The following is a 70,961-nucleotide window of genomic DNA, read 5'->3' as shown; positions in this document are numbered from 1 at the left end:
TGAAATACCTCCCCAAAAGAGAAGAGGAACTTTTGGGCAGTGCTGTTTGAACTTGTCCCTTTGCAGCTCTGCCTGTTGGCCTCAGACAAAGCCCCTGTTTTATCCCACAGAGAGCCCCATAATTCCAGTTTCTGGCTTGGTCACCCTCATGTGTCCCCAGCAATGGAACCAGTGAGGGAACAGTCCCCCTGGGTTTGGAGCAGAGCCTTCCAAAAGCCTGGTCCAGGCTCTCAGCTGCCCAGGGTTTGCAGGAAGATGAAGGTTGCCTCTAATTCCTTACACTTGTGACTTTGTAAAACTCCAGCAACTTGCACCAAATTGCCCACGTGAAGCCACTTCTCTGAGCAGCTGGAGCTCCTGTCCATCTGTCACAGCAACCTGCCCTGGTGGACACGCTGCCTGCAGGCACAGCATGACAGCCAAATGGGCTTCACACTCCCAACAAAGAAATGAGGCTCTTGCCTTTATTGTTTTCCTCCTCAGCTTTTCTGTGTTTGTACCACACAGGCCAGGGGGGCTCTGCAGCCACAGACCAGAGGAGTCATCAGGACAAAATGCCCCAAATAAACCTGTGAGGACCTTACAATAAAAAATGAAGAGCTTCAGCCTGGGCAAGCAGAGCCTTCCTTGCTGAGGGACCTGAGATAATTAAATATAATCATTAATTTAGGAAATCTTTGGGGGTGATCTTTTAGATAAGCATTGTCCTCACAGAGTTCCCTCTTGCAGGAACAGGAAATTATTTCCCTGGGTTTTCAACATCCAACTCATTCTGTTGATTTTTCCTCCATGACTTGGAGGAAAAGAGAGGGTGGAGGTGGGAAAGAAGGAGTCCTCCTGTCCTGCAAACCTGTGGAGAAGAACAGACCAAGAGTGCTCTGCCAGTGGTGCAGTTTCCCAAAGAACTGGAAAAACCAGGGCTGGCCCAACAGGGACAAGAGCAAAAACCCCACCAGAAAACCCCATTGTACCTTTAAAGGAGGGATGATTGACAGCCATGCAGGGAAAACTGGTGCTAATGAATTCAATAATGAGGCACCCAGGAATTAAGTGGAATTTTGCAGCTGCAGATTTCCTGCTGAGCAAAGTCAGTCTCACATCTGCCACCTCCTTACAGATAATATTCCCTTCCTCCAAAGATGGATCCACACCCAGCACATCTTCTGGGTGCTCTGCCTTCCCCCAGCACTTGTTTGGTGCTACAGCCCATCCTGAGGGTTCTCTTCCACCAGCTTTGGCCTGGGGGAGCCCAAGTGTGGGAGGAGTCTCAGCAGCTCCAGTGAAGTTTTACATCCCCTAAAACAAATCCGCTGCTTTTCTCCTTTGAGAGGAACTGCTCAAAGTCTCCTCTTGGTGAATAAAAACCACAGCAGCCTCTTTGCAGCAGGTTGAGTTTTGCTGGGGTTTGGGGTGGTGGAGCTGGAAGCAGGGAGGCTTTAGCTGGCAGATAAAGTGTGGCAGAGCCAGCCCAGATTCTGCAGCAGCTGCTCTGACTCACACGTGAGAAAAACACACCAGAGAAGTTGAATCAAAAAGGAAAATGTATCAAACAAGATGAAACAGGAACTAAACAAAAGCCCCCATCCAAGGTTTAGGCAGCAAACAGTCCCATCCCTGCTCTGTGATCTCTAATCCGAGATGTGCTAATTCCTCTTCTCCCCCTTCCCAAACTCATTGAGGAAAGTCTGGCAGGAGGGTGATGTGGCAGTGCCATGCCAGGCTCAGCACTGGGCACAAAGCCAAAGCCCCTGCTCTGACCAGCTTAGAAGTTAAGCCAATGCACAATACTCTTTGTAATCACTCTCCTTTCTTCTGTCTTCCTGTCTTCCTCCCTGATAAATCTCTTTCCATGGATCCTGAAAACCTTGGAAACAGCCTGGGTTCTGAAGCTGTTCAGGGCACTGCCAATCCTTCATAGCCCTGTCCTGCCTTTGTTTCCTGCAGGACTCAAATCCTTCCCTGCCTGGCTGCTGTCCCTTGGCTTGTTTTCAACTCCAGGCTCTCCCAGTTTACTTTCCTGGCCTTAGTGAAGTCCAGGGATCGAAACTCCACGGGAACCTCAACTAGAATGGATTTCTGTAACCATAACTTTGGTGATAAAAAGCACCTACTTTGTAATCACCATGAAATTCTCCTTTTTTCCCTCTTCACTGCCATGACACCCTCACACTGCAGAATTCTGCCTCAGCATCAGGGTTAAACTGAGTGGTGCAGGAAGATGAATTCCCTTGCAAGCACCTTCCCTCTGAGCTGGTGGAATGCTGTCCATGATCTTGAGCAGGCTGGGTGGTCACCCAGGGCACAGGAGGCAGCTGTGGCCCCTCCCCATCAATGACAGCCAAGCACATGCCTCGACTTTGGCTCCTGAAATGATCATTAGCAATGAGGCATCAAAAAGGGTTTGATGAGGGAATGATAAAAGTAAACAGGACACGGCAACAATCAGGTTTATTTATAGGCAGGTGAACCCATAACTGCTGTCAATTTTACAAAGTGACTTTGAAGGAACTTTTTTAAGGGGATATTGAGCACATTTCCCCCCTCCCACCTGCAAACAACCGTGACCATTATTGATGGCATTTCTGCAATGGCAGGTACAGAGAAACAGAGACTGTTATTTTGTGTCAAAATTGGTTTATGGCGCCGTATTTTTGCCTTGTTTAAGGCAGCACTGCTCATTCCCAGCATTAAACAACGTGATTTATGGACTTGAGCAGAGCTTACTACATTTAAATGTTTTAGGCATTTCATTTTTACAACATGCCTTGTTCCAATATAATCAATGTGCTTTTTTCTCGGGCTGTGGCAGGAATGCAGTTTGTGCTTTATGGCAAAATCGATACAGGAATTAATGGGTGAGGAACAAAGCAAATTGTGAGAAGTGCAGGGAGGGTGGGAGATCTCTGGGGCTGCATCGATCCCATTAGCACCACGGGGCCCAGCAGGACACACTTTCATATTTGATAAGCAGGCTGCAGACTTCATACTCCATGGAAGGCAAACAGGGGGAGCTCAGCACTGGGATAACTCTGCCAAAGTCACTGAGGGTAAAGCAGGGCTGGAGAGGAGCCAAGGTGGGCACTGAGCACAATGAACTCCAGAGACAGTGGATGGTCCCAAAAGGTGCTGCTGCCTTTTACTGGGGGCTGTGAGACCTGAGAGATGACACTCTTGGCTGGTTTATACTGCTGGGTTAAATGTCTTTTCATTAATTCCAAAAAATGATGAGAAGAGAACGCTGCTCCCAAGGTTCTTTTTTGTTTCTTTTTTTTTTCTTTTTTTTTCCCCTGGTAGATGAAAAGCAATGTGTTTTTTTTTTAAATGCCTGCAACCCAGATTTCTTGTTAACAGGGAGGGGCTCTAGCAAGCTACAAGCAGTGTGATCTGCAACACAGTTTTTCTTCCCTTTGACATCATTTCACTTCTGAATTTTACTCTGACTCTTGACAAGGGTTCATGTGCCAGGGCCTGGAAAGGTTTCCCTTGAAGTGTTTGTTGTCCATCTCCCCGCTGGGGACTCGTGCCAAGGGTGATGCCACACTCTGGTGTGAGCCAGGAGAGGTCACAGCACCCTGTACCTGGCAGGGAGGTGCCCCTGGGGGCAGACAGAGACACCTCCTGCCCAGAGTGCCAGGGGTCAGCCAGGCACAGGGGGGTCCCCAGCAGTGCAGGCACCACCTCCTCGGGGCTCCCCCCTCTGCAGAGCCCAGCCTGAAACACCCACCCACTCAGGTTTGTGCAAAACTCTCAGGTTTGGGTCAAACACCTTCCCAAGTGCCCAGGTGTCCTGGTTTAAGCTGGAGGAACATTAACTTTATCCCAACCAAGACCAGGACAGCAGTTAACTGTAATTATTCCTTCTCATCCCAACTCATATTTGTGTTTCACAGCAAATTGCAACGATGACCTTCCATGCTGAGGAACACTCTGATCATTCTTATTCCAAATAACAGATTAGATGCATCTGTTCATGTTGCTCCATCACTTTTCGAAGCTGTGAGCAAATCAAGCCATTACTGTTCTAATCAGGCTCTGGGTACCCTGCACAGCCAACAGTGCAGAATTCGGAGGTGCTGCAGCAGCTGTTCCTACTCTCATCTCCTCCCTTTCCTTTGGGAACATCCCTTTCATTTCCAGAACCATCAACAGGTTTTAACAGAGCCCAGCAAACAGGGCCAAGGATGGCAGCCATGGCACACATTTCCTGCAAGAATATTATCCTCCAAATGTTCAGGGTCATCCTCACATGCCACCTTTTGTTCACTCTTTGTTGTGAAAGCCTGAAAGTTCACTGCTCTTTGGGAATGTACTTGGAGCAAACGAATTTAATTATATTCTCTTCCAAAACAAATTGTTGATACAGACTCGGAGTGTCAGTAATTAGATAATTTCACAGTGCACATTCCATTATCACTGTCACACTTAATGACATTTATTTGAAGAGCCCTTCCAGGACTGCAGCTACCCCAGGACTAAATATAATAATAGATGGTGTGATTGGGAAGGTTCACCCACTGCTCTCATGTTTAGAGTAATGAGCTCTCCTGCTCAAACATGGACATTGAGATGGCAAGGAATAAAATGCTGGCCCTAATGAAATCAGTAATAAAACACTCATTGACTTCTTAGGGTTTAAATAGAATCAGTTCCTCGCAAGTAAAGATGATTAGTGACATAAATTAAATATTAAATAAACAATTATTACGAGCTCTACCCTCGGAGTGTCAAAAGGGCTCATGTAGGACCCAGTTTATTCACTTATGCACTCCCTAAGCCAATTAAAAGCAGGCTGAGATCCCTAATTATGGCAACCACTGTGCCAACACAACACAGCATCACCTGTCCCGTGGGGTCTGGGGTTGGTTTGCTTTGCTGTCCCTCTGAGATGCCAACCAGTAACTACATATTATAGCAAAAAATGCACAATAACCCATTTCCCCCTGGTTTTACCTGAGCCAAGATTTCCTTCACTGCTGCTTGGTGCAGCATTTTCAGAGATTTGATATCTGTGACTCTTCATCTCGTGATCAAACTCAGGGTCCAGGGATTCAAAAGGGGTTGGGGCAGGAGGAGATGAAGGAAGGCAGAAAACACTCTCATAACTCTCATTTGTTTTAAAAAAAAAAACAGGCCTGCAAGGAAAAAAGAATCAAAATATCAAATACACAAGGGAAGGTCACTGTAACAGCTATATCTGCATATGCAGGATGCCTTTGCAGCCTCCTTTGCCCTTAAAGTAAGTACAGAGCCTGTCAGATAATGGCCAAATAAATCAGGGAGTGTTATCAGGCACTGCTGCCCTTGCCTGGGAGGTGCAGCACAAGCTCTGCTGCTCCAGGACTCAGGAAACATTCCAAGGCTCAGATTGTTCTCCACAATCTGGATATCATATTTCACTTTTTAATTAAAATATATTTCCCCCTCCCGCTCTACAGAAGGAAAAAAACAACATAAAAGTAATTGAGACTTCACATTTCACGTGTCAGATCCTGGTAGCTTTTCTTACTCCCTGGCATGCCAAAGAAATGCTTCTAACAAGATTCCCCATCAAAGCACCACCCTCCTTTCCAAGGATGACGGAATCAGGCTCAGATAAAACAGGCAGCAGCTCATGCTCCAAATGAATCCTGGTGTCAGGCTGCTGCACCTTTGCAAAGTCCTTCATCTCTCTAAAACCTGCCATACTTCATTATAATATATGGGGAAATGCAGCAGCTTCTCCAGGCATTTCACAAAAATTACCTACTAAAGGAGACAGTACTCAGAAATGAATGCCTGTGGTACCCAAGAGCAGCACTGAGTCAGATATTGCAGGTTGTAATTCCAAGGTCTCATTTAGCCCTCCCTGGTAGCAAGTATTTTGTTGTAGCCTTTTTTGTGGAAAGCTTTTATTTCTACGAGCTCCTCTGTCACTAATACACCCTTAAAAGGAAAAGCATAAAAAGGAAAGGAAAGAATTTCCCCCACTTGGAAGGCACTGCAGGTTGGCAGGATATGAAACCTTGGGACAGGCTGGGAGAGCTGAGGGGGGTTCACCTGGAGAGGAGAAGCTCCAGGGAGACCTGGGAGCCCCTTCCAGAGCCTAAAGGGGCTCCAGGAGAACTGGAAAGGGACTTGGGACAAGGGATGGAGGGACAGGACACAGGGATGGCTTCCCACTGCCAGAGGGCAGGGATAGATGGGATTTTGGGAAGGAATCCTGTCCTGGGAGGGTGGGCAGGCCCTGGCACAGGTGCCCAGGGAAGCTGTGGCTGCCCCAGCCCTGGGAGTGTCCCAGGCCAGGTTGGAGCAACCTGGGCTGGTGGGAGGTGTCCCTGCCCAGGGGAGGGGGTGGAACAAGATGAGATGAACCCAAAGCAATCTGTGATGATTCTGTGGTGACACCTCAGCAGCACTGCAGACCTGAGAGGCCCTGGTCCTCACAGGGAGGGGTGTCACAGCAGTCTGGCCACAAGCCCAGCTTTCCTTTTATACACACAAACATTAAAAACGAAGATTCAACGTGTGTGTTTATTGTTATGGGGATCTTTAGCCATCCCAGTGCTGGGAGCACTTATATCATTGTATGTACCTTGACAAAACTTCTCAAAAGCAAATAACTGGTGCCAAGGCTGAGTAAATCACAAAGGAGAATTATTGTACTGAATCTAAGACATTAGAAACCTTTTCAATTACTGGCATTTCATTTCCTTATTATTTTCATTTGTTAGTTCCGCCTCATTTTGGATCCATTCTTTTATCTCAGCATTAAACCTGTTTAGTTCAGAGCCATGATCTGCTCATGCTTGAGGTCTGGGGACAGCCAGGACATCAGAGAGAGAAGAAAAGTGATTAGAAGCCCCACACTTAGTGTGCTCTGTCTCGTATCTTCTGAGAGGTTGTTACAGCAAATGCAAAACCAATGTGGCCTGACACTGGTGAAAGTTAGAAGACTCTGAGACATAAAATGCATGAGTTATTTTTTACATTAGGTAGCAAACTGAGTTCTTCTTTAACCACTTAATTACCTTTGCCTGTCAGGAGAAAACATTGCTTTGAAAATGAGTATTATCTTTATTATGGATGTGTCCCTGAAGATGCTGATGCACTGACTTATATCTCCACGTATGGGGCCTGCAAGCAATGAAATAATTCTACCTGGTGAGCAGATGCAGAGGTTTTGCACCATCTCCAAGGATTTATTGCATAGTTTAATGGTCATTACTTAGCATCATCTGCTCTTTTTATATATTCCCTATCAGCATACCCATTTCCCTCTTTCAGCCTTATTATCTTATGTATATGAACAAAGCCTATAAAAGGGTGATGGGTAGTGGAAATATAAACCAGACCTAACTGGCCACAGGCAAGTCAAGCTCAGTTTCCCTGAGCTCAAGTAGAACAGACTCAGCATAAGGTGTGTTGGGTACACGACACAATTTTAGCACAGTGCTCAAGGGAAGGACAAGCTGGTACTAAACCAAAGCAGGACCTGCCTTGTCTTAGCAATCTGTGGGTTCTTTCAGACACCTACAGGTTTTTTCCAGCACCTCAATTCTCCACCCAGTAAACAAGGACAGTCATGGTGTCCTAAGAATGGGTTTGGGTTGGAAGGGACCTTGTAGACCATCCTGTCCCACCCCCTGCCATGGGCAGGGACACCTTCCACTGTCCCAGGGTACTCCAAGCCCTGTCCAACCTGGCCTGGGACAATTCCAGGGATGAGGCAGCCACAGCTCCTCTGGGCACCCTGTGCAAGGGAAGAATTTCTTCCTAATACCCAATTTAAATCTACCCTCTTGCAGCTTAAAGCCACTCCACCTTTTCCTATCATGACATGCCCTCGCACCAAGTTCTCCAGCCTTGTTGCAGCCCCCCTTGGGGGGGACTGACTCTTTTAAAAACTTTGAGATTTGGGACAGCAGAAATAAAGACTCTGTGAATTCTCTCTCACATCACCATGAGAGAGAAAATCCAGAGAAGAGCTCTTGGACAGAGAGTCCTCCACTCTGCTGAAGGCAATTCCATCTTCCTCTACTCTGTGGGCACAGGTTCTCCAAGCTCTGACCTTCCTGAACTCCTTAAACTCACCTTAAATGCCAGCTTGAATCCCATGGAGCAGGAACAGCCCTCTGGTGGGGCAGTACCAGCCCTGGCATGGCCCTTCCTCTAAAGAACACCTGGTTGGGAGCAGGACACTCTCCCTCCTGCAGTCCATTTGAGTTCTTGGCTTGGGTTCTGCTGTGGAAAGGCAAGTGCCACCTCAGTTACCTGTGCTGGAGTTCCTCTCCTTGTTGTAGGATCCCTGTGACCTCTGACTTTGGTTCTTAGCACCAAACTCTGTGCTCCTGTTGTTTCCTGGTTGTTTCCCTGGCTCTGTCAGGGATCCTTCTCTCCAAACCCCACGGGATCAGTCCCAGCTGAAGTTCAGCCTGTGACAAGTTCTCACACTGTGACCTGGGTCACTTCTGAGCCTATTGCATTAGAGCTGAAATAAAAAGAGGAAAAAACCCAGAGATTAATCTGAAATAAAAGCATAACTAAATGGTGTGTGAAAACTAAATTGCCACATCACAGCTTAGTGCCCAGCCCAGACCTGGGTATTATTGGCACTTATGATACAACAAGCCATTGACTCATCAGCAGCATGACAGGGAACTGCTCTGCTGACAAGCATAAATCTATCCCTCCACTATTCTCTGTTATTAATTAGGAAAGGGGGAGCTGTATTTGTGGCATATACAAGTGGCTCATCTACTGCCTAATGTGAAAGGGTTTATTTGGCTCCAAAAATCATCTCTTTAAATGGTGCATCAAGGTCACAACACATGGGTAGTCTCACTCCCCGTGGCACTCTGATGGGGGCTGTGCCAGCCAGGAGCTCACAGGCCATGGCATCATTTCCCACACATCAACCTGAGAAGCAAATAAACTTTTGATTAATAATGAGACTACAATGGAAGCAACTGAAACAGCTCCAATTAAAGGTGTTAGGAGTTAAGGTACAAGCTTGCAGAAGGATAACAACATCCATCTCCTCAGACTCTACAAAAATATTTATCACTATCCCCAATATTGCTGCCTGTGTATGGCTCTGATCAATATTCAGTATCTCCTGCACTTTCCCCCAGGTCTGTGCAATATGTTAAATTAGCTCTTTCTATTTCCATATCAAAGGTAGGCTTGGAATTGAACATCACTGTAATTTAGCTGAAATTACAGGCAGACCAGGTCTGTCTTGATCAGTTTGCAAACCCCTCCACATTAATCACATTAAAGACACTGCAGATGAACAAATCAGCAATGCAGGCAGCAAACTGGCAAGGAAGTCCTCCCATGCCCTGGCACTGGGGACACATGCCCAAATGCCACTGAGGGTGGCTCTTGCCCGCTGTGCCAGTCCCCCTGCCCCATGTCCCCTCACCCAGCATTGTCCCACCATCACCACCCCCATTCCCAATGCCCAGAGCACCCCCAGATGGTGCAGGCTGGTGAGATACACCCCCTCAGGGGGTGGGGCCCCATTTGGAAACATCCTTGTTTTCACAGCACCCGTTTTCCAGGCAGCTGCCCACAGCTGGAGGTGGTGGCACCGTGCAGGTGTCCTGAGCCAACACAGGCACTGGCTGGCTCAGCCCATGCCCTGGCACCCCCAGCACAGGGCTGTGGGTGGCACGGGAGCTTCCAGCTGAACCCAAGCAGCACCTACCCCTGAAGGATGAGATAGAAACATCCAATGCCCTTCCAGACCCCAACAAGGTGTTTGGCTCCTGGTTCTCTTCTTTTCCAAGAACAGGAGCTCTTGCCCTTGGCTTTTCCAACCTTTGCTGTCCATCAGGCTCAGACATTTATTGTTCAGTAGCAATTTCTCCTTTTTCTCTCAGTGAATTTTTTTTTGCTCGGTATCTCTCCGATTTTGACAATCTTCAAATTATGTCCTTAAAATAAACCTGACAATCAGTAATATATAAATTATAATTTCCTTCTCCACATGCTTCAACTATTATCTTAATCAAGCAATCATGTCACTTCACATATAGCCCCCAATTACCCAAGTCGTGCCCTGTTTGTGTTATATCACCCTTATCTGATGGCACACCAAACCATCTGCAAACCCTGAGGCAGCCCTGAGTCCTTCAACACTTTCCAGTTCCTTGGTGCAGCAAGAGCTGATTTATGTGTGGAGCAACGCCTGTTAGATGATATCCAGGTGATGAGAGGCTTTCTTTGCACATCCACAGAACTTTGTGGCTTTTTAAAGAAGATCTAAAAAAGGGGAAGTATCACTCTGCTAAACACCAGTGACCCAGGGCTCCACTTCATCTTTGAAAGGAAACTCTTTGGAATCAAAAGGTCCTTGCTGGGATTACCTGCACAAGTGAAGCTGCCAATGGTCAGACCGGTTTGGGAGGCATTTCAAAAGTAGAAATTCTCTGTGGGATGGCCATGAGTCTTCTGGGACATGGTGCTCCAGCTCTTCAGTTCTTCTCTCCAGCTCATCAGATTCCCCATGGGAATGGCATGGCCATGCATTGTCTGGGACATGGTGCTCAGCTCCTGTTCTTCTCCTCCTCAGCTCATCAGATTCCCCATGGGAATGGCATGGCCATGCATTGTCTGGGACATGGTGCTCAGCTCCTGTTCTTCTCCTCCTCAGCTCATCAGATTCCCCATGGGAATGGGATGGCCATGCATTTCCTGGGACATGGTGCTCAGCTCCTCCAGCCAAGCCCTGCTGAGTGCCCTGAGCCCTCCTGGGTGCCCTGAGCCCTCCTGAGTGCCCTGAGCTCCCCTGAGCCCCCCTGGGTGCCCTGAGCTCCCCTGAGCCCTCCTGGTTACTCTGAGCTCCCCCGGTTGCCCTGAGCCCTCCTGGGTGCCCCGAGCCCCCCTGGGTACCCTGAGCTCCCCTGGTTGCTCTGAGCTCCCCCGGGTGCCCTGAGCCCTCCTGGGTGCCCCGAGCCCTCCTGGGTGCCCCGAGCCCTCCTGGGTGCCCCGAGCCCCCCCGGGTGCCCTGAGCCCCAGGCACACGATCGACTGGCACAGCACAACTCCTGCCTCTGTGGCCACACCTTCCCACTCAGCCCTGGCACTTTGCCCCACCACCACTGCCCAGGAGGAGCATTTCTGACCTGGAAACTCCCTGTTTGTGTGCTCAGAGCCAGCCCAGCTGCTCTCCCAGCCCTGGCCTCCCTCTATGCCTTATTAATGTGCAAGATCAGCCTCCAGTTTTCAGAGATCTAATTTGTTCTCACAATCATGAGTCCAAATATCACACGAGTAATTCATCAAGTTATTTTAAGTGTAGTTAGATAAGCCCACTAGCCATCATGAATTTAAATAAATTCTCCTTTTCTCAGCCATGGAGGTGCAGAGGCACAGCACCTTGTCAGGTGAGATGTCCCCCTCTGCATCTTGGGTGACACACACGGTTCCAGGTGACTCCAACCTGTGGAATTGAGCCCCAAGGGCCCCTCTCTGCTCTGCAGCAGGGAATGAGCACTGGTGGATGGAAACAGGAGTTCAGGTTTTAGCCCAACCCTGCCACAGACTCACTGCAAAGAGAGAGTCCCTCAGATCTAAAATGAATCCCAGACCCCACTGGACTATCACAAGACTCAGTTAATAAATATTAGTGAAATGCAGAGGTCCCTGGATGAAACTGGAGTGGAGGTGTGGAGTGCCACGTTTCATTAATTTCTTATTATCTTATAAGGGCTTCACTGGAGCCTGGAGGACTGCATGAATAGTGCATGAATCTGGAGAGCTTGGCTGTCACCCTCACCTTCAGCCTGAAAACGTGGCTTGTGGCCATCCAGACCTGAAGGATCCCTTGGCTGAGGGTGGGAATCGCGCTCAGGAGCTGGTCCTGCTCTTGGGAGGGGCTTGGCTCTCACGCCTTTTGAGGTTCAGCACCATGGAAAGAAACCACGTTTAATTAAGGGGAAAACCCTTCCGGAGGTTGGAGTGAAGATGCTGGATGGAATGTGCGGGGAAAGGATGGAACGCGCGGGGAAAGGATGGAACGCGCGGGGAAAGGATGGAACGCGCGGGGAAAGGATGGAACGCGCGGGGAAAGGATGGAACGCGCAGGGAAAGGATGGAACGCGCGGGGAAAGGATGGAACGCGCGGGGAAAGGATGGAACGCGCGGGGAAAGGATGGAGTGTGCAGGGAAAGGATGGAATGTGCAGGGAAAGGATGGAGTGCGCAGGGAAAGCAGGAAGGGTCACACACAAGGCAGGAAGCAGCAGGAGAGGAAGGATGGTGGGGTTTAGAAGATCAGAGCATCATTAAGGTTGGAAAAATCCTCCAAGAGGCCACTCCAGCAGTCAGCACAGCAGCACTGCCCAGCACCTCCAGCTCCCAGGAAAGATTTCTGCTGTCTCCTCCCTGAGAAAGGCAGCTCCCAGCTACCCCAGGAGAGCACTGAGCCTGGGTTTGCCTCTTCCAGGAAATCTGCTCTGCATGCAGATCAGATGGAACCTGGGAGAAAAACAACACCAGTGATTCATCACACTCTGAGCAATTAAGTCATCTCTGTTACTGCTTTACAGGGGCTTCCCAGCTACTCCTCTGATCAGCACAAGGTAACTCTCATTCCTTTATAAGCACTTCACCAAGTTGTTTTAAAGGAAAATTATCTCTCTCCTGTTTAGCTCAGCAGTCTGAAAGTTCATTTGGCTGAAACATGGGGACATCTCACCAGGAGAGAAAGCAGCAACACAGGTTCTGAAAACAACATTTTAAATCACCATTGGCATTTATTTTATAAGGATAATAGTCCTGGTATCAGCTCCTCTGCTGAGGAGCACAGTGTAACTGCAGCATTCCCATGGAGAGCCTGAGGACACCTCTGGGGCAGCCACTGAAACCCCTTCCCTAAATCCAACATTCCTCTGGTACCCAAACCACACCACACACACTCTGTATGGACCTTGGGGGGTTTGCAGCTGAAGCCCCACTACCTGGAGAGTGCAGGGCCCAGCTGACCCAGGCAGGAGTGCTGGGCAGTGAGAAAAACAGCCATCCACAGATCCTGCCTTTGGCTGTTCTTGGCACTGCACATTTTCTCACCTGTAATTTTAAAATTTGTCGTATCAGAGATACTCTGATAATTGCTCCTAAACACAATCTGACTCTTACCCCTCTCTGTTCTCAGACTCACAGGATCACAGAATCATGGAATGGTTTGGGTTGGAAGGACCATAAAGCTCACCTCATCCCACCCCCTGCCATGGGCAGGGACACCTCCCACTATCCCAGGTTTCTCCAAGCCCCATCCAACCTGGCCTGGGACATTCCCAGGGGTGGGACAGCCACAGCTTCTCTGGGCACCCTGTGCCAGTGCCTTCAGTCACAATGAAGAGCTTCTTCCCAGTACCAGTCTAACCCTGCCCTCTGCCAGTCTGAAGCCATTCCCTGCCTGTGCAGCTGCTGAGCTGCACAACCCACAGCTCAGCTCATCTCCAGCTGCCTCCTGCTCAAACACACAGGAGGAGATGAAGGCCAACACCACCAACTCAAGGTCTGGAGGTTGTTTTTGAGGTGGTGGTGACACTGGTGGCACTGACACCTGGGTTTGAGTCTCAGAGACAGAGCTGGGGGCAAGGTACAGCTGGAGGGGGAGGTGTTGCCTCCTTGGCAGACATCAATATATCTCTCTAGGTGTTCAGTGTGTTAGTTCCAGCCAGAGACACGTGTGTGTCCCACTGCACAAGGCCCTTTCAGATGGTAATGCCTCAAACATCACAGGGCTGGGTTTGGTTAAAAGCCTTTTGGTGCTGCCTTCCCTCACTTTGCTGCTGCTCCACTCACCCTTGGGTGTTGTTTTGGTCCTGTATTTCAGGACTAAGCTTTGGCATTTTGATAAATCCAGGCCCCTCTCAGCCCACTGCAATCTGTGAAATACAGGCATGGATGAACTTTGCATTAGTGGCAAGGGCAAACCTCTCCTTTTCCTATGAGACCACAGCATCTTACAACCCTAAGAGCAGATCTGCTCTTCCTCCAGCTGGCAGAGAGCACTGACCCCAAGAGAAAGCATCTCCTGATGGCACTCACCAGCCTGTCTGCAGTGCCAGGGGAGCCCTTGAGCCACCCCAGTGACTTTCCATCCACTTTGGCACCTGATGCTGTTTGCTTTGCAGCCGACATTGAAATAACTTTGCAGCAAGCAACTCCCAGACACCCCGTGCTCCATTTCCCTCCCCTGGAAGAGAAAGCCTGTGCAAAGCACTTTTCTCCCTCCAAACATATCATGGAGATGCAGTAAGCATCTTTGCTTCCTAATTGAAATCATACATCACTTACTTAAGTGATACTAAATCAGAGGCAAACCCGCCGGCAATTCAAGCATTAATAACCAGCTCCCTGCTCCAAAGACAACAGGTCCTCTGCCAGCACAGCCCTCACAGCTTCCCAGGAGGCCAGTCCCAGCCTGCTCCTGCCACCCTGTCCCCAGGAAGCCATTCCTAGTCCTTCCTCTGCCACCCTGTACCCAGGAAGCCATTCCTAACCCTTCTTGTGCCACCCTGTCCCCAGGAAGCCATTCCCAACCCTTCCTGTGCCACCCTGTCCCCAGGAAGCCATTCCTAACCCTGCTTCTGCCACCCTGTCCCCAGGAAGCCATTCCCAACCCTGTTTGTGCCACCCTGTCCCCAGAAAGCCATTCCTAACCCTGTTTCTGCCACCCTGTCCCCAGGAAGCCATTCCTAATCCTTCCTGTGCCACCCTGTCCCCAGGAAGCCAGTCCCAATCCTGTTTCTGCCACCCTGTCCCCAGGAAGCCATTCCTAACCCTGTTTCTGCCACCCTGTCCCCAGGAAGCCAGTCCTAATCCTTCCTGTGCCACCCTGTACCCAGGAAGCCATTCCCAACCCTGTTTGTGCCACCCTGTCCCCAGGAAGCCATTCCCAACCCTGTTTGTGCCACCCTGTCCCCAGGAAGCCATTCCTAATCCTTCTTGTGCCACCCTGTCCCCAGGAAGCCAGTCCCAATCCTGTTTCTGCCACCCTGTCCCCAGGAAGCCATTCCTAACCCTGTTTCTGCCACCCTGTCCCCAGGAAGCCAGTCCTAATCCTTCCTCTGCCACCCTGTCCCCAGGAAGCCATTCCTAACCCTGTTTCTGCCACCCTGTCCCCAGGAAGCCAGTCCTAATCCTTCCTCTGCCACCCTGTCCCCAGGAAGCCATTCCCAACCCTTCCTGTGCCACCCTGTCCCCAGGAAGCCATTCCCACCTTGCTCCTGCCACCCTGTCCCCAGGAAGCCATTCCCACCTTGCTCCTGCCACCCTGTCCCCAGGAAGCCATTCCCAACCCTTCCTCTGCCACCCTGTCCCCAGGAAGCCATTCCCACCTTGCTCCTGCCACCCTGTCCCCAGGAAGCCATTCCCAACCCTTCCTCTGCCACCCTGTCCCCAGGAAGCCATTCCCACCTTGCTCCTGCCACCCTGTCCCCAGGAAGCCATTCATAACTCTTCTTGTGCCACCCTGTCCCCAGCCTGCTCCTGCCACCCCGTGCCCAGGAAGCCCCTCAAGTCATTGAGTCACAGAATGGTTTGTGTTGGCACCTCAAAGCTCATCCAGTTCCAAACCCCCTGCCATGGACAGGGACACCTTCCAGCAGACCAAGTCACATCCCCTCTAGGGCAACTTTGACTTGCAGGAGCCATCCAAGAGATTCTTATCCAGGCTGATCTGACCCACAGCTCTCAGAAGCAACAACTGACTTTATTTCATATTTTTTAAAAACATCCAAAGAGATTTTACAACGGACTTTTAACTTCACTTGGGGGGAAAATGCTCCTTTGTGAGAAGCAGAAGAAAGTTCTAACTCAGCTTTTAATGTGCTGCTTTTGTGCATCTCTGCTGTAATGATTCTTCCTCAATGCTGCTTTGGACAGATCATATTTCATTAGACAGATCACATGGAATATTGATCCTATAGAACCATAGAATGGTTTGGGTTGGAAGGGACCTCAAAGATGACCTAATTCATCCAATCCATGCCATGGGCAGGGATGCCACTCACTAGGTCAAGTTGTTTAAGGCTCCATCCAACCTGGCCTTGAGCTCTGAGTTTCTGCCCCACACAAAAACTCCATGGCTTTAACCATGAAGGAAAGATCATCTCGTTCCCATAAGAAGATTTTGCAAGGCTTCCTCCTTTAAATTGACTTCTTGTACCCCAGCAAAAAGGGGGGCCCTGCACATGGTTATGAATACAACTAACTAATGTCCAGTAAGCAATTAATCTAACAAACTTTGCCCCTTCCAAGAGGTGCAATCCCCCTCCCAGCCAGTCCCCCCTGGACTGGAAGAGCTGCCAGTGGGAAGCAGAGCTGACACCACTGAGCTCTCTCTCCTCTCTCTCTGCTAACAGAGATGCCTCTTTAGTTTCCCTGTCCTGTGTGCTGCTCCTCTGCTCCAGCCTGGTGTCAATAACAATAACAGCTATTATGAATAATCTCTGTCAATTAACTAATTTACAAGACTATTCAAATGGTCTTACAAGCTGAAATGCAGTTTGCTCATTACCAAGCCCACTCAACTGTCCTGCCCCTGTGCCAGAGGAAAGTGCTGAACTCCATCCCTGCTGCAGAAACAAAGAGTTTCCCCCTCACTTTGATTTTCATTTCCCATTCAGCCATTAGAAGAAACTCATTCATCAAAGCTAGAGGTGTTCCCACCAAAAACCTTCAGCATTTAAAAGCTTTTGACTGAAATATAACATTTTAATGGAAGCTGTGATTGCACAACCCTCTGCTGACCTTCCATAGGCTGAAATTGCTTATTTTGCTAAATTTGCTGCCCATTTATCAATCTAAATCTAAGGTGGCTTTAAAGGTCATAAGCCAAACAGCTACCAAAATATGATTAAAGAATATGGAAATAAATTACAAACTCATAATGTTATCCCTTCCTGTGACTTAGTGGCAGAAGCTTGGATGAAGTATGGGAACTTTTTTAACATCTTACATATTTGGGGATTCATCTGCCCCTGGAGGGCTGCTGGGGCTCTGTTAGTTCACAGGGTGCTGCTTTGTGCCTGCTGAAAGGAGGATTAGAGGGGGCAAACTGCAGGTCAAAAGCAGACTAAGAAAAGGTTTTAACTGTTCTTAGAGGGAAAAGTCTCTCCTTGATGACCAGAACATTGAGCTGAGAACTTACTGCCCACTGAACAAGCAGCACAGTCGTTGCCATCACAGTTCCCAGACTGCCCCTAAAACAATTATTAGGGCATTAAACTGCCTTAACAGTGCAGGATTAGCAGGGAAGCCACTGAAGGTTATGGGGGAAATGAGCAAATCTGGAGGACAGAAGGAAAGGTGAATCTTCACAAGAAGCTTTGAGGAATGGAGAGCAAAGCTGGTTATGGTGAAATAACCCAAACCACCCAGTGGTGAGGCCAGGGCAGGAGAAGCAGCAGCAGCAGCAGCCTCAGCCTGCCCTGCAGGAGCTGCCAGAGGAGCCCTGGAGGCAGCACCTCTTTGTTGGGAGCAGTGGGATATGAGCACTCCAGCAGGGCTTCCCTCCCCTCTCCAGCTGCCACCCAGCTCTTCTCCATCAGCTGCTCCACAGACCTGTGTCCTGCTCCCGTGGGTGTCCCAGCCCTGGAAGTGTCCAAGGCCAGGCTGGAGGGGGTTTGGAGCAACCTGGGATAGTGCAGGTGTCCCTGCCCATGGCAGGGGGTTGGAATTGGATGATTCTTAAAGTCTCTTCCAACCCAAACCATTCCATGATTGTTCAGGGTGAGTCAGACCAAGGAAACTCTCAGGCCCACGCACAGCAAAGCCCAAACCTCCCTCTCCAACATGCATGAAAAGTAACTGGCAAAAGATATTGGCTTAAAGCCAAGCTGCCTGCTCAGAACTAGGCATTGATTCCTACAAGTCATGGAAACAGTCGTGACTTCATTACCAGAAACTTCAGTGAAATGACTGTGCAGGAGCTGGTGAATTTTAATTCCTGATGAACCTGTAATTGCTTTGCCCACCAGGCTCAGGTAAGGACACACCAAACTCTGCATCCCTGCAGGAATCAAACTCCAGCTCCAGAAACACGGGGCCATTTTTGCTCAGGATCCACTGATTTCCCAGGGAGCATTTTCCACACAGCAAGTAAGAACTTTGGGGTTTTTTTTAGAGGAGATCTACAAAGACAGAGCTCTAGTTCTCCCTGGCAGGAGTATTGCAGGTAGAACTAGCAAATGGTGCAGCCTGGGGTGCAAAACATGCAGTGCTGTTCCTGAGCTGTGATCAGAGAATCATAGAATGGATTGGGTTGGAGAAGACCTCCGAGATCATCAAGTCCAACCCTTGTTCCAACCCCACTGTGATCACCAGCCCAGGGCACTCCGTGCCCTGGGCTGGTGATCACAGTGGGGTTGGATCAAGACATGGTGGATTCTCACTCAGTGCCACATCCATAGAAACACAGAATCAATTGGGTTGAAAAGACCTCTGAGATCATCAAGTCCAACCCTTGGTCCAACTCCAGTCCCTTTACCAGATCATGGCACTCAGTGCCACGGCCAAGCTCACCTTAAAAACCTCCAGGGATGGGGAATCCACCCCCTCTCTGGGCAGCCCATTCCAATCCCTGAGCACTCTCTCTGCAAAGAATTTCTTTCTGCTCTCCAACTTCAATTTCCCCTGGCAGAGCTTGAGCCCATCGTGCCCCCTTGTCCTATTGCTGAGTGCCTGGGAGAAGAGACCAACCCCCACCTGGCCAGAACTTCCCTTCAGGCAGTTCCAGACAGTGCTGAGGTCACCTCTGAGCCTCCTCTTCTCCACCTGTTCAACACCTATAGCTGTTCAACACCTATAGCTGTTGGGTTTGGTGCTCTTTTTTTGTCTCTGGACTAAATTGATTAATGAATTATTAATCACAGAGACACATGCAGAGCAGGTAGACACTTTCATAAAAACCTCTTTAGAGAACAACATTATGAAGGGAAAAATAAGCAAGGCAGTAAAAAGGCCAGCTGAAAGCAAGCAGCAGCCTTGGGAGTGTGTTCTAATAAACCCAAGAGAGGAGCAGGAAGGCCAGGACTGCCTGAACAACCCCTGCAAAGGGCTGGAAAAATGAGATGCACCAAGACACTCCTGCAGCAGGAATACAGCCTGGCCCATCAGAGCAGCAGCATCAGGATGTGCACACATGGGAGCTTTGGGATTGCTTTGTGTCGAGTGACTCCAAGGCAGAGAGTCCAAAGATAAGACAGAGGGTGAGAAGGATGTCCTACAGCAATCAAGAAAAACAACAGAGCTTGTGATTTGCTTTAAACCCCCAGGTTTTCTCCTCTTTCTGATCTAAAAAAGCAGCTGTGCAAGGGCCAGTGCAGGCCCTGCTTTGGGCAGGCTTTGTGCTCATCCCCTGGGGAGGATCCCCCTCCTGGGCTGTCCCCACTGCTCAGCAGGATTTAGGGAAAGCTTCAGCCTTCCCACAGTCCAAAGCTCTCTGCTGCCTGTTTGTTTCCACTAAACTCGTAGGAATATCATGACTTGGAAGCCTCTGGTTTCAGAAAATAGGGTTAAAATGTGTTAATGGGTTCACAAGTGGCAAGAGGAAAGGCTCCACCCACACTAGCCCAGACCTGGGCAGGTGATTCCACAGGAGCCATTCCTGTAGGACACCAAGCTAAACACCAAGCTGGTGGTGCTGGGACCGACATCACTCCTGTCACCTTCAGCCAGCTTTTAATTCTGCACATCCAAACCCTGCAGAGGCTGGTCTGGGCTTAAGGAACTGGAAAGGGACCAGATGTCAGGCACTGACACAGATCCAGAGCAATGATTCCATGGAGCACACCCAGCTTTCATAGGATATCTCAGCAATTTCTGCAAGTCCAATTAGCAGCTGATGTGCAATGCCTTGAGAAAGCCCATGGCTGAAGGGTTTCCTATTAACACTCTGATTACCTGCAGGGTTTGACATGTTGTCAGCTGAAAATGAATTGCAAAACCCTCCATTTTAAATAAGGGTCAAGAGAAGGAATGAATAGGCATAAACAGAATTTTACAGCTATCCATAATAGAGCCCCAGCAATAAAAAATAAGTGAGTTAGAAAGAATACACAGCCATTCTGAATTATATGATCACAAAATTATGTCTTGATTGAGTCTTTGCCTTAATGCCTGCATTGGCTGGCACAGTTGGATCATAGAATTGCCTTTGAATATATTAACATTTATTAAAAAAATGATCAACTTTGAAGTTATGAAATGCCTTTCTAATTTACTGCATTGCCATTCAGTGCTAGGGAGCCAACCATTTCCCAGACAGATGCCCTGGGAGTTCATTCTGGAGTGTTATTTATTCCAAGAAAATGAGTTGTTTGAGTTTTAGAATAATGCTGCTGGGGGGCAGCTGAGGAAGATGGTGCAAGCTGGGCAGAAAGATGGCACTGGCTGCAAGGACTGCTTTGTTTCCTAATCTGAGCTCTGTAACTAAAATAAAAAGAGATTATTCCACTCTCAAAGTTCATACCAGAGAGAAACTATTGCCCAGAGAAGCTGTGGCTGCCCCAACCCTGGGAGTGTCCAAGGCCAGGCTGGACAGGGCTTGGAGCACCCTGGGATAGTGGGAGGTGTCCCTGCCCTTGGCAGGGGGTGGGATGGGAAGAGCTTTAAGGTCCCTTCCAACCCAAACCATTCTGTGATTGACGAAAACAGAGTGCACCAATTTTGAGTTATTTTTGAGATAAGCAGATAGAGACTGGGAGCTAATCCTGACCTTGTGGATGTGCATCATGGAGACATCCAAAACAAGGAGGGTTTCCTTCTGCTGAGCACCAGTAATGCTCATGAGCTGAACTGGACACACATGGAACATGCTGTGCCTCCATGTCCTGTCCAGCTTCTCCAGAAGAAAATACAAACTGTATAAACTCTCCACCTTACCAGACAGCTGAGGCTTGTCCTATCCCAAGGGGATAAAGAGCTGGATTCCCATGCAAGACACCACTGGATGAATTCTCAGTCTCCTGATGGCCCAGGAGCAACGGCTCCTGTGCCCTGCCAGGCTGATGGACAAGAATTCAGCATCACCAGATGGAGACCCAGCTCTCCATTGCACCACCAGCACTTTGGGAACAGCTTTCCTCCAGCACCAGAAGAAAGTCAGGTTTGACAAAGCTGGGCCTAAAGCCCAGCCCACACCAGTGGTGCCCAAAGGCACTGCCTGACCTGGCTCTTCTCTACCCAAAGCCTGCAGAGAAACAGCCCTCAAAATGTGCTCCTGGGGCTCAGACTAATGAGTGAAGATCCACACAAGGTGTTTCTTCTGCTTTGTGTAGGGCTGGAGCCACAGGAATTCCTGAGGCTCCTGACTGAGGGGTGTTTATTTGATAACACACCTTCTTGCTGCTGAAATAACAGCCACATCAATTAAACACACACCTTCAGAACAAGGCTCCAAGACAAAAGATCTGCTGCCTCACTGCTGAGGCTTTCCAGGCTGCCAGAGATTTGACTGCCAAGATCTCAGTAGGACTTGGAAAAAATCAATTATTGATGTTGCAATCCAGTGCTCACAGCAATGCTGCTCACCTTGCTGGAGATCTGGCAGCAAGAGAAGACTCTCGGCAGCTCTGTGGAACATTTGGGCAGGGAGCTCTGCCCCAGTTCCAGCAGCTGCTGTCCACCTCCAGCCGAGGGGAGGAACAGGGCAGGGATAAGGGAGATGCTCCAAGCCACGTGGTTGCAGCTCAACAACATCAAACAACTTGCAACACATTTGGCTCCCCATCAGATGTGCCCCAGTCGCCTCGTTAAGCAGTTTGTGTAAGTTTGGAGACTCAGCTTTAGGGTATCCTACTACTAATTGCCTCACTCCTCAGCTGTGCAACAACAAACCACCCTGAATCACAGCTTGCCATTAGCACCAGGCAGGGATTAACTAATTAGCCAAAAAATAAGATTTCCTTGCGATAGCATTATGGAGATAATTAAAACTCAAAAGCTGCGTCCAAGAAGGACAACCTTTTCCTTAGCTGAGCTCCAGCTCTTGGCTTGGGTATTCCCCAGTCATATATTTTCTTTTCCTCTGCCATGCCTGAGGCGTAATAAATCATTAAAACTGGACATGTGTCTAATTAAGTAATGAGAGATTATTTAGTCTCATCTTCAGGGGTCAAAAAGAGAACTTACCTCCTTCATTTACCTACTAACAAGTGACTAACCTGAAAGAGCAGTTTAACTGCTCTGCCCAGAGGGACACGGGGCCCCTTCTGGACCTGTTGGATTAACCCACAATCTGGGCTTTAAAGCAAAGGGGGAGGGGACAGAAGCCTTTTCCTGAGAGGGGCTCTTGGTTTGTCTACCAATAATTCCACAGTTCAGTAACTCAGAAAACAGAGAAGTGGGAAAGGAGAGGAAGAAGGGAAAGGCAAAAGTGCAGAAAGTTAGAAAGTAAAGGAAAAGAAGAACAGTGGGAGAAATGTTTGAACTGTCTCTGAAACTCTCATGCTACCAACTTAGGAACTTTTTACAGATGTAAGAGCATCATCTTGCACAGCTGGACTTTCCACAGCAACACTGGATATGGGCAGTGTGGCAGAGAGAGGTGGAAAGCATCTGACAGAAACATCGTTGGTACCAGCAAGGCAGGAATTTCTATCAGATCCTGGTGTCTAACAAAGCCTCTCCTGGAGCAGAGCTACTCATGGAGACTTTACAAGCACCACAACCCTCAGCAGTGGCACAGCCACAGGACCTTCCCTTTGAACACACCTGGGGGTTTTACACACAATCCTCCTTGTCTTTGTGGCAAGAAATGAGCCTGGCTTGCACCAGGCACAGAATATGTTTATTATTTTTACAAGGCTTTGACTGACAGGAACATCTCTGTAACTGCAGGCAGAATGAAGTGAGGAGAGGGTGGGAGTGGCTGCAGGTGGTGGTGTGGTCTGTGCCATAAGGGAGGCAGCAGTCCTGTCCTGGGAGAGAGCAGGATGCTTGGGTGAGGCATCCCTGCAAAGCTGGCAGTGAAAGGAGCCACTAAAAGCTGAGGAGTTGTGCTTGAACCTGACGGGGATTACAGCAAAGTGCATGAGAAGCTGATTGAGTTGTGTCACTAATAAGGCTCAGTGAGTCTGGAACCGACTGAGTGCAGAGCCTGAAATCCAGGAGCGACCGTTCCAGCCTCGGAGAGCACTGGGATTAGGCACGGCCTCTCCGTGCACCCACTGCCACTGTGGAGCTGGGAATCCAATTTCACAGAGCACTCTGACTCTTTGGAAGGAGCCTGTCCATGTTTGCTTCACACCAGTCTCTGTGCTGATCCATTTGCAACACCTCGTGTTTTGTTTCCCACATTTATGAGCTTCAGGAATTGGAGCTGGGGAAACACACTAATCCAAATCAAATGGAACTAAAATGTCTTCCCAAACAGCAGATCAGTATCTGATTCCATCGTGGCAATCACTGGCACACATCTGTAAGGCATCAGCACGTCTGGTCTGAACATCAGGTTTCCCTCACAGCCAAAGCTCTCCCGGCTCTCAGCAAACTCCCCTCTGTGCTGTGTTTGATAATACTCCTTCTTTATGCACAGACAGAAGGGGGAAAAGTGGTATTAGCTCATTACTGACACTGATCACAGTCCAGGCACTAAATCCTGCCTAAAATATGCCTCAAAATATTCATAACTTGATTGCATGAGAAGAAGCTGTGATCAGTCTGCAGCACTGAGAGCCTCTCCCTGTCACACTCTGGGGAAGACCAGACCATCCCCTTCCAGTTTCATGGCTGAGACCAAAATTTTCCAGCATTTCATCAGGATCTTATTCACATTATGAGATCATGGGAAGCATATGGCAAAAGGCAGAACAGAATTATTATTAGTATTGGTATTATTAGTATTATTGCTGCAATGAACCCATAACACATCAGCTCTTTTACATCCCAGGGCTTTCCCTTTGGCTTTCCTAATCTCATTCCACTGCACAACCTCCAGCTGCTCTTAAATCTGACTGCCACGTGCCACTTTCCTATTTAAACCTCCTTGCTTTTTATCAGCTTCATTTTTAAGTATATAATTTACATTTTGTTCCCAGTGGCCATAATAAAACATCCAAGTGAGTCACTCTCATTGTTTCCCCACAAGGAAATCCCAAATGATGGGATGTCTTGAGTTTCAGGGGACAGTAAAAGCCCATTTATCCTGGATACATCTGAAACTGGAGAACTTGAGACTGTTTTGTTCTGAACAGATGTGGGTTATCCTGTTTTTGTGTCTATTCAGATCCTGGATATTGAACATTTTTCCACTAAAACAAGGCACAGATTTCCTGCCCATTCTCTTGGCTGCTGCCTCACTGGGGTGACTTCTGCTCCAAACCTCGCCCATGCCTGAACATTGGCACCAAACCTCCTAATCCCTGGCCACGAGCAACTGAGTAATCCTCCTTTTTTGCCTTATCTCTGGGTAAGAAAGGAGCAGAGCCTCTCCTGCTCCATGTCACTCCTGGCAAATGGTGTCTATTTTCCAGCAGTTACGTAACAAGAGAGATTCATTCAGTAAATCCAAGCACTTTCTACCCAGACACTCACACTCGAGAGCCACCACTGCAGAGCAGGGACCTCCCATGGCACTTTCTTGTTGCCCTTCCAAAGAGGGAAAGCAAAATTCAGGAAGCAACTTGGCTGATCAGAGCCAAGAGAGGTGGGAAAACCTTGGGACTGCCCAACTCCTGGGAGGCCTCAGCCAAAGTCCCCCATGGGGGACATTAAGGGACCCATAACTGTGTCACCAGGGAGGAAGATGTTGTCATTTACTCTCTGTCCCCCTTGATGGGAATCCTCTCAGGTGCAAGTAAAGGTGCACAACCCAAAGCCCCAGAATCACAGAACAGGTAAAAGTGTCTCCATAGCCAGGAGCATTCCCAGCAGGTGTTTTCAGAGCACTATTCCCAACAGAATAGTGAAATCTTGGGCACACCTTGAGCACAAAACCTGTAGTTTCAAATGGCAAAGGAGTGCTGAGATGTTCTTCCTACGGGAGAAAGACCTCTGAAGATACCACCCATGTCCCCAGAACTCAGCCCCTGGGGCTGTTCAGAAGAGGTTTCTGAAGATGACAAGCTCATGGTTTCCATCACACTGCAAGCCTTGTCTGGCCCAGATTTAGGTTAATTAGGAGCATCCCCCCTGGGTCCTGCTCTTCAGGGAAGAGCACCAAACCAGTAAAACACTGCAGCTGTGAACTGGAACCAGCAGCCTCTGTGGGACGTGTTTCTGAGCTTCCTAAAGCTTGGAGATCTGACAGCTTGGGTTTTGTTGGCTTTATTCCCTAGGATTTAATTCTTGATTTCTCTGTGCAGCCACTGACATACATGTCAGACACATGCAGGACAGATGTGAGGACTCCCTGCTGCAGCTGCAAAGCCCATGACAAACTCAAGCATTTAGAAGTTCCTCAAGTGCTCACTAATACCCAAGTGTCTGTCCAACACCTGGGTTTTATTCAGTTTTCTGATAGTGTGGCTTTTGAAAATCTATTACTACATGCTGGGGTATGATTAAAGTGTTTGGCTTTCCATGGTAACTTTACCCAGCTATAATCTTGTTTCTTAGTGAGATCTGAGCCAACTGTACCAGTAATTTCCTTTAATAATAAGTCTTCAGGAATAACTCTGCCCTTTAAACCCAGACTCGGAGGCAACACGTGATTGACAGATATCGTGGCTTTCAGCTAATTAAATATTCTGACTACTCAGGCGTGGGAGATTTTTTTTTAAAGCAAATAATTACAGGTGCCAGATTAGCTGTGGCAGCTCTGCCATCCCCAAAGCTCTGGCACAGCCCCAGGGTGATGCTGCAGAGCAGTGGAGCTGCTCTCCCTCTTTCCAGGGAGCCCACCAGGCTCCCTCCACCTAAACTGGAGGAAAGTGGAACTCCACCCTCAATTGCACAGAGCACTTAAGCATTCCGTGTTAATTAGTTACAGCAAGGATGATCTCCTAGACAAGCAATTCCTTGTAAATGCTGCTGCCACTGAAGTGTTAATTCCCTCGGAAGATTAAGCTGCCTGGGTATAAATCAGATGCTGCAACCCCCCCAAAATACCAATTGCTGTGCAGAGATCGTAGCCAGAAGCAGGAGAGCAAAGTGCTGAATATTCTGCACAGCCTGGAGAGGTTTGGAATGCTCATGAGCTGCATCACAAGGCTGTGCTGTGTTGTGTGAATTGTACTTTTTTATGTTCACTATATCCCAGCTCTGAGTGGGGTTTGGGCCCTCAGACAGCGCCGTGATAAAATTATTTGCAGGAAATTACAGGCCTGCAAAGGCAGGGCACAAATGGGCACTTTGCAGGTGCCAGAGAGGACGAGCTGTGTGCAGTTTGCCACAGGCTCAGCCCCACTGCTGTGACCACAGCAAACCCCTCTGCAAACCCCTCCCAAACCTGCGTGTTTGCAAGCCCAGCTCCAGCAGAGATGGTTTGTTATGCCAAATCTCACCCAAACCAAGCATTCTGCCAGCAGCAGTTGGAAGGTGTCCATGCTTTTATTGCGTGCACATTCCACATCTCCCATTGCTCCTGCTCAGCAGTAAATGTATTCATAGCTCACATCAGCTTCTGCCTCAGAGTCAGAGAGTGTTACAGCTGGAGAAGACACCTGGGTGGACTGGAAAACACATCCCTAATTTAACAGCCTCTCTCCCCCTCTGTGATACAGAGCAAGTCAGGTGTTGTGCACAATTTCCTTGCAAAGCATCATCTGCTCTGGAGCCTCCAGGTCAGCCATAACAGGGATCTCCCAGGGCTCTGCAAAGTCTTGGGCTGCCTGGAAAGAGAACTGAGCAAAAGGGAAAAAAAAAAACCAAACCAAAACCAAACCAAGGGCAAAAGCTGCATTCTCAGGGGGGGAAAAGGCTTTACAACAGTTGCAAAACTAAAACTGTTCACTTGGCAATTGAGCCTTGGGAAAGTTTTGGCGCAGAAGGAAGTGTTTACATCTTTTAGTCACAGGATGCAGGTGGTGATATTTGGGAGATTACAAACAGATTGTAGGCATCTTGCAGCTTTATGGCTGTGCTATTGCAAGTAGAGGGAGGTACATGACAGCACAGCCGAGCCCAGCTGGGCCCCAGGAACCACAGAGAGAACCCCTGGAGGCGGCAGCAGCAGGGGCAGGATCGGGATGTGGTGCAGCCCCACGACCCACCCAGGGCCACACCAGGCTGTGGCACGGGCAGGGCTCAGATCCTGCTGCTAAATGAGGAGGTGGAGCAGCTGCACAGGCAGGGAAAGGCTCCCCGTGCCTCTTGGCATCAAACACAGCCCGTGTCACATCGCGCCGTTAATGAACACGCGGCACTGGCAGGGCTGCTGCAGAATTTACCACCACAAACCCCATCTTTCTGCAGAGTTTTCATCATTCTCTTTTCTTTATAAATAAAGTGCTAATCCACCTAACAAAAAAAAAAAAAGAAAAAGAAAAAGGGAAAGGCAACATTTCAAAAGTAAGCCCTAAAATGCGGTGAAATAAAGGAAACTCTGAGTGGAGAGGAAGGGATTCAACCACATCGTTTTTCAGCTTTCAGATGCCACATGTCCCTGAAATTCTGAGGGTTGTGGCAGTTGCACTGAGCACACGAGGTCTGAATGATGCCCTGGGCTGCAGCACTGCAGAAGAGGAGGAGGCTCTGCTAGAAGCAACAACAGGCTTTTATGTGTTTTCAACAGAGGAAAATATTTGAGGGTCTGACTTCTTTTTTTAAGAGGTTTGATGATAATTTGAGACATATTATGTGGGCCATGTCTGTAGTGAAGCCCTCTGTTTGAACAGCATTTCCACAACAAATAGCAAATACTTGTATAAAACTCTGTAAATGCCTCACTCAGCAAACAGAAGAGAAATTGTGATATTCAAATATTTTCACCCAAAAGCAAAATGACAGTCTTTAGCAGACCAGAAATGAAACAAGCAGATGATGTCCCCAGAGATGGGAGAATATGTTTGGAAAAGCTTTTAAGTATCTCCAGAGCAAAGGGCTACTTGAAAACCAACATGTCAGTCAGACATTTTGACATGAACATGCTGGTTCCATCAGCAGGTCTATAGTAAATATTTCAAGATAATTTGTCCCAAACCAGAAAAACTGCCTGGTTTGGATGCTGTCGTTGCTGTTGGGCTCCTCACACAGGACTGAGGCTCAGGGACTGGTTGAGCTGGGCAGAACCCAGCTGGGCTGAGGGGGTGAGGGCAGTGGGGGGAGGTTTCTGGTGCTCCACAAGGACCCTCAGACCCAGGGGTTTATTGAGTGTTTATGTGACAGTGACCTGCCCATCTCCTGCCCTGGACACTGATGTGGCTCCACCTGCCCAAGGAGACTTCCCTCATCTGGAGGGGAACACAGCCAAGCCCTTCCCTCAGTCCACAGGGTATTTTGAGCCATGTTCTGCAACAGGTGCCATGAACAGAAGATAAAGAATTGTTTACTTTAGAAAAGTGGCATCTTTTCCTCCTTTCACAGTCAGCAATTTCCATCCATACCCCCAACAGGGTCCTCAAGCCAAGATGTCAGCTGAGAGAGGGGAGGGAACCTCATTCCCCTGCTCTCAGCCAGGGCCAACAGCCAAACCTGCCCCTCATTTCTGCTTTCCTTTGCTCCCCCAGACAGAATGTTTCCCCTCTGCTCCTCGCCCTCCGTGGAGCCTCCTGCACAAAGTGCTGACATTAATCCCAGAAGCAATTCAGACAGAGGGGCAAAGAGCTCTGTGAACCCAAACAAGAGTGAGACCATCTGGCAGAAAGAAGCAAAGCCTGTTAAGAGCCCACTTTGCCCTTCCTGCAGCTTCAGCACAAGCTGTCAGTGGTGCTTGGGTGGGAACAGGTTTCCTTTGCAGTGCTGCACACAATGCTCACTTCAGTTCAGGATTTTTTTCTCCCTTCTTTGATGTTGTTTGGTTTATTGCACCAAAGCTGGTGGGATTGCTCCTGAAGGGCAGTGCAGCCTCAGTGACAGCATCAGATCCTGGACCATCATCTCCATCACCCCAAGCATCTGTTTGCAATTCAGAGTAGGGAGGGAATGAAACAACACTCAGTGCAGCCAGAAACTGGACAGAAATACAAAGAGTTGTCCAGTCCTGCTGTGTTGGTGGCACCAAACCCTTCCTGCCACAGGCACTCCCACTCCTGCCCTGCCCTCTGGGCACAGCCTGGCTCGGGTGAGCTGGGGCAGGAGGGAGCTCTGCAGGGCCCCTCAGCAACACCATTCACAGCAGGACCTGAGGAGCTTTACAGGACTCACAATGACAGAATAGCTCAAGCTGGAAGGGACCCATAAGGATCACCAAGTCCAACTCCCTGCCCCTTGCAGGACTGCAGGAAATGTCACCAACCCCACCATGAGGAAGAGGTACCACATCCCTCCTTCATCCATCACTGGATGGAAAGCACTGAAGCCTAAAGGAGCTGCAGCACTTTAATTAAATGAATAATATAAATTAATTAGTTTCATTCTCTTCAGTGCAAAACTTTTAAGGATATTCAGCTTATGCAGAGCAAATTCAGATATTTAAGACAAGCACCAGAATAATCATGAGTCACCATTCAATATTTCACTGGTGCTGCTGAACCATCACTCCTTAAATGCTGTGCCATGTCCAAATTATCCCAAAGTCTCACCACCTTTTGTTTTATAAGAAACCATCTTTACTAATGATATTTCTACCTCTGGATCCTGCTTTGTGTTCCAGGCCTGGAGAAATAGGGCAGGAAGTCAACCACAAGGCATGGTGGGTGCCACGAGGGTAATTTTTCCTTTCTTTTAGTAATTCTAATTAACATTTGCTAGAAAATCAATCACCTTAATCTTGGGAAAAGAGGCATGTTAATGACTGTACCAATTTAGTGACTGTTTTAACTTTTATATTCAATTTTTTTTTGTGCATGGGGCACAGGGAGGAATAGCAGGAAGGACTGCCAGGCTTTGGAGGGACAGCAGAGTCCTCTGAACATCAGCAGAGCTCTGCCCTGAGTACTCCCTGTTGGGAGCCACAATCGATTTTAAGAGAAGTCAAGAGCTGCTGTAAACATGAACATGAATCACCAGGACAGGATTGACTTGAATCTCTCCAGGACTGGGGATTCTGAGGACAGGGGTGGGAGACCCTGCCCAGCTCTCAGCTCTTGTGCACTGAATAAATCATCTGTGCATCTTCAAGGGTTCTCTTGACCTTTGGTGGCTCAGCAGCCACTGGGGGACCCACACTGGGCATGTCAGGCCTTAAGAAGGAGGATGAGACACGGACACTGCAATTCTGGAGGCTTTTCCAGCAGTGGGCACAGCTTTTCCTTCAGCACTGGGGAAGGAAGGAGGCCCACATGGAGACCACCCCACACAAGGCAGCTGTTTTAGAGCAGGGAATTTTTATCTCTCTCCCAAATGGAGACACTTCTCCCCTCTGAGTCTCCAAGACATCTTTGCCCCACGTTGCAGCTCCACGAGCATCAGCAATTCCCACCTGACAACCACACACGTGTGGAACTGAAGGAGAAATGGCTAAGCAAGTAACTAGGCTGGCAAACTATTTACAGATAGAAAATAGCTGCTTTTCAGGCACCAGGTTCAACAAAGAAATGGGTGTTAGCAGCGTGCATGTAATTAATCAATTAACTGGTGTTTGGGTGGTGTATTTCTAAATCTGTGTTTACTCAGGCACGCAGCACTTGGACATTGCTCTGGAAAAGGTGAGACACAGGCAGGCAAAATTCATCTTATTATAATCCCACAAATAGCAACATTTTCCTCTTGTATTAATTTCTGTTCCTATGCAGTAACATGTAGGGAGATTGGTGTCTCTGCTTTCCAGTGTTTTCCTCTTGCACAATAACAGAAATACGTGTTAGGTTGAGGAAACAGATTTATTTTCCTCAGGGTTAGAAAACTCTGGGATTTCAAAGCTGGAGGTTATTGGGCTGAGCTCCCCTCAAAAGTGAAGACAATTTTTATTCTTATAAACTTGTTATTACAGCTGAGATGGATTAATGCATAAGAGCTCATGATGTTACAGACACAGACACACATTTTCTGGAGAAAAATGAAAAAATAAAGGCCTGGGGATGCAGTGTAAGAAGGAGATGGAATTATTTATGTTGGAAAAGACCCTTAAGATCAAGGCCATTACTCCAAGGGAACAAAACTCCATCTCTTAAGGGCTTTTTAATAAAATAATTTCTTTTTTAAAGTATTTAAACACCCCTTAACATCTTGGTTGCTTTACAGGCTCATTCTGTCTTTCTCACCGTGTCAGTTTTGCCCAAAGGGATCCATCCTAACACTCATTTTTGAACTTATTTTGCACTTTTCCAGCTCGTTGCTGGCTGGCAGGTGCTTTCCCTGGTGCAGCCACACTCCCCCCTGCTGGCTGCTCCAAGGGCTGGCCGGCAGCAGGCAAAGCTGGGAAAACCGAATTATTGGAAAATCAAAACTCATCATTATTATTCTTCTGCTGGGTATTATTTAAAGAAATAAAATTGTCCTCAGTAGTGGTGCTTTCACAGCACCAGCAAAGTGAGTTTCCTGCCAGTTCAAACACCTTCCTCTGCCTCACCACTGAAGTTTTGCTGTGATACAACTTTTATTTCCTGCTCTATCTGCTCCCCCAGGCCCAGGCAGGAGCAGGCAGCACCCAGGAAAGTGCCAGGAGTGCCAGCAAAATGCTTTTGTTGCCACAGCCCTGCCCTGCAGCAGCAGAAGGCACTTTGTTTGTGCTGTGATACCCATAATATTCACCCTGAAGTGAGAAGGGGCTTTTCTGGGGAGAGGAGATGAAGAAACTGCCCAGTTGTCACAGTTTTCTCTAAAAAACAAGCTCTTTGTGGCACTCAGTGCCCTGCAGGCCCAGGGTGATGCAGAGGGCACAGCTCTGTCTGCTCACACGGGCACACACAGGGCACTGAAGCTGAGCTCAAATCCCACCTTTGCCTCCACCACAGGGCTCAGACCCACCCAGGACCCCCTGCCTGGGGTGGGCAGGAACCCTCCTGAGCAGCAAATTGCCCAAACCCACCACACTGGCCAAGGAGGGGGAAACAGCAACAGTCAGGCAAGTGCATCCAACCTCCAGCAACTCCTTGACCTCCAGGACAATAAATTTGGCATGGAGGAGCAAGTGTGGACTCCTCTGATGTTACATCCAAGAGGATTGTACTTCCAGCTGTGCCATGGTGCAGAAGAAGCCACCCCAGAGGCTGCAGCCATGAACACCCAGAGTGTGCAGTGTGTGAAGCACACACGGCTGCTGCAGGGCTTTCCACCACTTACTAGAGGCTCTGAGATATTCACATCTTCCTGCTCTCCAGAAGGACAATCTGCATTCTGTTCCAGGTAGGAGAGGAGGCCCCAGCCAGACACCCCTGCACAGGTGAGGGTCCTTCCTGCTACTGAACCTGGTCCAAGCTCACCCCCATCTGACCAGCTCCTCCCAAACCACACAGCAGGCACTGCAAAGGACTCAGGGTGCCCCCACCTCCCCCAGAGCCACTGCAGTGCCCCCTGAGCACCCCACAGACACCCCTGGACAAGCTGCAAGCCTTACAGCAAGTTATAATTACAACAAACTGCACAAAAGAAGGTGCTCCCCAAAGTGCCCCCAAACTGCCAAGGTATCGTGTGCCACTGAGCCCTTTTGTCTGTTGGTGGCACAGCCCAAAGTCTCTGTCCTCAGACAGGACCAAGCACAGCTTTCATTCCCTAGGGATCAGCTGTGCAAATGCAGAGCATCTCTCCCAGAAATGACACAGAAAACGTGGCACTGCTGCTTGGAAGGTTGTGGCTTCCTTTCTGCACGATGCCATTATGCCCTTCACTCCCACCTTCCTTCCCTCCCCAAACAATGTGGAATATAAGTCTCCTTTTTGGAACATCTGGCACTGCAGCTGTTGGGATTCACAGTCAGAACGCATCAGAAATTAAAACCCACGTCAGATTAACTGGTAGAAATTGTCAGCTAATACTAAAAGGACAATTTTTAGATGTTGGCAACACTTTGCACCTTTAGGAAGGATAATTAGCTGCTCCTTGCCCCAGTGCCTGCAGCTCAACAACAGTCACACTGTTACAATTGAATTTGGAAATTTAACTGTTACAAATAAGCACGAGTTAAGCTTAAAAATGCATCCTAGAGTGAGTTATTAGGGCTCGTTGGAGTGCACAAACTGTGCCATGTGGGCACTTCTGAATGTTCTATTCACTGACCCTCCACCTGCAGAGGGGGAACAGTTACCTGGAGAGCAAAAAAACATTTTCCCCGGGGACAAAATGAATTTCCATCAGTCGTCACAAACCACACTGCAACATGAAAGGCAGGAGGGTGCCAACAAAAATATACAACATAATCCCACTGCCTTGCAAACCAGCTGTTAATGAGGGTCAGCTCAGGGATCAACAAACACAAGGGTCTCCCAATCCACGTAATTGGGGGCTTGTGATACAATCTCAGCAGTTTGGGTACTCTGTGAACCTCAACTTCAGTTCTTAACCACACCAGTTTCCTTCAACAGCAACAGTAGGAAGGGATTAAATCCCATTCACTTAATCTTTAATGAAAACTCAGAGTGTACCTCAATAAGGATAACATGACCTTTGTATTTTATTTTTAATAAAGATAGGAAATTGCCAAGATTGGTGATATTCAGTGTTAATAACAAGGCAATAGACCTTGTAATTAAAAATAACTTTTAGGAGGCTGTTAAATGATTTTGATAGTGATTTAAGGACCAATTACAGAAGAGGTGTCATTCTTCCCTTTCTAATTAGATATACTGGAAACAGTGAAGCTGAGAAGTTCTCAGATGAACCATTTTTATTACACTGAGGGCATTCATATGCTCTGTATCAGAAAAGTTTAACAAAAACCAGTACAGGGACTCCTCTTCAAAGGACACTCAGTGGTAAAAGGTGTAAGAACGATGTCAGTTCTGCAGCTGTGTGTGGCTGGGATGTATGGCCTTGAAGATTCCTGCTCTATCAGCCTCACATGAGGATTTAGCACCCCCATAAAGCCCCTCAGCCTTGCAGGAGCACAGAATGCAGCTCGGGCTTGGATTTGGGACAGAGGAGGGAAGGAGGTGCTGTGGCCCGTGACACACCAGCCCTGCCACGGGGCAGCACCACCCTGAGCCTCCCCTGGGAGGCCACTCAGGCATTTCCCTACAAGAAAATTCCCACAAAACAACCCAAACCAAAAGAGATCCCAAACTCTCAGTCTGGCTTGGCCTCTCAGCAACAAAAAGCATTGAGACTACAGCAACCCCCACCAACCATCACTCACCTGGACTCTACAGTGTAAAACATTCATGTTTGGGGCTTGGCTTTATGAGACAACTTAGAAACAGCTTTAGGATCACAGAATCCCACTATGGGTTGGGTTGGAAGGGGCCTTAAAGATCATCCCCCCTGCCATGGGCAGGGAACCTTCCACATCATAAGAAACCAAATTCAGGGTTTGCTGCCACTGAACAGGGATCAGCCCCATCTCTGCCCTCAACACTCCCACTGCTTGCCTTGAACCAGCCCCTGGCACTGCTCTGACTGCACAGGGAACCAGCTCAGCACCCTCAACAATCAGCACAGGAAGAACATTAAAAAAGAAAGAGGAATTAGTTCATGGGGTTAGGAACCCCCTTACCTTCCAGAGCAGGGAGGCAGAGGGGGGCAGGAGCCTCCTCTGGGGCTCTCACTAACCCAGTCCTGCAGCCTCCACCTCCCAAATGCAGCTCAGGTGAAGAGCTTTGCTGGGAGAGGCTGCTCCTCCCCTCCCAGAGCAACAACAGCTGCCCCATCACGGGTCCCTCCTACCCCCCAGGAGGCAGCACTGCCTCCAGATTGAGGCCCCAACAAGAACCAGCTTCCCACCAACAGCAACAGCAAATAAAATCTCCCCCACTGTGGCTCATCACAGGCTTCCTACGCTGACCATAACCTGGAAAATCCCTGACCAATGCTTTTGTTAATAGTAGCCTGTGTTAGAGCCACAGAATTCTTTCTTTTCCCTTTCTATTATTTCTGTAGCATTGAAATTTATTTAAGATACCACATTTTTCATCTCCACCTTGCAAATTAATTTCCCATAACTCAAAGCTCCCTGCTCAGATAAACCCTTCTCTGTTCACCCTGTACACAAGTGAGCAGCAGCCAAGGACAGTTGACTTAGAGCTGAATAATATGCACTGGTGCTAAATGAAAATTAAACCATAAATATTTTAAAATACCTGATTTCCTGGATAGTAAAAGTGAAATGTATCATTTGTTTAAACTGTCCTATTCATTATTTCTTTCCTCATTTCATAAAACCCAACCACTAACGAGAACCTACATAAATAGAGCTTCAACTTTCATCTTGAGAAGTTTAATCAGAAAGCTCTTTGGGAATATTTTATTCCTTTTATCAGAATATTGATGGAAGTCATAATTCACCTTAATGTGAGAAAGTTTCCTCTCTTCACTAAAGAAATTCATCAAGACATTTCTTGTTGGTAACATCTGACATAAATCTGCTTGCTTTTTCCTCTGTTTGATCTCAGCACTTTATGAATTTTTGATTGCCTGCTCTTAATTTTCCACAAGCAAATTCAATTAAAGAAATTAAACCCCAGCAGTTCAATCCTGATTACCTCATCAGCAAATGGCTCTTTTATTGCACAGTGGATGACACATGCCACACTCTCCTGGTGCTGCTGGAGCCCTTGAAAAGAGGACCAGGAAAAACCTTTCCCTCTTTATTGGTGCTCTAAAGCCAATTGAGCAACACTCTCCCTGCTCAGGCAACAGTCCAAGGGATGTTGAGCAGGAAAAAATATCCTTGAAAAAAATGAGTCATTGTGTGCATGTCAGATCTCTTTTCTCACTGGGGCAAGGTCCCTTTTCCATGGCAGAATGACACACAAGTCACTGGAGAAGCAATCCAGCAGTCCTGAGCCAGGGTGGAGCTCAGAGCTCACACTGCACACCTTTGGGGTTGGTCTCTTCTCTCAGGCAACAAACAGTAGGACAAGAGGGGCTCAAGCTCTGCCAGGGGAGGTTTAGGCTGGATATTGGAAAGAAATTCTTTGCAGAGAGAGTGCTCAGGCATTGGAATGGGCTGCCCAGAGAGGGGGTGGATTCACCATCCCTGGAGGGTTTTAAGGTGAGACTGGATGTGGCACTGAGTGCCATGATCTGGTAAAAGGACTGGAGTTGGACCAAGGGCTGGACTTGATGATCTCAGAGGTCTTTTCAACCCAATTGATTCTGTGATTCTATGGATGTGGCACTGAGTGAGAATCCACCACATCTTGATCCAACCCCACTGTGATCACCAGCCCAGGGCACTCCATGCCCTGGGCTGGTGATCACAGTGGGGTTGGATCAAGGATTGGACTTGATGATCTCAGAGGTCTCTTCCAACCCAACTAATTCTATGATTTGGTTCTAGAACACCCTGCTACAGGGGAAGGAGCCCTCCTGCATTGCCACACTGCAGGGACTGCCTGGAATTGTCTGGATTAGGACACAAATAACTGGTGTTAAGTGCCCTGGAGTCTCTCTGTTACACTGGCACTGCCAGCTGAGCACTGGGGCAGCTCAGCAGTGGGCAGGTTTTAATAGTGACAGTCCACAAACATCATCTAAACTCATTTATGATGCATCCACAAACTTTGGTACAACCAAACCATGTCCTGGGGCAACTTGCTACGATCAGTCACCCTGATGGAGAAAGACTCACCCCAGGTATCTAAAATAAATCAATATCTTAGAAGAGAACCCATTTAGATGATTGTCCAAACAAAAGCCAGTTTAAAGAACTTCAAGGATTTCAAATTCATATTAATTCCCTGTGAATTTAAAAACATTCTAATAAGCTGCCCTGAGTATCATTATTAAAAAGCCTCATTTAAAAAGTATTTGTGTGTTAGAACAAGATTTTCTTGCTTGTGTGAGATGGATGTGCACAATAGCAGAGCAAGCAGAGAATAACTGCTCACCTTTAGTGCTTGAAGGACTTGGAGTGAGGCAAAGCTCTGCTGGAGAAGATAAATGTGCAAACCATTATTTCATGACTTGAAACTTTACCCAATTTACCCAACTCAAAAGGTTTCAGTAGTGCTGTAACTACCAGGAGCAAAAGGCTCACAGGATGATTTTCTCCTCTAAGGTAACCTCATGCAAGAGCATTTTCAGAGAGCACAGCTACATGGACAACCCAGCAGAGAGCTGATTAACACTGGCAGTCCAGCCCAAGGGAGCTGCAGGTCATTAGGACTGAATACCACGAGGTGCACTAATGAACACTCCACCTGAGGGGCAGGTATTGTCCTGGCCCAGCTAAACCTGAGAGCATTTTAAACCGTGGTGACTGCAGAACAGGCTGATTTAGTACCTGAGCTGTCAGACTCCTGACAGCCTTCCCTAAAAGGCTCACAGAAAGCAACCTTGCCATTAGCTGTGTGCATTCCTCCTCCTGGAGTTACTGGGCTTGTTGGAAGCAACAGCTCAAAAGCTGGAAAGTTAATACATTTCTCTCCCTACAAACAGTCTTTTCACAAACACTCTGAGGGAAGGAGGGCAAGGAAATGCAAGATTATTCCAACATATTAACATACAGTCTTAAAGAGGACATTGTTATTTGTTCAGAAAGCCTGAAACAATACACTTAGAGTGACTGAAGTCCACCAGCTGAACTGTGCTTCAAGAGCTCTGAAGATAGCAAAGATGGAGTAAGGTAACACATCTATGAACTCCAGAAACCAACAGAATATGCCTGATTTCTACTAATTTAGATTGATCCTCATTTTCTCTATTTTTAAACAGTATTGTAGCTATTCTAGTCAGGCTGAAAATGTAACATGTGTCTGCATGGCCCCATTCAGTGGATGGGTTGGAGAGAAAATGACCCCTTAAATGAGTCCTGTCACGTGGGTGTCCCTGCTCTTCTGCACAGGCAGGGCCTCCAGCTCAGCCCAGCTCCAGTGCAAGGCCTGTGGCACCAAGCTGGGAGGAACACAAGCCTCTGCCAAGTGGGAATGTACTGTTTTCTACTGTCCAAATCACTGCCCTTTCCAAATGCAATTAAAGGAGAAAGCTCCTGAACTACTCAGGTGCAGAAACATCAGCCAACTCCTCAAATTGCAGCATTTAAACACCCTGAAGAAACTTTGCAAAGGAACCTTTCCCTCTGGATCTTGACCACAGCAGCACTACTTGAATGCAGGTGTGTTCAGGTATGAGCTGAGTATCTTCCACAAGAATTAATAATTATACAACTTAGGTTAAAGAACTGCATGTTAAAGAACTTATTAACTCCTATAGCTTAAAAGACTTAATTTAAGCATTGCCATCTACCCAAACACCACTTAACAGAAGCATAAAACAAACCTCCATACACCCAGTATGGGTAACAGCAAAGATGGTTTTGAGCTGCTTTTCAATTCCAGGCACAAGCAAGGAGTGAATTAGTTAAGATAAAAAACACAAGCTCATTATTGTCATTTATTTTAAAAAGCTTATTCAAAATATTAAGTGATACAAGTCCAAATACGATAAAAATTACTGCAAGAAAAGAGTTTTGAGATATTTTGTCTGTGCTTTACTTCCTGTGGTTATGAAAAGAATGCATTGAACAGCAGGATTTAAACTTTTAGCACTTCATTTGTATCATGCCTTCAGACTCCTCATGCCAGCAGCTGTGAAGTTGATTTTTCCCCAAATGTTACATAACTACTTGAATACCAAGCCATTAATTAGGGGGTTCTGATTCACCCTTATTTACATATTTATCAGTTTGAAAACGAAATCACAAACAGAATGTACAGAAAACTCGAATTTTATATTTTACAACCCATAAAAACATAAATAATGGAAGTAAAAAAGGCAAAGTAAAAAAAAAAATCAAAAAAACTACTGTACCACTAAGTTGATTTACACTAATGCATAAATGTTTGTCAGAAATGAGAGTGCACTGCCCAGCCTGGCAGCCCCCACACCTTCACTCTCACCTGTCTGTTACCTGGGTCACAAAAACAACCAAATGAATTATTCTTACAGTTTCAGGCCTCTCCCATTTATAACATAAACATTTAACCATTTCCCAACTGTCTGCAAATTCACCAGAAAGCTTCGATGTACTGGAAGCCTCTCAACTATATTTCAATAAGATTATTCAAGGCTTATTTTCCACTCATTAATTACAAAGACAATGAAATAGTCATAAATACCATTAGAGAAAGAAATGGACAGTCAGGAAGCTGCACACCTTCACAAACACCTTGAACATTTTAAGGAAATATATGGTATAAAACTTGTGAATAAAACGGGTTATACATAATTATTTTAAAATTATTTACTGCATGGACACAGAGAGAAATTATTCAATTGCCCTTCTAACTATTTTGCCTAAAATAGGATCACATTATGCAACAAGAGAACAGAATAAGAAGAACACAAGATGAAAGATTTGCAGCATCAGGGTTTTAGCATAGAAAAAAGTAATTATCTTTTAAGTTTGCAATATAGTGGGATTTATGAGCCATGTAAGTGATTAGCAAAGAGATCATTAATTTGATTTAGTGATGCCAAAGTCATTAATTTATTAGACCTAAAATATTTTATGCTTATTTTTGTGTAATACGACTACTAAGACTGCTCCAGACAGAAGGGATGATGCTTAATGAATGGAAAGAGCACTAATTTATTAAATTCTGTGTCTTTATAGTTGATATAAAACCCGACCAAAGCAGCAAACAGATGTATCATGCCCTTGATCTTCCAGGAGATTTAATCTCCCAAACACCCAGGTCAGAGGGAGTCCGTCTCATTTCTGCCCAAGCAGCTTATTTGGAACACCTGGACACCATCAGAGGAGTGGGCAGGCAGAGGGGGAGTCCAGCCACTGAAAGCCCTCAGAACACGTAGTCGTTGGTGATCTTGAGGGAGGGCATGGCCTCGTTGACGTTCTGGTCCAGCCGATGGTACTCGACGGTGCGCGAGCACAGCCCGTCCCGCCAGCGCCGGCTCTGCACCAGCAGGAAGATCTGGGGAGACACACAAGGACTGCTGAGTTGAGGAACAAGGTGTTGGAACTGCAGGCAGGTTCTGAGGTACTCAATTGGTTCTGTGAGAAAGACCAGCAAGCCAGCAAAAACAAAGCAAGGCAAGAAGGTTTTGGGTCGAGCTGCCCATGGGAAAGGAACGTTGAAGAGATAAAATTCTCATGGCCAAGTGAACATCTGTCCAGAAAGTGTCATCCAACTAAAAGCTGTAATGAAGTTTATGGACACTGTGATTCAACCCATGGTACTTGGCTATGGGTGGGATTTAAGAATGTATATTGTGTAATTTGAAGTCAGAGTTGGCTTTTACCTTTACCTATTTTTCCTTTCTCCATGGAGTGATTTAATAAACTATTTTCTGTGTGACACCTGTGAACTGTGCCCTCATTCATTTTTTGGCCTCCACCACCTACTGGGTACTCTCACAAAGGTCTGCAGGGAAGGACAAGCACACAGCTCAATGTGCCAGGCACTAATGTTATCTATCATATAAAGACCACCTGAAAGTGAACAATTTAGAAGGATTATCACAGTCATAACAAGAACATTCCCACAGCTTTTGGGATTAAACCTTCCTTGATTTGCTATTTATAATCCTGTGCAGAAACAAAATTAGTTAATTGTTCCCCTTTGCTTGACTTGGCTCAGGTCTCCTTTACAGAACTCATGTTGTGCACTGCCAGTGTCCATTACTTAGCTAACTGATTACTGATGCTATCAATTAACTCATTTTCCAATCCAAAATGTTTGAGTTCATTTTCATAAAAATAACAGCAATGATATACATACTAGTACCACCACAAGACTAAGTGGTCAAAATTTAATTCTCCAGAAAGCTCATTTCTCTCATTAAAAAGTGCACAAGGCAAAGCAACTTCACTTTCAACACTCCAGCTGTTTCTCTCAGCCTCTCAGAGCACACCTACCTTCCTCTTATTGTGATAGGTGACATACACAACAGCCACTAAGAAGGCAACTACAACCAGGTGAAAGAAGAAATGGCTGTCTTCTTCCTCTTCTTCCAGCCCTGAGACAGAAACCCTTTTGATCTTCTCATTCAGGGCCTTGATCTCCTCATTGTAGTTACTGATGGAGTCAGAGTCGTCGTCCTCTGGCAGACCCAGGAGCTCTGGGTTGTACCTGGCATTTGGTGTCATTTCATAAGGGACATAATCATCTCCATCTGACTCCAGAGTTTCTTTTATCATGGGTGGGGAACTATTTAGTGTATCTTTCAAATCTGTTAGAAGATCCTCCTCCTCAATTTTAGTGTCTTCAGAAGCATCTATTGGAGATACTGGACTCTCAGGGAGCACAGATGGGAAAGTGTCCCCTTTTGCTGTGGGTGGCTTTGCTGCAGTCACTGAGCTGGCCTTGGCTGCTGTTGGGGATGCCTTTCTTGTTGAGGTCAGACTCTGCAAGCTGTCTGTCAAGTTTTGAGATCTACTTAGTGTTTCATTCTCACTTCTAGAAGAAATATTTTTCATAAGCATCTCCACTTTCACAGGATCTGAGGAAAGGACGAGAAACAGTCAATGTTAAGCACGGGGCAGTAACCTCTGTGGGACCTCAGCTGCAATGGGAAATCCACTGCCACAGAATTCCTTCATGGACAAGAACTCCTGGGAAGAACAGGGCACACTGCAAACTTTCTGGCATTCATGTGCAGAAATACCTGCTCCTGTGCTTTGGCAGCTTCCAAAGGCAAGTCTTGAGCAGGACAGGAATTAAGAGTTTGGAAGCACATACTTTCTAGATTGCTGTGCCAAAGTGTTCCTGAAACATTCAGCACGAATGTTTGCAGACACAGTAACTTCAAAGCCATGTCATCTTTCCCTCTGTGCATTTAGGATGCCTTGTACAATCACACAGGATTAGTATTTTCTCCATCATCAAACTCCTTGTCCCACAGAATGAGCTGAGATCTCCAGAGGAAAACATTCCCAGCAAAGCTTTTCCTGCAGTTAAAAGGCTTTGATCTTTCACCACTGTGTATTTTACCACCAAAAATGCAGAACATGCTGCCAAGTCCCTCCAGTCAGGACACAAGAGCACAGCACCTCTCCCCAGACACTCATTGTTATTGCAGTTGTAACCACTGACAAAGATTTCCAACCTCGTGGTGACTGCAATGAAACTGTTGAACCACAGGTTGAAAACAAAGCCAAGAAAGGACAAAGTGACTGCCCGTGCTCCTGGAGGAGCTTTGCTTGGCAGCAAATTATTCTAATTAAGAAATTATTGTAATTAAGAAACAAGGTGATGCTTAAACCCACACGCAGAGCCCACTGTGCCTCTTCTCCGTCCAAAGGAAGGTAAAAAAAGATGCAGAGGGAGTTTGTAAAGAGCCAAAGTTTTTCTAAACCTAAAAATCAGCAAACTGTTCATGCTTACAGCACATCCCTTCCAGGAGCACCTTAAAAATGCAGAACACATTTCAGCTCTCAGTACACAGAACCACACTTGCCCTGTATTCTGGCAGGCCAAACTGTTTTTCCATTTTAAAAAAGTAACAATACTTCCATTAAGGACTCCCAAGGCTCACTGGAAAGGCAGAGACTCCAGAAACGAGGCATTCAACCAACTGCTTGTGTCGGGTTACTCCCAACTAAAATATTATGGAGGGGACACTGAATCCCGTTATTCATAAAATATATTTACTGAGGGTCAGTTACAACAGAGTTCCTGTTCCCATGGCACACCCTTGGAGAGTGAATTACCCTCTAACCAGCTGTGAAACACTGAACCAGCTCACAGGAACACGGTGACTCTGCTGGAGTTCAGATCAACTAATTTTAAGGCCAAGTGCAGGTCCTGCCCTTTGGCCACCCCAACCCCCTGCAGTGCTCCAAGCTGGGCACAGAGTGGCTGGAGAGCAGCCAGGCAGAGGGACCTGGGGGGACTGAGGGACAGGAAGCTCAACAGGAGCCAACAGTGTGCCCAGGTGGCCAAGAAGGCCAATGGGATCCTGGCCTGGATCCAAACTAGCGTGGCCAGCAGGCCCAGGGCAGTGACCCTTCCCCTGGACTCTGCCTTGGGGAGGCCACACCTTGAGTGTTGTGTTCAGTTCTGGGCCCCTCAGTTGAGGAAAGAGATTGAGGGGCTGGAGCGGGGCCAGAGAAGAGCAACGAGGCTGGAGAAGGGACTGGATGTGGCTCTGAGTGTCCTCTGAAACACCTCCAGGGACAGAGAATCCACCATGTCTTGATCCAACCCTACTGTGATCACCAGCCCAGGGCACTCTGTGCCCTGGGCTGGTGATCACAGTGGAGTTGGATCAAGGGTTGATGATCTCAGAGGTCTCTTCCAACCCAACTGAGAAGAGAAGAGCAACGAGGCTGGAGAAGGGACTGGAGCACAAGTGCTGTGGGGAGAGGCTGAGGGAGCTGGGGGTGTTCAGCCTGGAGAAGAGGAGGCTCAGAGGTGACCTCAGCACTGTCTGGAACTGCCTGAAGGGAAGTTCTGGCCAGCTGGGGGTTGGTCTCTTCTCCCAGGCACTCAGCAATAGGACAAGGGGGCACGATGGGCTCAAGCTCTGCCAGGGGAAATTGAAGTTGGAGAGCAGAAAGAAATTCTTTGCAGAGAGAGTGCTCAGGCATTGGAATGGGCTGCCCAGAGAGGGGGTGGATTCCCCATCCCTGGAGGTTTTTCAACTGAGCTTGGCCGTGGCACTGAGTGCCATGATCTGGTAAAGGGACTGGAGTTGGACCAAGGGTTGGACTTGATGATCTCGGAGGTCTTTTCCAACCCAATCCATTCTATGATTCTAATTTACACTTAACACACTCCTTGTTGAAAAAACTACTGCTCTAAATTATCACACCAACATTAACTTGTTCAGATCTTGTACAGAAGTTCAGGGAATGCTGATCTCCCCTCAGGAGTCAAGCCAGCTAAATACAGGCATGGAGATAAATAGGAGGAAAGGCTGCTGCAGGATTTACATTAATTTTTTATTTAGAGCTAATTGGCATAGGTCAACCTTACTGCTGCCCTCACCAGAGAAAAAAGTATTAGAGAGCAATGGCTAAACTGTCTGAAACACAGGCAAGCACATTTTTCAAATTATTCCTAAAGTTTTAGAAGGATATTTGCTTAAATCAAGGGACTCCCGCCAGTTAATGCTGCAGCTTCACACTGACAAAGAACACTTTCCTATTACTCCTAAAATAAGATTTTTTTTTTATTTTAATTGCAGCAGGAAGTTTAGCAACTAAACCACAAGTGAATTATGGTATCTGCCCCAAACTCCTTGGCATTATGAAGGGTGGCTGCCCTGTCTGCAGTTACACAACACTGTCAGGTGATGTTCTGTGCAGTGCCGGGACTCCAGAGGTGCCTCAGCTTTAGAAACAGACATTCATGTGCAGTCACGGTGACAGAATTAGCCACACAGGACACACCCCACATCACAAAACGTTCGATGCTTAAAATGCCTTCCTGGAAAACTGCTTTTAGAAAGTAAGTTATTCCATGAATTTTGAAGCTGAAAATTCCCAGTTTCCTGCAGGTTTCTGTCCCAGATTCCTCCTGCCGACCCACCAGACCACAAAGAAGCTGCTGTGGGTGTCCTGACTGAGATACACGAAGGAACTGGTGGCTCCCACAGCTCCCTTCATTTCCTTCACTAATTCCTTCCTCTTCCCTGCCCAGCCAACGCTCCACCTCAGAAAAAGCGAACCCCACCGCCCTGGAAAGGGGAATTTCTTACCGGCCTCTGGTTACCGTGGGCGGAAGGGGAAGAAAGGAAACACACTTAACTCGGAGCCAACCTGCAGAACAACACCAGCTTCGTTTCTAGGCAAGGGGGAGGCCAACCCCAGGCACACAGATAGAACATTTAGAACAAAATATAAATTCTGACGAGCGAAATAACCGCCCGAACGGTTCCTCCCGCGGGGGCACTGCCCGTCCCGTCCCTTCCCTTCCCTTCGCACACCCGACGAGGGGCCGCGGTCGGTGAGGGTCCCCCAGCCGCGCCCCCCGCGTTTCCCCGACGCTCACCCAGCCCGCGGGAGTCCTGCCCCTGCCCGAGGGGGCCCTGCCCCTGCCCGAGGGCCGCCAGGGCCCAGCCGAGCAGCAGCGCCAGCCCCAGCCCGCGGCCCGCCCGCCGCTCGCCGCCCGCCGCCATCTTGGGCCTCGCGGACGTGGCGGTGGCACCGCCCACGGGGAGGGCCGCGCATGCGCGGGGGGGGGCGGAGTGAGGAGGGGATGGGACTGGGGAGCGTTGGGACTGGGGAGGGGATGGGACTGGGGAGCGCTGGGACTGGGGAGGGGATGGGAGTGGGGAGGGGATGGGACTGGGGAGGGGATGGGAGTGGGGAGGGGATGGGAGTGGGGAGGGGATGGGACTGGGGAGCGCTGGGACTGGGGAGGGGATGGGACTGGGGAGGGGATGGGACTGGGGAGGGGATGGGAGTGGGGAGCGCTGGGACTGGGGAGGGGATGGGACTGGGGAGAGATGGGAGTGGGGAGGGGATGGGACTGGGGAGGGGATGGGAGTGGGGAGGGGATGGGAGTGGGGAGCGCTGGGACTGGGGAGGGGATGGGACTGGGGAGGGGATGGGACTGGGGAGGGGATGGGAGTGGGGAGCGCTGGGACTGGGGAGGGGATGGGACTGGGGAGCGCTGGGACTGGGGAGGGGATGGGACTGGGGAGCGCTGGGACTGGGGAGGGGATGGGACTGGGGAGGGGATGGGACTGGGGAGGGGATGGGAGTGGGGAGCGCTGGGACTGGGGAGGGGATGGGACTGGGGAGCGCTGGGACTGGGGAGGGGATGGGAGTGGGGAGGGGATGGGACTGGGGAGGGGATGGGAGTGGGGAGCGCTGGGACTGGGGAGGGGATGGGACTGGGGAGGGGATGGGACTGGGGAGGGGATGGGAGTGGGGAGCGCTGGGACTGGGGAGGGGATGGGACTGGGGAGCGCTGGGAGTGGGGAGGGGATGGGAGTGGGGAGGGGATGGGAGTGGGGAGGGGATGGGACTGGGGAGGGGATGGGAGTGGGGAGGGGATGGGACTGGGGAGGGGATGGGAGTGGGGAGCGCTGGGACTGGGGAGGGGATGGGACTGGGGAGGGGATGGGACTGGGGAGGGGATGGGAGTGGGGAGCGCTGGGACTGGGGAGGGGATGGGACTGGGGAGCGCTGGGACTGGGGAGGGGATGGGACTGGGGAGCGCTGGGACTGGGGAGGGGATGGGACTGGGGAGCGCTGGGACTGGGGAGGGGTGGGACTGGGGAGGGGATGGGACTGGGGAGGGGATGGGACTGGGGAGCGCTGGGACTGGGGAGGGGATGGGACTGGGGAGCGCTGGGACTGGGGAGGGGATGGGACTGGGGAGCGCTGGGACTGGGGAGGGGATGGGACTGGGGAGGGGATGGGACTGGGGAGGGGATGGGACTGGGGAGCGCTGGGACTGGGGAGGGGATGGGACTGGGGAGCGCTGGGACTGGGGAGGGGATGGGATTGGATGAAAGGCAAAGTAGTCGTGTTATCTTAGAATCATAGAATGGATTGGGTTGGAAAAGATCTCCAAGATCATCAAGTCCAACCCTTGGTCCAACTCCAGTCCCTTTACCAGATCATGGCACTCAGTGCCACAGCCAAGCTCACCTTAAAAACCTCCAGGGATGGGGAATCCACCCCCTCTCTGGGCAGCCCATTCCAATGCCTGAGCACTCTCTCTGCAAAGAATTTTTTTCTGCTCTCTACCTTGGATTTCCCTTGGCAGAGCTTGAGCCCATCGTGCCCCCTTGTCCTATGAGCTAAACACACACAGATGTGCAGGTGCCAGAGCACAGTGAGCACCCAGAACAGTGCCATGTCTGGATCTGTTATTTGCTAAGTAGTTTTGGTTTGTGTGGTACAAAATACACACCAAGATGTTGCCAGTCTGCTTCTGAATCACAGACTATCCTGAGTTGGGAGGGACCCACAAGGACCATCGAGTCCAACTCTTAAGTCAGTGGCCCACTCAGGGGATTGACCCATGACCTTGGCATTGTTACAGCCAAGTTTTAACCTACTGAGCTATCTCAGGGTCAGGAGCACAGAGTTAGATGAAACTTCACAATTAATATAAAGACAAAGTAAAAGGTGACATTGCAATATTTTATTCAAGTCGGGTTTGGGTTTTTTATCCATTTTTAGTAGTGTCAAGTACAGCATTTTGGGGTCTAGTTCCACACAAAATGGAAGACTCTCTAAAAATGTACCCATTTAGTTGCTAAAAAAATGTGGTAATAAAACAAAACTTCCATTTTAGATTTAGTGATGCAACTCTGTGATTGCAGTCGCAAACTCTTCCCTGTTTCACCAGCTTTGAGGTCAGTGCAGGGGAAGGAACCACAACACAGGACAGGCAGTATTGGCTGAGTCACATCAAACCTCCTCCCAACAGACTTGGACAAGGTGCACAACCTAAAGCGTTCTGGAGACAGCTGGGGGTGTGGGGGAACCAAACAACACAAACCATTCATGGCATACACATCTTAAAAAAGATAAAAAATTAAAATCCCTTTTTCAGACAGGTCTGCACATTCCCTCGTCAATGGAAACCTTAAGTGTCAGAACATTTTGCTGAATTAACAGTACAAAGGAGTGGGCTGCACCTAAATCCTCAGTTTTATACAACATTAACACACTCCTTGGGCCATCAATAAGTTAGCAGAGGTAATCAACACCTTCCTCCTTCCTATTGTGGCAGCTGACAGATGTGAGGAGCAATTGCAGTTGGCAGATGTGAGGAGCAATTACATAACGGAAAAAAAGCCTGGAATTAGGAATTTCTTTTTTATGCTTTTGTCTCCACTTCTTGAACAACATCGTTTTTAAAGCTTAGCTGTCTTTAACCAGCACTAGCAGGACTGACACGTAGCAATACTCGCACCCCAGACAAAACATTGAAAGGTACACTATATTCTGAAGGTAGCTATGCTGTATTTTCAGATTAACAACTGGGAAATCTCTCCTTATGCTTCAAATTCCAGTCCTAGACCAAGTTTGTGACCACCTGCGTTGACATTCTTGCCATCCAACAAAGCTGACAATGTCAGTTTGATACCTGCAAAATAGAGAAAAGTGAGAGAAAAATCAACCTAAGATGTGGAATGAGCTTTACATTCAGTGTCTGTGCTCCTGCTTTAATTTCCTGGGTAGGCAGCAGGTTAACAGGATTTGGCAGCTGGCCTTGTAAGGACTGGGAATTTTACAACAATTTGCAGATAAGAAATCTTTCTGAATTATGAAATTTATAATAAACCCACGATGATGGATTCTGCTTCTATCACTCTGAGTAATTAAAATTCTGACTCAATTCACTGCTGCTGCCCTACTGATTAATCTAATTTTAGAGTCCAGTATTATGAAAAACTGGGACCTTGATACATGCCCACCTTTCCAAACCACTTTAAAACCAAGGTAAAGCCCAAGCCCTGCCTGCTGTAATATCTCATGTCAATCTGCTCAGCATTCTGGCAGCAGATTTATTAGACTACTTAAAACCAATTTCACAGCAGTAAGATCGTCCTCTTCCTGGGCCAGAGGACCTTGACAAAGTCACATTGTCAAGCAAAATAAACTCAGTAATGAGAAGCCTCTGAAAGTATTAAAAATGTGTTTACTTCTCTGCGACACAACTAATTATAGATATATTTTGTATCAACATAAGAGCGTATCTGACTGGTCACTGGACCATGGGCTCTAATAATTCTGCTTCCAACAGGCATCCAAAATTAACAGAGCAGTCCCTGCAAAGGTTCAGCACTGGCTTGCCAAGCAGAGCAGCAATCTTACAAAATCCATCACATTTTGTCACCAAAGATACTCCTGATATTTCAAGATTACAATATCACTTTATTAATTCTGACTTTTTTCTGCTTAGACCTACCTGGCTTTAAAGTCTGAGTGTATCCTAACCCGATCAGACTGGAGTTGTTCACTTTAGCCTTAAAGGAGGGAAAAAAATACAGCATTATTTAGTAATAAATAGTAATTTTAGTAAATAATATCTTTCTTCAAAGTCCTTTCCACTTGAAAATGAAGCAACAATTTTTAAATCCCCAAAAATTTAAAGTAATTTTGCCAGAACTTTAACCCCCAAATCTCAAACAATCTACTGTAGAAAACAAGGGTTTTACTGACAGAGTTTTTAATTTTTTTCCAGACTGACACAATAACAGTCTCCAAATAGTGTCCAATAACACAATAAACCATTCTGTGTCTCTTTTAAGGAAAATCCAATAGCTGTGCTCTCAGGCTGCCAAACCCAAGACAAACAGATCCATCTGCCAACTCCACAGCACAGAACTGCAGCGAGACCTTACTCTGCTAATGCAAAGGCTGCTCCCCATTCCATCACAGGCACTTATTTTCAAATGCTTATACATGAACGTGCACAGGACTCACAGAGAAAGAGGCATCTGTGTCAAGCTGATACTTGGCTGCGATTCCAAAGCGGGTGTTGCTGTTTCCGGCTGTCCAGGCGAGATTCACGGCCGTCTCCAGCTTGTCATTCACCTTCTGGTAAATGGAGCCACCAAATTCTGTGCCATCATTCCTGGAAGGAAGGCACTGGTGTAGTTTGAAAAGCATCCCAAAACAATCCTCTTTTATTTTCCCATTTGCACAACACCTCATTAAATATCCCTGTGACAGCTCCGATGGAGACACGTTGGTTATGAAGTTACTTTTAGATGCCTGTGATGCCAAAAGGGTTTTTGTTCTGATTTTCACATTTTGTAGATTTTAGGAACACAGTAGTTGTAGATTTTTAGAGGGTTAATATTTCTAACAGTTTAATGCCTTTCTATCACTACCCCTGTCCCAGAACAGGGAGCTCAAATTCCTTTAGTTAATTAATCTTGTTTAGACTCCTTTCCAAGGTAGAGCTGAAGGATATCAGAAGGCCCACAGAATGAAACATAAACACAGGTCAGAGTGACCCAAAAGCCAGAATTGGATGAACTCCAAGGGACCTTTGTGTGCCTGAGGAAGAAGAGCTGATGAAGACAGAGGGTCCTGATGACCCCAGACCCAATTCCAGGGGTTGGTCCAGGGGTGGGACTGGGGCTGGACTGAGAAATGTGTAAAGCAATGATTGGAGGGATCTTATTATAAAAGCCATGGAAACAAGAACTGGGACACATGGATGTCATCCTGTATTCCTGTGGGCTGTAGGCCCTGTGGTATTAAAGGACCTTTACTTTTTATCTTACCCTGCACTAACGTGGCTCAGAGTCCTGTTTTTGGGGGGAAGGGTCATTCACAGCATCACCTGAATTAATTGATTTCTGTATTCCAACAACTTCTGAAACTGAAAATCTATGACAAATGATCAAAAATTAGAGCAATGATCACAACTTCCAATTTTCCCCTTCCTGTAGATGGAGATCTTTGTAGTAAAGAGATTTATTTTCCCCTGCATGTGTCTTTTCCCTGTGAATGTCTCTGATGCCAAAGAGGTTTTTGATTTTTGATTTTTTCATTTTATAGATTTTAAAAGTACTTGTAGCTGTAGCAAATGTAGATTTAATGTGCTAGTATTCTGGCAGCCTAAGTTCACTGTTTATACATCCTAACCCCTACCACAGATCAGTAGCTCAGATTCTTTTAGCTGTTTAGGCTCTCTTCAAGGCAGAAAAGCTGAAGACTGTCAGAAAGGCCTACAGAATGAAACATAAACACAGGTCAGAGTGTCCCAGAAGTCAGAACTGGAAGAACTCCAGAAACCAGAGGAAGAGGAGCTGATGAAGACAGAGGGTCTCAACAACCCCAGCCCCAAATCCTGGGGTGTTGGAACAGGGGTGGAACCGGGGCTGGACTGAGAGATGTGTAAATGATTGGGTGAACCATGTAAGAAAAGGCATGGAAAGTAGAGCATGAGAGCACGTGCATGTCATCAGGTATTCCTGTGGGCCTCTGGCCTGATATTAAAGGACTTTGCTTTTTATCTTATCCTACACTAACGTGGCTCAGAGTCCTGTTTTGTGGGGGTGCTCTCACAGCATCATCTCCCTCGTGCCCTGAGAGGGAGTCACAGAGCTGAGTCATCCCCAGACTGCCCTGTCAGCACACTTTAACCACACACAGAGGAACTGGACCAGAAGAGAAGATGCCAATTTAATGTCTGACTCTATTGGCTTTTGCAAATGAATTCCATTTGCAACAGTCCTTATGGTAATATCTGGTGAAGGCTGGAGAAGGGACTGGAGCACAAGTGCTGTGGGGAGAGGCTGAGGGAGCTGGGGGTGTTCAGCCTGGAGAAGAGGAGGCTCAGAGGTGAACTCAGCACTGTCTGGAACTGCCTGAAGGAAAGTTCTGGCCAGGTGGGGGTTGGTCTCTTCTCCCAGGCACTCAGCAATAGGACAAGGGGGCACGATGGGCTCAAGCTCTGCCAGGGGAAATTGAAGTTGGAGAGCAGAAAAAAATTCTTTGCAGAGAGAGTGCTCAGGGATTGGAATGGGCTGCCCAGAGAGGGGGTGGATTCCCCATCCCTGGAGGTTTTTAAGGTGAGCTTGGCCGTGGCACTGAGTGCCATGATCTGGTAAAGGGACTGGAGTTGGACCAAGGGTTGGACTTGATGATCTCAGAGGTCTTTTCAACCCAATTGATTCTGTGTTTCTATGGATGTGGCACTGAGTGAGAATCCACATCTTGATCCAATCCCACTGTGATCACCAGCCCAGGGCACTCTGTGCCCTGGGCTGGTGATCACAGTAGGGTTGGACCAAGGGTTGGACTTGATGATCTTGGAGGTCTTTTCCAACCCAATCCATTCTATGATTCTATGATCTGTGTCAGTCTCTGGACTAGAAGCTGATTTGGCTTTGCAGAGAGCACTGACCCACAGCTGAATGAGGAGCAGCACAACTTCCAATTGCCACTGCCACCAATGTCACACAGGGAATGAAGTGTGGTGAATAAAAGGCAAAGTGTTAGAGCATGCAGAGCACAGAAACAAGAGCAAAACACTCCTAAAGGCCTTGCACTCCTTGTAAACCAGTGAGCACCTGAACTTCCATTTTCACTCATTTCCTTACAAGAGGATACAACCTGCAGAAATCAGGCTTTAAACCCCTGGAAGATCTCTGCAAATAAAATATTATGATTATTTCTAAACTGTAAAATAATCTGGTTCCAATTATTATAGTACACCAGGCCTTTAGTGATTAAAATGGGGTAGTTTTAGAATCTTTTCCCTTTTCCTCCTTTGGATGTTCCTTGGCTCATTCCAGTTGCACAAACAGCAATAGCAGCAGCCTTTTAAGTTGTTAGAGCAATTCTTCCAGAAAAACACTACAATACTTACTTCAGGTAAGACTGAAGCTCAAATTAACTGCATGTGCTTGGCTCTCAAGAAAAGGAGAGATTAAAAAGGACTGAGGAGAGCTGGGTATAGAGGCAGATTCTGTGCAAGGTCCCCACACAGCTCTGTCTTGACCTGCAACACTGGGGGGGCAGGCTGAGCTATGCTTAAAAATGAGGAAAGTCATTTAAAACTAGAAATTATCCAGCCCTACCTCCATTATTATTTATTATTAATAAAGCCACAGCTTCTTTTAATGCTGCTAGTAATAATAGCACATTTCAGATGTAGATTAAAAAAAACCTTAGCCTTCTATGAAAGTTAATATATTAAGGCAACCTTAAGGAAAGCAACTTGCTGCTGTCCCCAGCTGGTCTGTGTAATGCCAGGAACAAAAACAAAGCTTCAAGCCCCACCTAATTAAATTATCAGCTCTGCCACAGCATCCCTGTGAAACTCTGACCTGTGCAGATAAAACTGAGTCCCACACACAGCTCTTTTTGGGACTATTTAAAAGCTCTGACACGTTTCAAAGCTGAAACACATCAAACACCTGACTAACCTGCTATTAACAATAAACAGGATTTCTACTCATATCACACATCTGTGGTTTTGAACAGTAACAGCAACCTGAGAGACAGACCCTCAGGAATCCAAGGAACAGTTAGATCTGAGCCCCTGCTGATGTTACAAAGTGATTTTCTGCTGTTGCTCTAATTAATGCTAATAATAATCACAGCATTTTGCAGCAAAGCCAATAATGCAATGTTTTGAACTGTTACAGTGCAACAGAGACCAGAGTCACTGTGATTGAACTGCTGAGTGAAAGGACCCACATGATGTTTGGATGCAGGTTCCCTGCCCACATTTCTGTGCCTTGGCAATGCTTCAGACACTGTCTGGGCCGTGGGGGTTCCACTGTCCCACAGGCAGCAGGAGCTTCCTCAACCAGCTCTCTGCAAAGCAGCAGGAGACACACCAGAAGGCCTTTGAAGAAGGAGCTGCAGGAAGGCAGAACAGTTGTTCAGCCCCCAGATGGAAAGAGCCTGGAATAGCTCTGCTGCATGCAAAATATCCAATTACCCAAGGGCACGGAAAGGGGGGGCTGGAGCACGGATTAGGGATTGCCTAATCTGAAAAAACTGCCTGCCCCAAAGGCATAAATTGCTTTTTAAAGAGGAACAGGAGACAGAGAAATTAAGGTTTTCATGGAATTTGGTCCTTGTTTCCCACTGTTGACACACTCAGAAAGGACAAATGCTTGTGTAAAGATGTCATTAGGACCTGTAATACCAAAAAAACTTCTACATCATATCCCTTCCAACACTAAATCAAACCCAGTCCACGTCACTTCCAGCACTAAAACAAACGCAGTCCATGTCTCTTCCAGCACTAAAACAAACCCAGTCCATGTCTCACTCCCTTTTGCCTGTTCTTGTTCATCCTCTGATTAACTCTTTCACCTGCAGATCAAGCCACCATTTGGTTGGATGCTGACAGGTGCAAAAGGAAGGCACTGCTTTTATTTCAGCTTTCATAAAAAGTATTTTTATAACCTACTGTGGTAGTTTCAGTTTTATTACTCTGCTAACAGACTCTAATAACCCTTATCTCTTAGACAGCCACTGCACCCTTGGGTGCTCGGTGAGTTCCAGTTCCTTCCATCATGCACTCCCTCACCCACATAATTCAAAGAAAAGTTAATGCAGCTAAAAAAGTGCAGCTTGTCATCCTTAATGAAGAATTAATTTCAAATCCACCATTCCCTGGTTCCCCACTGGTGAACCTCCATCCCTTTCAATGTTCTAGTAAGCAGCAAAATCCTTTCTAATGCCTGTCTGCCAGTACTTACACATTAGTATGGAGCTGGAATTCATCAGTTTTATAGCCAACAGCAAAGTTGCTCTGGGTGACTCTGGACTTGGCTGTCTCAAAGGTCATTTGGTAGCCCGCCAGCCACCCCTCGTAGCCCAGCACGAGGGCCCCACGTATCGAAGGACCCGCGATGTCGAAGTCCATGTCACAGCCCAGGTTGATGTGCTCCCTTTTGTACACTGACTTAACCTTAGCACTCTTCTTCCTAAAGAGAAAACAGAGAAGCTCACACCTCTGCAAAGCTACACCTGTAGTTGGCAATCCCATCAAATGACTTCACTCAGTGTCGTGGTTTCTGCAGGCAGCCCCTGGAGAGCCACGTGGTATGTCACCTTCTTACCCTCCACCTCTGCAAAACCTAATTCAGTTACAGAGAATTATTTGCACTTGAGCAATAAAATGCAGTGTGGTGCCCCAGGAAGCACTTCTGGGCTGTGTTCTGAAAGGCACACAGGTGGGAGGTGACTAAAGTCCTCATCAACTGATCTGATGCTTCTGCAAGTCTGGCAGATGCAGGGAAGGAATGGAAGCTGCAGCAGTTCACAGGTTTGCCACCAAAAGTTCATAGTAGTTGGCCTGTCCCAAATAAACAATTTTTAGGCAACCCTAGTAAACTGGGTAATTTTATTTACTGTGACAGACATCAAGGATCACTGCTTTGCCTGCAGTTTCCTCCCCAGTTTCTCCTTAGGGTGCTTTATGAAGTGTAATGGTTACAGCCACCTGCAAGCTGAGGTTAACACAGAAATAAACTTCCCTGAGTCAACTGTTTCCTTTTATACTGTTGGCCAGGACAGTGTTTTCTCATTTGTCTTAGGCTGGTTTACATCAAGGGTGCAGACCCTCACAAGGCAAGAGAGTTACATCTAATACACTCAGCTACTCTTATTTAAGATTTTTTTCTTCCCTCTTTACACAGTTGTCTTTTGTCTTTGACCAAATCTTTAGTGAAATCTTTCTGGAAAAGTCAGGCTAATTTGAAATTTCAAATGAACCTTTCAAAACAGTCTCCAAGAATTGTATCAGTGCTGTATCAGACTCACACAGAGACTGCTCTCTTTTTTATTATTATTATTTCAGACTCAAGAATTTCTTGTGTTTTGCACAATCAGAACTAGAGTGCTGGAGTGCCAAAAGGCCTCAGCTGCAGCTGCTGTAGAACTCAGCAGTCCCACTCCCACCAATGTCACCAGGGACAGAGGCAAGAACAGGGAGCACTCCCAAAAATGACTTTCCTGCTGGAAGTCCCATCACAGTCAGTAACACGGGATGGGGAGAGGAGGTCTCATGGTCACACATGATGCATCCCTGTCAACCTACACCAGGTCCCACCAGGACTGAATCTCACTCAAATATTACCAATCCTACTCAAGTATAACAGTCCTCTAAGGCAAACATAACTCAGTGTCTGAGAGGTGCCTAAGAAGTAGTTATAGAGCTGTAACATCCTTCTCATACAAGGTTTTTTCTTTTTCATTTCTTTCAGAATCCTACAGTTAAATAATGATAACCAAACACTCCAGATTATTCTGATTCACAAGAACACCTTGTTAATCTAGAATTAGGAGTGGGCTGGAAGCAGCTGACCATGCAGGACACTAAAGGGTGAACCCCTGGGGCTGCCACCCCCGTGGCCTGCAGTGCAGGGTGTGCTCTGGGCAGCTGATGTGCATTTCCACTCACTGGCAGCACTGCTTGCACCAAGATAATCAGGGGAAAAAAATAAACCAACATCTAGCCCTACAGCTGCTGCTTAATCCCTGTGGCCCACATAAACCAGGGCATGCAGTGGCCGTGGCAGAGCAGCCACCACCGCTGTGGCACGCGGTGCCCGGCAAGAATTCAGGGGATAAATTCAGCTCAGGAGAAGAGCCCAGTTCTGTGCCAACCCATCAGAGCTGTGGCCAACTGGCTCCCAGAGCTTGTTAAGCTTTGCATTACAGCTGACTTGATTGGTGCTTTTACACAGGCAGCAGCTCAGGCTCTGACACAGCCAGGAATATGCAATGGGAGCACAAACAGTCTTTTCTTCACTCCCAAATTCTGACTCTAATTCTCAAGGTACTGTATGTAAAAGTTTGCCTGCTATAGCTTAGGATTAAGAGGGGATTGCTAAGATTTAAGAGAGGTACATGATTTCATTATACACAGGCTGATTATTAACTGCCTCAGTCTCTCAGGATAGGGAAATTAAGAATTCCTTTGAGTCACTTCAGCTTACTCACTTCTTACCCAGTGTTAGGAGAGAAGGTGGAGTCAAAGGTCAGCTTCAGGCCCCGTGCAAGCTGAACAGAAAACAAATTCACTGGTTGGATTTCTAATTAGAGAGTGGCAGAAGTCAACTTGCAAATTGCATTTTTGGAGCCAAAACTTACCTGGTCTTCAAGAGAAATCTCAGTGCCTAATGTGTTGTCGGTGTTCCACTTCTCTGTGAACATCAAGCCATACTCTGCCCATTTGTATTTTGTTTCCAAACTACCAGTGACTTTGTTTGTTTCTGAGTTTGCTGAACCTGAGCTTGTAAATTCCTAAAAGAAAAAGGAAAAAAAAAGAAAAAAATTCACATATATATATATATATAAAATATATATTTGTCAATAACATGTATCTGCACTCAGGCTTATAGAACATGTAGAACATATTAGTCATTATAATTTGTTGAATATTAGTTCAAAGGAACTTGCAAAGTTATATTGAAAAATGGGAAGGGGAGAGAGTAAGAGAGGCTTATTTATTTTGAAAAGAAATACACAGTAACCACAAAACCATTGCAATGTTTAGGATTTCAAAGTGTTTCCAAACTCACCAGTCCATTTTCAGACCTTGTTTTCAAGTCAAGCTTTATTAACCCAAAACCTAGAAGGTAAGTAAAAAATAAGGATCATATATATGCTAATTGGCAAAGCATTTCTGATTTATTTCTTAAAACTCCCCTCTAAACCACCTGTGAACTATTAAAAAGTGAAACCAAGGGTACAGTTCTCAAACTCTGTGTTTTTATGAAGCAGCCTATGCTCACTTGACTGATAATCCCAGTGACCTCAGCAATGAAACTGGGACTAAATTAGTTAATAATGCATTTATTCATAGTGAGCAGCACTCTGTTCATAATCAAACTACTGACATCAGTGATCCTACTTATCCATACAAAGAAACAGCCAGAATACAACACACAATTTCTCCCAAAACAGTTCCCAGTCCTACGTGGGACAGAAAGAATCTTGTCAAAAGAAAAGTAAATTATTCTCCCTCTCCAGACAGCAAGGGCAATGTGAAGCTGTGATGGAAAACTCTGTGGATTCTAATGGAAATTATTGGAATATTTTCAGGGAAAGGTAATGAAAGCCCAGCAGTTTCAGGAATCAGGTAGATAGCAAAAGATCAAACTCATTTTGGCTTTATTTACCATATCCCTTGGTGAAAACATCTCTGGCAGCTTTGCCCAGATCAGCATAAGCAGGTGGAACAGCCATTTTCTGGAAGGGAAAAATGAAGAAGTAAAAAAAGGAAATGACAATATACAGAAGCTTACTCAACTCACTTAAGTAACAACAAACTTATGTCCATTTCAACCACTTCTATTTGTATCCACTTCACCCCAGCCTGGAGCAGGCAGCTGTGGCAAGTATATAATGAAAGAAAAGGAACTGTCTGTGCCTTCCCAAAGAGTTGACTGTTGTTAAGAGTGTAACTGCACTCACGAACAACTACTGGGGTTTTAAACCATTTCTTGGAAACGTTTCTCCTGTTTCTCATAATGGATCTCTGCATTGTGATGTAAAGCAGGAGATGCAACCAGGACAGGCATCTACACCAAATGGGTGTCACCAAAATCAATAAATGGTCATTCTTCTGCTTCAGTTTCCACTGACTTTGCTATTGCTGTTAAGGGGTTAAGGTGGGTCTCCTTAGGCACTGACCTTGAAGTGTTTTTCTCTGCATCAACTGAGAAAAAATGAGCTTGCTGTGAGTTCAGCCAGAAGGGAGGGCGACCACAGCCCCACCTCAGCAGCCCCACGCAGAGTGGAGCTGCCTGCCAAGACCCTGCCCAGTGGTGGGGGCACCACAGGGGCATCTTCCTGCACTGTTTGGTTTGTTAGGGATGCCCACAGTGCCAGGGAGAGCCTCACTTTCCCACCCTCAGTGGCCTCCTGCAGGTGGGATGAATCCATCCCATCAGCTCAGCCACTGGGAAACCTGTTGCATCAAATATGATCCTTAGAGCAACAAACCAACCAAATCTCCTTTTTGATCCAAGTACAGTAATTTCTGTTTCCTTATTCGAGTACAGTCATCTCTTCAAGGGAAATAAAGGCAAGCCATCTGAAATGGAGTGCATCTTCTGTCTTTACAGACAGGATCTCATCATTTAAAAAGCAAAGGAGATCAATCACACTTAGGAAGCTAATCCTCTCAATACCAGATGTGGAACTAAACTTCCATATTCCCAAACTTTCTGGCTACACAAAAGCAATAAAGAGTTTAATACATAGGCATGCAAATGCTTAAAAAACTGCCTGCCAGTTCCTACTCCAGACTCTTCAAAGTTAGCAGCAAACCAGTCCTTTAAAGCCCAAAGAAGAGCTCGAGGGTGCTGTGGCAGTGCCCCTGGCTGCTCACTGGGACAGCTCTCAGAGCACAGCACCCCACCAGGATCACACAGGGACTCTCAGCAGCCACTCAGAGCCTCAGGCACTGCAGACAACAAGCTGCTGCTTGTTAAAGCAGGATATTGCTATTGCATAAAGGAAGAATCCCTGGCCTAGAGGGAACAAAACAGATCTGGTGGCTAAACAAAAGCAAGGTCTTCCCAGAACATAAATCAAGTTGGATCTAAGGGCAAAGGCCGTGGTGTAGCTCCAGTTGCACAGACTATCTGGGTGCATGGCATCTCCCTCCAGGTACAGTTCAGGAGGGAGGTGCAGCCCCAAACACACAAGCAGCTCAAGAGTTAAAATAAATTTATAAAAATGTAATAAAAAAGTATTATTCCAAAGTAGTTTTAGCTGCTTATATTGGACCTCAGCTTTGGGGGGTTTGTGAGAACAAGAAAGCAGGGATTTAATGTTTATACACAAAACCAGCCTTAAAAGAGGAGGGGGAAGAGGAAAAAAAAACAACAGGCACAAAAAAACCCCACAGCAAGTATTACCAGATTTCTTTGGGTAATTCCTCTGCTCCTCATACAACTCACTGGAGGCAGATGCAATGCCCTGCCTGGAGCTCACATCCCACAGTCAGGCAGCACTGAGGACAGGGATGGCAGGAGTCACTACTCTGTGTGTGCAGGAAATGCTTCTGCCAAGGCAGCACAGCCCCAGGAGAACCCTCTGATGGTTGTGCCATTCAGCATCATCAAAAATTAAAAGTGTTACAAATCCCTGCACTTGAAAAATCAAATAAGCATTGCTTTGAAAGGTAATGGACTGCTTTGCCAGCTGCACCTTGGAGTCTACCTGGTCTATTCTATCAACAGTCCCCTTCAGTCACTGCATAAAATCAAAATACTTTCTTGAAAAATGAATGCTGTGGGGTTGGATTTTCTCAGTTGTGTTTTTCCCACATCCAAGCCCAGGAAGCCCAGCTTTGTTCCCTGTGATCCCCTCTGGATGTGGCCAGGCTCTCTGGGTGGCTGAGCCGTGCCAGGCTGCTCCCCTGCTGCAGTCTGGGCCCAGAACAGTGGGAGACAGAGAGAGCTCCACTTAGACAATTACTATAATTAGGGGACAATGCTGAGAGCCAAATCCCTGCTGGTTGTAAGGCAGCTCATGGAACACACACAGAGCAAGGTGTTCCAAACTGCTGAGTGTGGCAAACACTGGGAGTGTGTACCTGGTGCTTAACCTGGCTGTTGGCAGCAAGAACAAAACAAAAATAATTCCTTGCCTTTGCAAGGGCTAATCAGAACCTCTCGTTTAGCAGATGGAAAACAAACCTGATTACATCCTGTGTGAGTGCAGGTTGTAAGACAAGCATGCTTAGTGGGGATTCAAACTCTTAAAGGATCAAGGAATGGCCGTGGCCGAGTGCCCTTCCTTTTCACCACTGGGATCCCTGCACATTAACTCAGATTAGGCTGGGGCTGAAATGAATTCATTGCTTTTATCCTTGTCCAACTGTGCAAACAGCTCAGCGTGACTGTGCACCTCAACTCCCCCCCAGGCAGGCCCAGTAGAGTATCTGTAACATACTCTAAGTAGGAAAATATTTTGATTTTCTTTAGCAAGAAACACCGTAGCACAAGTGATGACTGAAGAAAACCTGAAGTGAGGAGTCAGCTGTGAGCACATCCCCAGGAATGCCCAATTTCCAACTGCCACAGGGAGAAAACCAGGAGCTCTCCCTTGGCTGGGGGTCCCTCCCAACCAAACTATTCAGATTCCATGGAACCAGGAGCTCCCCTTAGAGCTGCAGGACCCAAGAGCCAGTCCCAGTGAAGATTTCATTAGGGGAGGCCAAATTTGAATATTTTCCAGTGTCACAGATGGCAACATTTTCATCCTGTGATGCAGTTGTGGGCAATTAAATCAAATTCAGTCCAACAAGCAGCAAACCCCCAGGGTGCCCCTGGCAAACAGAGGGACTGGCTGAACCAAAGGAAAACTCAGCTCTGCTTGGTAAACTCTTGTACATGCCTAAGTTCAAGTTTCCCTGCACAGACTTATCAACTTTATAATATTTACATGGGGGAAGGAGCAATCTAAAAATTTAAGATAAGAATAAAATCCATTTTAAGAAGAAAATTTCCATGAAGACAATGGAAGTCTATCAGATTCAAGGCTAAGGAAATAAAAAGGTTGGACTTAACCTTATTGCAGCCACATTTTTTCCCAAAAGGTTTGAACCTGCCTACCATTTCTTGATGGTAACAGTAGCTCTGAACATTCCAGCTCCCTGTCTGCAGGAGCATTATCCCTGAGCTGGGGACAGCTGGGAGGGACAGCCAGCAATGGGTTAGAGACCAGGCACAGTCTGTCAGCAGGGGCAAAAATGCTCATGAGAGTCTCTTGCCTCAAGATTAAAAAAAAATATTAATTTATTTGTTATTTATCTCCTTCATTAAAGGAAAAATTAGTCCTTGGAATGAAGCGACTTTGAAGGCCCTTTCTGGACCTGCAGCCTGTGCAGGGTCATTTCCCAGCCAAGGTGTGTTGTACCAGCAGACCATGAAGGGCCTTTGCTGTCAGACAGGACAGGCCCAGCTCTCTGTGTGCCACAGCAGGCTGGAGCCACCAGCTCCATGTGGCACCACTGTCCCTGTGCCACCACTCAGCCTTTGCTCTCAGACCCCAAAACCTGGATGGTGGCACAGCAGGCTGGAGCCACCAGCTGCACATGGCACTGCTGTCCCTGTGCCACCATCCAGCCTTTGCTCTCAGACAGGACAGGCCCAGCTCTCCTTCAGGCTGGAGCCACCAGCTCCACATGGCACTGCTGTCCCTGTGCCACCATCCAGCTTTTGCTGTCAGACAGGACAGGCCCACAGCAGGCTGGAGCACTTCCATGTGGCACTGCTGTCCCTGTGCCACCATCCAGCTTTTGCTGTCAGACAGGACAGGCCCAGCTCTCTGTGTGCCACAGCAGGCTGGAGCCACCAGCTCCACATGGCACTGCTGTCCCTGTGCCACCATCCAGGTTTTGCTCTCAGACAGGACAGGCCCAGCTCTCCTTCAGGCTGGAGCCACCAGCTCCACATGGCACTGCTGTCCCTGTGCCACCATCCAGGTTTTGGTCCCAGACAGGACAGGCCCAGCTCTCTCTCAGGCTGGAGCCACCAGCTCCACATGGCACAGCTGTCCCTGTGCCACCCTTTGGGCTGCTGGGGGAGCACAGGGCTGGCTCTGCAGGTTGGGATTCAGGATCCAGACCCCAAAGCCCTCCAAGCCGTGCCCACGCTGTGCCCCAAATCAGGCTGAGCAGCCTCAGTGAGCAGAGATTTCAGAACACACCATAAAATGCATGCACAGTCATGCCGAGGTCAAACACCAGCTGGGCACACTCAGGAGGCTCTGGAGCAGCACGAGGTTTGGAAATACTCAGCACTGTGGGGCACAACACTCAGCAACACTTTTTGCCCCAACTTGCTGCCGTGCCAACGTCACATAATCCATGCACCACTATGACTCAAAATTTAAGAGCTGGGAATGCAGAGCTGCTTTTGTGCAGCCATTCCCAAGCCATGCAGTGTCCCTGGGACACTCACAGCAGCCCAGCCCTCCTGCTGCAGCTTTGCCTGGGAACTGCATGCATGAAAGAGCAGATTTAAAGCTTGGTTTATGCAGGATCTCTGTAGCTAATAAACACAGGAGCACAGAGGACATAAAACCTTTAAAAGCCAATGTAAATATTATTATTTAGGCTACACTAATTATGGAATTAAAGAAAGAGACAGCCTGCTCTTAATTGTATGGGTATAAATTAAGAATTGCAATGTTATATGGTAACCCCTTATTAAACTATCACAGATAAATATCAATTACATGAAGCTGGGGGATGCTGCAGCTTGCTGTGAGCTGCAAGGGAAGGACACAGAACCACACACCCTACGTTATGTTACATGAAACATTCCTGTTAACTGTTCCTGTGGAATACCTGCAGAGGAGCAGGGGAGGACTGTTGCTGTCCCACCCCACAGCCTGCTCAGGAAGGGACATGTCCCTCGCTCCAGGCCTGCTGCAGGAACACCCAGCCCCAGATCAATGGGGGTGACTAATTAAAATGGAATTTCGTCTTCCAGCACAATGGGATGGCTCACACAGAAGAGGAGCACCTGCCACACTGGTGGATGGGTTTTTCCCCACCTGCAGCAGATGCCAAACTCAGGAGGGCCTGAGCTGTGTGTCCTGCCTGCATCCCACAGTGCCAGGGCCATTCTCCTGCTGCCATGGCAACCCACAGTGATGTCCTCACACCTTCACACCCCCACACAGACCCCAAAATGGGGGCAGGAAGAACAGGGGCAGTCTGGGGATCAGAGCAAACATTTGATGGGCAGTGCTGGGGGAAAGGATTATTCTGGAATGCCATTTTAATAGTGCAAAACCCCATTTTGGAAGGAATTCTGGCAAAATTTCATAGTTGAAATGTCATGAGACAGGTGATCACTCAACCATCCACTGCACCCAACAAAACAAAGTACAACACACCTCTGACCCTCACCAAACCACCTGAGAAACACGCTGGGATCTGTTTCTGCTGGAATAGGCTATAAATATTCCCCAGAGGCACAACCCTGCGCTGGTCACCGAGGATGAGTCAGCCCCGCTCCGTTTGCAGGAAATTTTCTTACTTTTCTTTTTACTTGTTGTGTTTGTTGCAAATACCCAAAGCCTGAGCGAGCCTTTCCCCCTGCAGCACGAGTTGTGACGAGGCAGAAGGGAGGGAGGGAGGGACGGAGGGAGGGAGGCAGCGGCCGCAGAGTCCTCGGGCTCTAAAGGACATTATTTATTCCCGGACTGCAGAGTCACATTCCGGGAACGGGCGGGACGAGACGGGAGCAAAAACCACCCACCCAAAATCACCCACCCCGAAACACCCACCCAGAATCACCCACCCCAAAATCGCCCCCCGGGGGTGCTTGGCGCGGGGTCTGGATGAGTTTCCCAGCCCGCCCGGAGGGCCGCGGGGCTGGAGCGGGGCAGGTGCGGCCACCGCGGCCTCCGCTCGCCGGGAACGGCAGAAACGGCAGAGCCCGAGCGCGCCGTGCCCCAGGGGCCGCCCCGCCGGGCTCGTCCACCCTATTCCATTCCATTCCATTCCATTCCATTCCATTCCATTCCATTCCATCCCATTCCATTCCATCCCACCGCCCGGGTGCGGGTCCCCCCGGCACAGCCCTACCTGCTCCCGCTGCCGCTGCCGCTCCGCCTCGGCCTCGGCCGGCCCCGCTGTCCCCGCCCGGCGCCTCCCCCCGCGCTCTGCGGCGGCGGCTGCGCGACAGAGGGAGGGACAGCGGGGCGGGACCGGGGATGGAACGGCGGGAGGGACCGGTGGGGCCAGCCGGGAATGGAACGGCGGGGCGGGGCGAGACGGGGCGGGAACGGCGAGGCGGATACGGGGACGGGGCTGGGCAGGGAGCGGGACACCGCCTGGAAAAGGGAAACCGCGGGGAAAAGGGACATGGTGGGGAAGGGGACACTGCGGGGAAAAGGGACATCAAGGAGGAAAAGGGGCCCGGCGGGGAATAGGGACATCGAGGGGAAAAGGGACACTGCTGGGACAGGGGTCACTGCGGGGAAAAGAGACACCGCGGGGAAAATGGATCTCTCCAGGACACGGGACCCCGTCGGGACACGGGACACTGCGGGGAAAGGGGACCCCGCCGGGAAAAGGGACCACGCGGGGAAAAGGGACATCGAGGGGAAAAGGGACACTGTGGGGAAAAGGCGCACCGCCGGGAAAAGGGACGCTGCTGGGGCAGGGGACACTGCGGGGAAAAGGGACATCGAGGGGAAAAGGGAACACTGCGGGGGAAAGGGACACCAGCGGGAAAAGGGACATTGCTGGGACAGGGGACAGTGCGGGGAAAAGGTACATCGAAGGGGTAAGGGACCCTGCCGGGAAAAGGGGACACTGTGGGGAAAGGGGCCCCCGCCGGCCCCAGGGCGCAGCATCCCCGAGCTGCACCATTCCAGCCCCGGAGCACCCGCAGCCTCTCGGGCACCAGGAGGAAACGAGACGAAACGACCTTTAAAGGTCCCTCCCAACCCAAACTATTCGGATTCCGTGAAACATCCCATTTAGTTAGAATTAGTTAAATTAGAATTGCCTAGAATTAGTTCGATTCTGACTCCTTATCTTGTTAACATTCCCATTCACCATATCCTTGTTGAGGCAAGAGTGGTGAGAGAGGAGGAAGAGAGAGGCTCAGAGAAGGTCTATGAGCAGGTTGAGGCAGTGTGTGATGGCTGAGGAATGTCCAAAAGAGCTGTCAGAGAGCCGGGGTCAGCAAGGCAACAATCTCCCACAGTGGGGACTCTCCATGGGGCATGGAGAGGCTCCCACGAATTAGAGAGTTGGCATTTTTCCCAGCTCTTCCTCAGACACATGAATCAGCCTACAGGGGCTGCTGGGTCCAGAACAAAACTCCCCCAGTGACAAAAGGTCGGGCAGGGAGCACTCTGCTATCAGAGGGGAACAGCTGAAGCCAGGCTGCTCTCAGGATGAGATATAAACCCAGAACTCACTGTTGGAGCCCCCGAGGGAGCTTAGAGCATCACCCACAAGATGAATAGGAGAATCATCCCAGCCAGGAAACTGCTGATGGTCTGGATGGTCACCCTTCTGCCCCCACCACCCAAGGGAGATTTGTCTTAGAAAAAGAGTCATTGCTAAGAATTCACATCCCACTCACAGGAACTCTTTTTTTTTCTTTTTTCCCAATTAATTCTTTCCCACTCTTTCTCTCTCACACAGTGGGAATGGATGGCGAGAGGAGGCAGTTTTCCTGCTTGTGTTCTCACTTGGTTCATGCCTTTGATTTCCCAACAGCATCTGTCCAAAAGGCACTGCTCCCACAGCCAGCACAGGTCTGCCCCCTGAGCAGGTGACTGTACGTGCCCCAGCACAGCCCAGGAGCGAGGGCAGAGCCATCCTGTCACACACCCCGAGCACTCATGAACTTTGGACAGGGTTCAAACTAAATAAACCCTGCAAGGGACTTAATGTTAAACTGAAAATGTGTAAATGGAGTGGCCTGTGGAATTCAATGAGATCTCAGGAATTTCTTGGCACTATGACAGAGTGGTAGAGGAAAAAGGGTTGTGTGTACACACCGACCTTGGAAATGCAGCCATGGCAGCAAAGGCTGAAGGGTTTGTGCCTGATACCAAATCCTCATTAAAATAAAGTGCACAGCCTGCCACCAGGGCAGGAACCTATAAGAGGTCTCTCTCAAATTTTGCAAGTTCTTCTAACCACAGTCATTTGGTTGATCCAGGTACCCCTTTTGTAACCAGAGCACAGGGTTGCAATCATGAAGTGTCAGCTCTGGACAGGCTCTTGGTTCTCTCACTGGCAGCAGCTGGTGCCTTCCCTCTTCCCCTGAATCCTGGGGCTTGTTGGAGCCTACTCTGGGGTAACTTCAATCCCTGTCCCATGAAAAAAAGCCAAGTCCAGCAGAAACGGTGGGCAGCTCTTTGCTGGGGGGCACTGACCCTCCTCCTGCAGGAGGCAGAGCAGCAGGAGGGGTGAGGGGGCTGCGGGTGCAGAGACAGGACCTTGGAGGGGATCAGGGGCACAGCACATCCCCATCACCCCTTGGACTCAGCCACGGGGGGCATTTTCACCCTGAGCAGCAGCTCCTCACCTTGCCCCTGCCAAAGTGCAGCCTCAGCCCTCACCACAGTGAGTGTGAATAATACAGTTCTGCCTCCCGGCCTGGCTCCCTCCCTCACCTCTTCCTGCTGCTGCCCAACTTATCAAACATATTCTTTTATTACCTCCAGGCATAACCCCCTCATTTATGACCTGTGGATGTGCAGAGAGTGCAGCCTGTTCCCTGCAGCTTTTCTTTATCTCAGGACAGTTTCACACCATGATGGAGCTGTGGCATGGATGGGGCAGGACACGAGATCTGTCACAGCCAGGGGGTGACACAACCACAGCCACGGGGCCAGCCTGGTGCTGCCCATCCTGTGGCAGGTGCTGGTGGAGCTGCTGGTCCTGATGGCTCATGGGTGGCCCCTCTGCAGCGGGCAGAGGGGGATGTTCTGCTGGCACCTGCAGCAGCAGCAGCAACGAGGCAGAAGTTGGGCCCTCACCATTTTATTCCAAATATCCATCTTGCACACATGCTATTTAACCTGTTTTTCACTTTCTGTTTTCCCTCCTTTCTGGCATTTCTGCAGTCTCTGCCTGAGCCTTTTCCCTTCACCAGCAAGACCACAAAGAAGGCAGCCCAACCCCTGCCCTGCACTTAACCCTTAACCCATGGGATGCTCAGGGGCTCCTTGGGGTGTCATTGGCCAAGATGGATTTTCACAGGCAGCTCTCAGTAGAGGCTGAGAGCACAGAATCAGAGAATCATGGACTGCTTAGGTGGGAAAAGACCTTGAAGACCCTCAGGTCCAACCCAGCACTGCACTACACCATATCCCGAAGTGCCACGTGGTTTAAATCCCTCCAGGGGTGGATGCTGCAGGTGGGCTGAGAATGAGCAGAGGGAGGAAATGTTTAGTGTCTGTGCACAGATAATTCTTCCTTACTTTCTGGAACGTGCATCTACCAAAAGATGGCAGCAAATCTCCTCGTGTGGAGCTGGGCATGGGTGTCATCTGCTCTCCTGGGCTCTGTTTTTCATACAGGCCATGAACTGTGTAGATTATCCTGGCAAGTGCCAGATGAACTGGAGGATTACACGAGATGTTCTCAAGGGAGAAAATCTGTGCTTGTGACTTCGGGTTAAAATTTGGGAAACTCCTTCAACAGTATAAAAAAATCACCAAAATGCCCTAAATCTCAAATCCCTCTTTTATTTTGGCAGCCCATAGTTTATGGTTATGGTACTTCTGAATTTATCAGGTGAAAAGGGAATAGAAGGGAGTGCATAGTAATAGGCTTGACTAATAATAATGCCACAAGTGGTTGAGATACAGGGTCTGTCTAAATGTTCCTCACTATCATCAACTTCAGATCTAGAGCACTCAGAGGAGCTTGTTAAAAACCAGTTTGCTGGAAAAATGTGGAACTGCCCCATCCTTCATTATATGAATCTGGGTGTCAGCCAGAGGATTACTTTTAAGCTCAGTCCTGTATCACTAAGGGATGTAGCCTTGACCTTGGTTCTGATACTCTTTCATACCAAATTAGCTGGGAATAAATCAAAGTCAGTAGAGCCAGCAGGTACCAGTGACATCAGGTGGCAGCCCTGGGACTGGGCACCCACCATTTAGGTTGGAAAAGGCCCTTAAGATCATCAAGTCCAACCATTAACCCAGCAGGTACCAGTGACATCAGGTGGCAGCCCTGGGGCTGGGCTCCCACCATTTAGGTTGGAAAAGGCCCTTAAGATCATCAAGTCCAACCATTAACCCAGCACCTCCATGAAGTCCTCTTCAGAGAAGAAGAAAGAAGCCCCCCTAGCATACATTTTTTTCTGCAGGTGTTGAAGGATGTGGCAGCACTTCACTCCTCAGACAAAAAAAAAAGAACCAACAAGTTTTTCATAGGCCACAGTATTGCCTGAATATCCCTGATTACCTTGTGTTGAAAGCAATGCCAGACAAGCAGTGAAGATATGGTATGTCAGATAAATAGGTGATAAATACATGCCAAGCAAAACATAATCCATAGGCTATTTAAATTCAGGAAACTTTGGTATTAATTTGGCAGATAAGTTTTCCACATTGTGGTTGCAGAGCTGCAAACATGATTATTAGTTATTACACAGTATAACACTTCTTCTTGTCCAGGACCAGACTGATAAATAGAATTAGACAAAAACTGTTAATTAAGAGTCAAGCAGTGGAAGCTGCAGTGATGGGCAAGAGGATTCAGGGAGGGAAGAAGGTGCCAGGGCTCAGTGCTGAGTGCCAGCACAGGCATGGCAGGAGCTTTCATGGACATGGACAACATTCAAGGAAAATTCTCCTTGGCAAACAAAAGCTGCTGGAGCTGAAGGGCTGCTTATTTCTGTCTTCTTCACAAGTGAAATTTAAGCACTGGAACACTGCTGGAAGCAAACAGGGGCTTGGCAGCAAAATATTCACATTGGATTGATGTTTGCCAAAAAAAAAAAAAGGAATGGTTCAGCCTATTTAAATGATTATTTATTAAGGGCACATTTAGGTTGCCTGACCAAATAATGCTGCAAATACAGATATGTAGCACTGTTATTGTTTTTTAAACAAAACAAAACTCTGAACATCTGTTCATCAGCTGCAGTATTTGTTCTGTGCAGTTAAACCCAAGGCAGGAGATCAAACCTAAATGTGGTTGGGTTATGTGTGTGCATCCCACTGAAATGCAGCTGTGCCTTCAGTGCCCTGAAACAGGACCTGGAGGTTTAGGCTACAGCTCTTTAAATTCTCTCAGGGTAAAACTGAGTGTGTAGAGACCCTCTCTAAGCATTGTGACAAGTTGTTTCTGCTGCTGCTGAGTGGATACTACTGGGGTCAGCACTGAAGGAGACAGTGGGAACAGCAGCTTCAAGCCCATCCTGTAAGGATGGGGATTGCCTCTTTTGGAAGAAATTCTGCTCATTGATCTACTCCACCTGAGAGGAGGAAAAGGCAATTTTCCTCAGCCCTGAGATACATCACTCACAGTGAGGAAATGCAGTTAATTATGAAATAATAAGGCAGAATTTGACAATAAACCCCAACTGCAACACATGCACACACATCAGCCTCTACTCCACTGATCATAATTAGTGCTACCATTTTCTAGTCTCTTTTGATCAAAGTGTGTCATTTCTGTCTGTCCAAAAGCCTCTTTTTCATCTCTGGTCCTAAGCTTTGATTGAAAGCTTTAGTGAAGGAAATTCCTCCCCGAGTCCAACACTTGGCCAGCCAAGCCCTGAACAGGCACTCAATAAACAGAATTCCTTGTGGAGGACGTGACAAAGGTCCCATCAAGCAGATGTTCACACAAGCCCAGGGCACTTGAGGAGCACATTTGACACTTGGTTTCAGCCACTTCAGGCCATAAGATCGGGCTGTGTCACCCCTGCAGTGACAGCAGGGGACAGACATCCCCGAGGAAGGGCAGCAGCTGCTCAGGGCCACTCGGTGGGACAGCCACCCCCTGTCCCCTGCCAGCACAGACCAGCAGACAACAGAACCTTGGCATCCTGCATTTCTAGGCTTTGGTGGCCAATTGGCAGTTACACAAAGGTGGAATTCAAATTCATATAATATGATAGAAAGTCATTTTTTCCAGAAAGACAGAATTAATAAAATATGCTAAAAGACCATTGTTATAAAGATCATTTTATATTCATTATATGATATTTCTTGGGTTTATATTTCACTCTCCTGAAGGATGGCAAAGCAACAGCTCTGCCCTGAGCCATCCCTGGGATGGAGAGAGCAGGAACAGGGAGGTATCAGAGCCACCCTGGATAACAGGACAGTATTTAGCAGGGCTGTAGGACAGGTTTGGATGCATTAGATGCATCCTACTGGCAGAAGCAACCATAGAAGTATAAAAATAAATAACACTGAGGGAAGAAACCTCATTGCCTGGCTTATCCTCTGCTAGTCAGAGCAGAACAGCTCACATGTGCCATCCAGTGATGCTGATATTTCCTGTATTGGGAGCTCTCTGTGCAGGACCAAAGATATTCCAAATGTTTGGGGGCCCAGAGCCACAGGGCTGTACAGGCTTAGGAGTGATAAGAACCCAGAGCCAAAAACCCCCACAAATCAAACTTCCCATGCCCTTCCTCGTACACATGTACAAAAATACACCTGGCAAAAGCAGTATAACTAAATAGCTAAAAACTAAATAATGACTACTCTGTAATTAGATTAACTAATAGCACAGAAGGCACCAATGCTTAAATCTGCAGGAAAACCAAGATTTTAAAACACATGTTCATTGAAGGTGCCCTGGGACACGATCCCAGTGTGAGCACAGGCAGATCAAAGCCCTGGGCTTGGGCAGGATTTATAAGGGCAAAGCAACAGAGGCAGCAATGAAGGGCAGACATTTACCATTTTAATTACTGAAATCAGTTCTCAGAGAGCACTGACTGAGGGAGGACATGGGAATAACCATGAAATTAAAGCTGGAATTGCCTGGTGCCAACACACTCCCT

At 47.8% G+C, this 70,961-nt stretch overlaps 2 protein-coding genes across 3 annotated transcripts; both read right to left on the bottom strand.

The window, feature by feature from the left end:
• Positions 1 to 38,449: 38,449 nt before the first annotated feature.
• C15H5orf15 (chromosome 15 C5orf15 homolog) lies at positions 38,450 to 45,173 on the bottom strand. Of its 2 annotated transcripts, none has more exons than XM_071570419.1 (3): positions 45,026 to 45,173; positions 40,948 to 41,531; positions 38,450 to 40,003 (listed from the first exon to the last, which is right to left on the bottom strand). In XM_071570419.1, the coding sequence occupies exons 1-3, from the start codon at positions 45,150 to 45,152 to the stop codon at positions 39,872 to 39,874; spliced, it is 843 nt and encodes a 280-aa protein (XP_071426520.1). In that variant the 5' UTR covers positions 45,153 to 45,173; the 3' UTR covers positions 38,450 to 39,871. The 2 variants fall into 2 exon arrangements, with proteins under 2 accessions (XP_071426520.1, XP_071426521.1); XM_071570420.1 differs by lacking the exon at positions 45,026 to 45,173 and adding an exon at positions 44,733 to 44,794.
• A 1,939-nt stretch (positions 45,174 to 47,112) lies between these two features.
• On the bottom strand, positions 47,113 to 64,164 carry VDAC1 (voltage dependent anion channel 1). Its single transcript, XM_071570216.1, has 9 exons — positions 64,043 to 64,164; positions 57,609 to 57,678; positions 57,009 to 57,058; positions 56,578 to 56,730; positions 56,435 to 56,487; positions 54,180 to 54,407; positions 49,429 to 49,579; positions 48,911 to 48,968; positions 47,113 to 48,085 (listed from the first exon to the last, which is right to left on the bottom strand). Exons 2-9 carry the CDS (start codon positions 57,673 to 57,675, stop codon positions 47,994 to 47,996), a joined length of 852 nt encoding a protein of 283 aa, XP_071426317.1. The 5' UTR covers positions 57,676 to 57,678; positions 64,043 to 64,164; the 3' UTR covers positions 47,113 to 47,993.
• Between the last annotated feature and the right edge of the window lie 6,797 nt (positions 64,165 to 70,961).

Source organism: Pithys albifrons, chromosome 15 (genome assembly GCF_047495875.1).
Source record: "Pithys albifrons albifrons isolate INPA30051 chromosome 15, PitAlb_v1, whole genome shotgun sequence".
NCBI lineage: Eukaryota > Metazoa > Chordata > Aves > Passeriformes > Thamnophilidae > Pithys > Pithys albifrons.
Note: the sequence above shows the minus strand (reverse complement) of the source record. Positions and strands in the feature narration are given on the sequence as shown.

Excerpts from the sequence above, each read along its gene's own strand:
- VDAC1 (XM_071570216.1), bottom strand. The coding sequence starts at position 57,675 with ATGGCTGTTCCACCTGCTTATGCTGATCTGGGCAAAGCTGCCAGAGAT. Across the intron at positions 56,488-56,577 it reads AGATTTCTCTTGAAGACCAG|CTTGCACGGGGCCTGAAGCT; the intron begins GTAAGTTTTGGC and ends TTTTCTGTTCAG. Across the intron at positions 49,580-54,179 it reads TTCCAGCTCCATACTAATGT|GAATGATGGCACAGAATTTG; the intron begins GTAAGTACTGGC and ends CCTTCCTTCCAG.
- C15H5orf15 (XM_071570419.1), bottom strand. The coding sequence starts at position 45,152 with ATGGCGGCGGGCGGCGAGCGGCGGGCGGGCCGCGGGCTGGGGCTGGCG. Across the intron at positions 41,532-45,025 it reads GCAGGACTCCCGCGGGCTGG|ATCCTGTGAAAGTGGAGATG; the intron begins GTGAGCGTCGGG and ends TCCTTTCCTCAG. Across the intron at positions 40,004-40,947 it reads CCTATCACAATAAGAGGAAG|ATCTTCCTGCTGGTGCAGAG; the intron begins GTAGGTGTGCTC and ends GTGTCTCCCCAG.